Source organism: Magnolia sinica, chromosome 18, assembly GCF_029962835.1.
Source record: "Magnolia sinica isolate HGM2019 chromosome 18, MsV1, whole genome shotgun sequence".
Taxonomy (NCBI): Eukaryota; Viridiplantae; Streptophyta; class Magnoliopsida; order Magnoliales; family Magnoliaceae; genus Magnolia; species Magnolia sinica.
In genome coordinates, this window is record NC_080590.1 from 67,595,716 (window position 1) to 67,667,804 (window position 72,089).

The 72,089-nt window shown below is 41.6% G+C and overlaps 1 protein-coding gene across 3 annotated transcripts; it reads left to right on the top strand.

Moving 5' to 3' along the window:
* Window positions 1–16,294: 16,294 nt before the first annotated feature.
* Window positions 16,295–54,255, top strand: LOC131232577 (glutamate dehydrogenase 1, mitochondrial). 3 transcript variants are annotated; one of them, XM_058228892.1, is made up of 13 exons: window positions 16,305–16,414; window positions 16,635–16,699; window positions 16,789–16,826; window positions 24,171–24,224; window positions 24,454–24,578; window positions 38,920–39,033; window positions 43,063–43,284; window positions 43,387–43,461; window positions 49,735–49,851; window positions 50,630–50,880; window positions 52,604–52,679; window positions 53,141–53,227; window positions 53,778–54,255. In XM_058228892.1, exons 5-13 carry the CDS (start codon window positions 24,471–24,473, stop codon window positions 53,961–53,963), a joined length of 1,236 nt encoding a protein of 411 aa, XP_058084875.1. In that variant the 5' UTR covers window positions 16,305–16,414; window positions 16,635–16,699; window positions 16,789–16,826; window positions 24,171–24,224; window positions 24,454–24,470; the 3' UTR covers window positions 53,964–54,255. The 3 variants fall into 3 exon arrangements, with proteins under 3 accessions (XP_058084876.1, XP_058084875.1, XP_058084874.1); XM_058228893.1 differs by lacking the exon at window positions 16,635–16,699 and having other exon boundaries at window positions 16,295–16,414; XM_058228891.1 differs by lacking the exon at window positions 16,305–16,414 and having other exon boundaries at window positions 16,571–16,699.
* The last annotated feature ends 17,834 nt before the right edge of the window (window positions 54,256–72,089 follow it).

The window sequence follows — 72,089 nt, forward strand, 5'->3', positions numbered from 1 at the left end:
CCGGTGTCGACAAGGATTCGAAACACCTATGGCTGGGGTGACCACAAGTGCATCATCGTGTGGGTGGTGGATTCCTCAGGCATCTTCTTCAGTGAAGGTCAGGCTATGGGCCTCCACCATTTGCTCTTTCGGAGGTCTCCCGATTAGTAGAACTTCATCTTCGGGATGACCAATGTTTCTGGCATGTACCTTCCGAGCATTATTTGAGTCTCCTCCACCTCCGTGGCCCCCAAAGATGGTGCAGATCTCCCCAGTTGGTTCATTATTGACTGGTTGTTCATCTTTTGTCATGACCCGATCTTCTCTACAATTAACGTATCTCCAAGATGGCCGCTACGAATGAGTGCTTTGATATCTTGTTTAAGGTGAAAGCAGTCATGTTGTGTCTGTGGTCCCGATGAAAGAGGCAATATTTGTTCTTACTTTTATTTTTAGGATCGGACTTCAATTTGTTCGGCCAATGGAGGATATGCTTGTCTTGAATTTCCATTAGGACTTGTTCAGGAGTTTTATTGAGGGAAGTGTAAGTCTTAAACTTATTGTCAAGCCACTTGTTCGGGCAGCGATTGTCCCGTGATTGTATTGGCTGAACTTGGTTCTGCCCTTATCTTCTGCTCCTTGGTCAGAGGAACCTTGTTCTGGACGGCCTCTCGCAGGATCCGAGATTCCTTAGTATTAGCGTACTTCTACGATCTGTTCAGTAGTTCGGTATCGTAGTAGGAGGATTTTTGTCCAACAAGAAGAGGAACTGTTGATCTCTCAATCCACTCATAATGGCGTTAAGGGCGAGCTCTTCTGAATGCTTACGGACTTCCATGCCTTCTAGATTGAAGCGTTTGATAGTCTTTCAGAAGCTCGCCATCTTTCTGAATGACGTGAAGGTGGTGGGTAGGTGCTTTAAGCCTTTTCTTTCCTCCAATAAAGTTCGTGATGAAGGCTTAGCTGAGTTGAGGGAATGAACTAATGGAGTTCGGCTTTAACTACTTGAACCACAGTCAAGCAGCTCCAGCCAAAGTTAGGGAAAAGGGGCACATGACTGCATCGGAGGCGTCGTGGAATTTCATGTAGACTCTGAAGGACTCCATGTGCTCCGACAGGTCGGTTTCCCAGAGAAGGGAGCGATCTGGGGCAACTGAAATCTGTCTGGCAGTCGCGCCTGCATAATGTCAGTAGTAAATGGGGGGTTGAATTCCTCCATTATGGCCCACGTCAGCGCGTTAGTTCGATAGGCCTACTGCATGTCTCCAATCTAATCTTGCAAATTTTTCAGCTCGGCCTCCCAAGTTTCGTCGCTTTCAGTGGTAGCTTCGACCGGGGCCTTACCACGCTTCTTTCGATCTAGTTCATGGCATAGATCGGACGTAGGTAACACCACGGTTCCCGAAATGTGAGACGGGACTAATTTGGCCGAGCTATGTTATTAGCTCCTCTGGGAGGGTGGTCGGCTCCTTTGAGAGGTCGCTCATGTACAAGAAGGTTGAAGAAGGTTGTTACCCATTTGTTCATCTTCCCTTTTGGCTCTCTGCACATGTTGGGGCTGCAATTGATCAAGCATTTCTCTCATGTAACCCATGTTCTCTCTTAACATTTCGACCTCCTTTTGGAGGGAGTTTAACCGACCTCCTTTTATATGGGACCACTAACCCTGCCTCCTGAAATCGGAATTCACTTGATGTTGTGAGGAAGAGCCTCGATGACTTTTCAGTTACTCAGGTTGCTCTAGGGGTGGCGGTGTGCTGTAAGGTGCAACTAGAGCTACAACTGAGGAGGCTTGAGTTCTCTTCTTCCCTTTCGACATTATACTTTATCTAGAGTTTATCTGGTAAAGTAGGAACGGCTAAGACGTCGTTCCTACAAACGATGTTAAACTGTTGATGCAACTTTCAGGTAGACCTTCCTTGGTTAATGTAAGGCCTGTATCATAGTCCGTACCGCTCCGTAGGCTTCCGCGGTCCTCCCGGTAGAATTTCGGTAACCTACGACCTGTAATCGATGTTTGCGCGTGACCCTAAGTCACATCCTGAATATCTATATCGGCTTGACTTGAAACTTGTATCCTAGTGACCGCGTCATCGCCGCTGTTCCAATGCCGTATCTCGCGCACCGATGCGATACCCAAGCCAGAAGATATGGGTCAGCATTCATTTCGAGGAAAACGCTGCGCATGCGAATTCCGAGAGAATCTCTACAACCTATCCCATCAATCAATCAATTAATCAATCAAATCAAGTCAAGTACAAGCAACCATCCCCCTCTTACACCACCCTTACCGAAAGTCAACTCTCTCTCCACCCATCCCTCTCTCACCCAAAATTCAACCCAACCCATCCCTTCTTTACACCCATCCCATCTCTTTTCATCCATCACTTCTCTTTCTCTCTCATTATCTCCCTTCACTCCCAAGCTTCCAAGAGAGCATCCAACATCCAAGCAACCCAAGTGTGGCCCACTTTCCTACCCCAATCTCCCATCTTAGCAATCCAATCTTCATCATCCTCCATCAAGATCGAAGCTAAGGAGCTTAGGAGTCCAAGGAGCTAAAGAAGGAGGCCAATAGGTGGGTGATCCACCGTTGATTTTTATTTTAAGGGCCCACTTGTTGTGGGAGCCACTTGATGTGTGCATTGTATAAGGGAGGGCCCAATAGTGGCGGGGTCCCTCCCCTTCACGTCTCTCTCTCTCTCTCTCTCTCTCTCTCTCTCTCTCTCTCTCTCTCTCCCTGTTTGAATGGCCCACCTTGGAGCATGATATTATCCACGTCGTCCATCACCCGGCCGTGGAAAACCACCTCCATGTAAGTGCATCAGACCATCCAGGGCCTAAACGTTGGTGTTGATTCCAAAAAATAATAAAATATTATATTGTATGTGGTGGGCCACACGTGGGACCCACCTGATACGGAAGTAAGTTGGCTGGTGTATCTCACACCAGCTATACAAGCCACACGTGTGGATCCACACTGTCCAGACCTTAGACAGTGGGACTCACCGCGTTGGATGTGTTGTATCCACACCATCCAATCCTGGACGTGTGTACCTGGACGTTGACTTGTAAATATATATATATATAATATAATATAATATATATATATATATGTATATTATGTGGGCCCATGTGGGACCCACCTGTTGTGGAAAGTAGATTGTCTAGTGTATGTGTACAGTAGCAATAGTTGTTGTATCAACGTCTGTATGTTTTGTGGGTCCCGTATGATGAGGTATGTGTTCATCCTAACCGTCCATCTGACAGTGGACGCCACATATGATGTATGTGATTTCACCCGTTCGTCCACCTGGATGGAGCCCACTGTGATATACGTATTTTCATCCATATCGTCCATCACAGAGGGGACACAGCCACAAACTTGCTCGGTGACGACAGCAAGTCTTGTAGGTTCCCCATGACGTATGTGCTTTAATCATGTCGTCCATCCATGTGGGCCACACCAGCTAAATAGCTAATGTACTGACGTTAGCAGTGGGCCTGATCATGGGTATGTGTTATATCCCAACCGTCCATGACGGTGGCCTGCATCACGTGTGGTGTCCACACCATCCAGCTGGGACGATGGGACCCATCATGATGTGTGCGTTATATTCAAACTGTCCATCCACTTCACAATCCCATCTTAAGGCTTGAGATTAAAAATAAGACAAATTTATCAAGGGGACCACACTGCAGAAAATAGTGGAGGAGTGAACACCTACCATAGAAACCTTTTTTGGAGTACAGAGGTTTTGGATCAGTATGAAATTTGTTTTTCCTCTTAATTTAGGTCTTTGTGACCTTATGAATAGATTGGATGGAAAATAAATGTTATGGTGGCCCTGTGAGGTTTAAACAATGGAAATCATTATCTCCACTATTATTTGTGGTATGGTCCAAATGATCCTCCAATGTGATCCATTTTTTCTGGCTAATGCACTACAATGATCTCTAAAAATGGATGAATGGTATAGGTGATGCGACCCACTTGATGTATATTGGCCCACTAGTGCGGCCCATATAATGCGACCCATTTGATGTATATTGGTCTATTGGTGCGGCCCATATAATGCGGCCCACTTGATGTATATTGGCCCATTGGTGCGGCCCATATTTTGTGGCCCACTTAATTATATGAGGCCCATTGAGATGTATTTGAGGCCCATGGGTTGAGGCCCAATGTAATGTATATGAGGACCATAAGTGAAGCCCAATGAGACGTATGTGAGGCCTTTATGTGGGGCCGAATGTGTCATATATGAGGCACATTGCGATGTGAGATTCCACCATGATGTATGTAATGATGTTTATAGCGGCCATGCCTTGGGAGCAATGAGGGTTTGACATCCACATTGTAAGAGCAATGATAGTTAAATGTCCGCATTGTAACTCTCCCTAGGGATCATTGTTAGGCCCATACTTGTTGTGTGTAGGCCGTCTAGGCCCATCTTCATTATGAATAGAGTCCATCATCATATAACATACTTAGTATAGCTCCATGATTCATGCTCATAAGCATCATATGTATGCTTGATATGAGTGACTGATCATAGCATATGCCTTTAAGCAAATTGTTTATGAGACTCCTTGATAAGCGGAGTGGCCCCACATGAGCGCGCGATACGGGCAGGATTGCTGCATGACTGATAGTGTGATTCATGCACCTCGCATTTGTATGACATGATTATTGTACGCCCTAAAGATATCAGGATCGTGGCCTCCACAGGCATATCGTGGATGACAGGATCAGACACCAGAAATACTGTTATTAGCATCAGGGTGTCATAGATGTCCCTAGGTGAAATTTCTAAACCCGATGGTACCAGAGGATGACTCCAACGTCGAGACCGAGTAGATACATGAGCGCACGAGGGCCGAATACCAGGAGGCCACGTCTCCCACTGTTTTGTGGTCAGTTGGAAGGGGGTGTGGCCTTAACTGCCTGAGGGTAGGGGGTATTGCTAAGCTGAGTATGACCAGCTCATGAATGGGTCCGTTATCGACGTGCCGGATAGGTATTGGCACGCTATTAGTCAGGCGGATAGTGAGATTTCTTACACTCACTTGGACTGCACGCATAGGAAAGGGGTAGTGTCATTTGAAGTGTACTAAACCCCGATGATTATTCAAAGTGAGAATTATACTAATATTTGATGATCTAGTGATGAGCTGTATTGATATGTGGATTCAGATGAGGATTAACATGCTTGAGTTGTATTTCGCATCGCATGGTCTTAATATGGCCGATAGCATTCAGATCTTGCACCGCATAACCTTAATACGGCTGATTGCATTCATGTACTCATCAGCATGATTCCACATTACTCTGATATTGCATTCTGAGTACGCTCATATTACGCACACACATACACCACCTTATAAGCTTTCTATAAGCTTATGCATGATTGATGCGTGCAGGTGACGTCGAGATGCTGCAACAACATTGAGTTTGGGGCGTGCAACAAACTTCTGGAGCTTCCGATTCTATTATTGTATTTCTCTTTATGCGCATCGTACTCAAAGTTTTTTTTATCATGGTGGATTTGTGATGATGTTATTGGTTATTGTTTATGGGTAATGCTTGCTACAAATCAAATTCATGTTGAAAATCCTCCTTATAGGATCCCAGGATCAGAACCTGGTGTATGGGTGTCGAGAGCCGAGAATGGGGTACTACAGAGGCTATCGGCACCGAATTCGGTGATCGAGAATTTTGTGAGCTCAATTTCTGAGCTTGGAGCGTGACAGAAGTTAGTATCAGAGCATAACTTGGGAATAACCGAGAACAACATCACATGTTTGCTATGAGTTCAGGATAATTAGGTCCCGAGTGCATAACCTTCTGATTTAGTTCCTTAACGTGCGTGCCTTCGAAAGTTCTCAAGTTTGATAGGCGTCCTTGTTCTTTCCTATAGGACATGCCACCCAGGAGAGCGACTCTCGCTCCACCACCTGAGGCTCCCACTCTACCACCTACAACTCTCACTCCACCACCAGAGATCCCTACTCCCCAACCTGAGGATGTCGTTCCTTCACCTAAGACCGGTGCAGATCCGACCGTACCCATAAGTGCCTTACAGTTACAGCAGATATTGCAGGCTATGACGATTGCCCTTTAGGGACAGGGCAGGCACCTTGTTGTTTCGACAGTCCAGGCAGAGTAGGAGCGCACGAGCGCCCTTCTTCGGGAGTTCCGACAGGTCGATCCAGATCCGACAATAGCCGAGGGATGGCGCTTCGAGGTGGAAAAGATTTTTGATACGACGATTTGTATAACCCAGCAATGGGTCCAGTTGGTAATATTTCTTCTCCACGGTGAGGCCGAGCACTGGTTGACCTCCGTTACCCATGTTGTAGGGCTTGCTTTCGTCTAGACATGAGAGGATTTCGTAGACCGATTCAACCAGCAGTACTTCCCCTACTACATTCGTCGGTAGTGAGCATTAGAGTTCGAGACCTTGGTGCAAGGAGACATATCTGTGGCATAGTACGCAGCTCATTTCATGGTGCTATTGAGGTTCGCGCCATATTTAGTTGATGATGAGGGGCGGAAGGCCCGCTGTTTCGAGAACAGCTTACGTTATGGTCTTCGAAGCCGTGTTATTGGGCATGAGCTCCTGACTTTTCAGGGGGTAGTACAGAGGGCTCAGATTTATGAGACTGAGTAGGCCGGCACGCAAAGCGATCAAGATCAGAGGAGAGATCGAAAGAGGCAAGCCCCCTCCAGTAGCTCCCATCAACATCGACAGCCATAGACGCACAGGAGCCACCCATCTGCCAGAGCACCAGTGACACCTCCAGCACTACCCCAGCGGCCATTTACAGGGACTTGTTTTGAATGTGGTGGGACAGGGCACCGCCTACATGAGTGCCCTTGTCCTCAACAGCAGCACTAGCCGAGAGGGCTACAGTAGCCTCCATTGCAACAGCGACCACAGTAGCATCGACCCCAACAGCAGCGACCGCAGCCACCTCAGCTGCCTAGGCCCCAGTAGTAATAGTATAGGCCGCTGCAGTGGCAGCTACAACAGCAAGGACCTCAGAGGGGACAGGCACCTCCCCTACTAACTCAAGGTAGGTTCTATGAAGCTTAACAGGACCTGTAGTCCTCTAGAGGAGTCGTTGAGGGTATACTTCCAGTCTTTACATGCATCGCCTGAGTATTATTTAATTCTGGTGCTTCGCATGCATTCATGTCCTAAGATATTTGTCATTCAACTAGATTGCCGACAGAGTCTACTAGTGAGGGATTAATCGTATCGACGCCCTTGGGAAAGACTACAATGTTAGGCCATTACTGTTCGTCTTGCCCGTGTTGGTGGGAGAGATTTTCTTACTTGCCGACTTGTTTATGCTTCCAATGTCAGATTTCGATGTTATCATGAGCATGGATTGGTTTGCCGAGTACCACGCCATCTTGGATTGCTCTGTGAGAATAGTCACATTGTGTATACCAGACTTGCCATGTTTCAGTTCATTACCGAGCCCAGAGGAGAGCCGTTGTCTTGTTTGATATCCTGTGCAGTTGAGGAACCTATTGCCTTATATATCGATCAGTTGTCAGTGGTCTGCGATTTTTCTGATGTGTTTAAAGAGATTACGGGATTGCTGCCACGCCGGTATATTGAGTTCCAGATTGATCTCATGCCCGGTACCACACCTATTTCAAAGGCCCTGTTCGTATGGCACCAATGGAGTTAAGGGAGATACAGCGACAGTTGGACAAGTTGCATGAGTTGGGATTCATTCGTTTGAGCAGTTTGCCTTGGGGAGCGCCGATACTCTTCGTCAGGAAGAAGGATGGCTTGTTGAGGTTCTGCGTGGATTACCGCGAGCTCAACCGGGTCATGATTAAGAACAAGTATCCTCTTTCGAGGATCGACGACTTATTTGATCAGCTGTAAGGTGCACAGTTCTTTTTGAAGATTGACCTGTGTTCCGGTTATCATCAAATTCGGGTCTGAGAGGAGGACATCCCGAAGACAGCTTTCAGGACGTGTTATGGTCATTTTGAGTTTCAGGTCATGTCTTTCGAACTGACCAATGCGCTCGCAGTATTCATGCAGTTGATGAACGAGGTCTTCCATCTATATCTCGATCAGTTTGTTGTGGTATTCATCGACAACATTCTGATATATTGAATGACCCATGAGGAGCACGTGTAACATTTGGAGATTGCATCGCAGACCCTCCGTGCCCACCAGCTGTATGCGAAGATGGAGAAGTGTGAGTTCTGGTATGAGGGAAGTTCCTCGATCACGTAGTGATGAGGGAGGGTGTCGTAGTGGACCCCTCGAAGGTTGAGGCAGTGCGTCAGTGGGACCAGCCCACGAGCGCGTCCAAGATCCGCAGTTGTCTTGGTTTGGCGGGCTACTACTGGCATTTCATTAAGGGCTTCTCCCGTATCGTAGCCCCATTGACCAGGTTGACTCGGAAGGGAGCAGAATTTGTTTGAAGCGACGCCTATGAGTGAGCATTTATGGAGCTGAAGGACTGCCTCACGTCCACTCCTATCCTCACTCTTCCCTCTAGAAGTGATGGATTTGTTATATTTATCGATGCTTCGCGTATTGGCTTGGGTGTTGTCCTGATGCAGCACGGGAGACCAGTGGTTTATGCGTTTTATGCGTCTCGCCAGCTTAAGGTCTATGAGCTGAACTACCCCACGCATGATTTGGAGCTGGTAGTATTGTCTTCGCACTGAAGGTGTGGAGGCACTATCTCTATGGGGTTAAGTTTGAGCTCTTCTCCGACCACAAGAGCTTGAAGTACATATTCTCTCAGTCTGAGCTGAACATGAGGCAGAGGCGTTGGATGGAGCTCCTGAAGGATTATGATTTTGATCTCCAGTACCACCTAGGCAAGGCAAACGTGGTGGCGGATGCCCTTAGCCGTTAGCCACGGGGCCTGGTGGCGCATATGATGATTGAGGAGTGAAAGATGCTTAAGGATGTGGCAGCATATGATTTTGAGATCGATCTGCAGTCTTCTATCGTGCAATTATCAAGCCTGTCGATTCAACCCTCTCTTGTCGCAAGGGTGATCGAGACTCAACAGGCTGATGAGTCGTTACAGAGCTATAGGGCTGAGGCGGCATCTGAGAGTTAGTTAGTTTGGTAGATTAGTTCTGATGGTGGACTTCGCTTCAGAAGTCGATTATGTGTCCTGGATATTCTTGAGTTGCGTAGAGATCTTCTTGGCGAGGCACATCGATTACGGTTTTCCATCCAACCTGGCTCGACGAAGATGTACCGTGACATGAGGCGATAGTATTTTTGGGCAAGGATGAAGCGTCAGATCGCCAGTTTTGTGGCTGAGTGTGACACATGCCAGCGTGTCAAGGCTGATCATTAGAGACCCCCTAGTCCAATGCAACCGTTGAGCATCCTGACATGGAAGTGGGAGCGCGTGTTGACAGATTTCATTATGGGATTGCCGAGCACTCAGCGCAATCATGATGCCATCTAGGTTGTTGTTGATCGTCTGATGAAGTCGGCACATTTTCTTGCGATTCGTGCGATTTGGTCTTTGGACCGGCTTGTGAGGTTATTCATCGAGGAGATTATGAGACTGCATGGTATTTCAGTTTCGATTATTTCTAACTGAGACTCGAGGTTCACGTCTTAATTTTGGAGGAGCTTTCAGAGAGCGATGGGGTCTGTTTTGCAGCTCAGTATCACGTATCATCCACATACCAATGGCCAGACTGAGAGGATCAACTAAATCCTTGAGGATATGCTTCGGGCTTGCGTGATTGATTTCGGGGTAGTTGGGATGAGCATCTGTGATTGGTTGAGTTCGCATACAACAACAATCAGGCGACCATTGACATGGCTCCTTTTGAGGCACTGTATGGCAGACCGTGCAGATCTCCAAGTTATTGGACCGAGGTCGGAGAGCGGCGTCTCCTACATCCCGAGTTTGTGCATCAGACGTCAGAGATTATCGATATCATTAGGCAGAGGATGCGCACAGCTCAAAGCCGGTAGAAGAGTCTTGCTGATCGCCAGCATTATCCCTTGGAGTTCCTTGTTAGGGATAGAGTGTATCTCAAGGTCTCGCCCAGGAAGGGCATGGTTCAATTTGGAGCGAAGGACAAGCTTGCCCCGAGATTCATAGGACCTTTTGAGATCACTGGGTGCGTTGGCGTCGTGGCCTATCGGCTTACCTTGCCATCTCAGTTGTCTAGCATCCACAACATTTTCCATGTCTCTATATTAAGGAAGTGTGGGTCAGACATCGTTCCTATTATTGATTAACAGCCGCTGGAAGTTCGTGAGGACGCTTCTTACATTGAGCAGCCAGTTCGTATCCTTGATCGGAAGGAGCAGGTCCTCCGGACTGAGGTCATTCCCTTGGTGAAGGTGCAGTGGGGTCACCATTCTATTGATTAGGCGTCTTGAGAGCGCGAGGCCGAGATTCGAGAGCGCTATCCCCATCTCTTTGATTATTGATTATATATTGTATCTTGTATACTGTCTCCAATTTTATATGATGATGCTATGTTTCCTCTTCTTTATGAGTTATGTCTAGTTGTGATGATTGTGTAAATTTTGAGGATGAAATTTTTATTAGGATGAGAGAGTTGTAAGGCCCGAATCATAGTCCGTACCATTCCGTGGCTTCTGCGGTCCTCCTGGTCGAATTCCGATGACCCGCGACCTGTAATCGGCGTTTGCATGCGACCCTAAGTCGCATCCCGAATATCTATATCGGCTCGACTCGAAACTTGCATCCTAGCGACCGTGCTGTCACTGCGGCTCCAATGCCGTGTCTTGCGCGCCGATACGATACCTAAGCCAGAAGATATGAGCCTATGTTTATTTTGAGGAAAACGCCACGCATGCAAATTTTAAGAGAATCTTTACAACTTATCCCATCAATCAATTAATCAATCAATCAAATCAAGTCAAGTACAAGCAACCATCCCCCTCTTACACTACCCTTACCTAAAGTCAACTCTCTCTCTCCACCCATCCCTCTCTCACCCAAAATTCAACCCAACCAATCCGTTCCTTACACCCATCTCATCTCTTTTCATCAATCACTTCTCTCTCTCTCTCATTATCTCTCTTCACTCTCAAGCTTCCAAGAGAGCATCCAACATCCAAGCTTCCCAAGCAACCTAAGTGTAGCCCACTTTCCTACCCCAATCTCTCATCTTAGCCGTCCAATCTTCATCATCCTCTATCAAGATCGAAGCTAAGGAGCTTTGGAGTCCAAGGAGTTAAAGAAGGAGGCCAATAGGTGGGTGATCCACCGTTGATTTTTATTTTAAGGGCCCACTTGTTGTGGGACCCACTTGATGTGTGCATTGTATAAGGGAGGGCCTAATAGGGGCGGGGTCCCTTCCCTTCACGTTTCTTTCTCTCTCTCTCTCTCTGTCCCTGTTTGAATGGCCCACCTTGGAGCATGATATTATCCATGCTGTCCATCACCCGGTGGTGGAAAACCACCTCCATGTAAGTGCATCAGACCGTCCAGGGCCCGTACATTGGTGTTGATTCAAAAAAATAATAAAATAATATATTGTATGTGGTGGGCCACATGTGGGACCCACCTGATACGGAAGCAAGTTGGCTGGTGTATCTCACACCAGCTATACAGGCCACACGTGTGGATCCACACCATCCATAACTTGGACGGTGGGACCCACCGCGTTGGATGTGTTGTATCCACACCATCCAATCCTGGATGTGTGTACCTAGATGCTGACTTGTAAATATATATATATATATATATATATATATATATATATATATATATATATATATATATATAATTATATGATATGATATATATATATGTATATATAATATACATGATATATATGTATATTATGTGGGCCCCACGTGGGACCCACCTACTATGGAAAGCAGATTGTCTGGTGTACGTGTACAGTAGCAATAGTTATTGTATCAACGTTTGTATGTTTTGTGGGTCCCACATGATGAGGTATGTGTTCATCCTAACCGTCCATCTGACGGTGGACCCCACATATGATGTATGTGTTTTCATTCGTTCGTCCACCTGGATGGAGCCCACTGTGATATATGTATTTTCATCCATATCATCCATCACGGTGGGGACCCAGCCACATACCTGCTGGGTGACAACAACAAGTTCTGTAGGTTCCACATGACGTATGTGCTTTAATCATGCTATCCATCCATGTGGGCCACACCAGCTAAATAGCTAATGTACTGATGTCAGCAGTGGGCCCGATCATGGGTATGGGTTATATCCCAACCGTCCATGATGGTGGCCTGCATCATGTGTGGTGTTCACACCATCCAACTTGGACGGTGGGACCCACCGTGATGTGTGCGTTATATTCAAACCATCCATTCACTTCACGATCCTGTCTTAAGGCTCGAGATTAAAAATAAGACAGATCTATCAGGGGGGACCACACTACAGAAAACAGTGAAGGAGTGAACGCCTACCTTCGAAACCCTTTTTGGAGTACAGAGGTTTTGGATCAGTATGAAATTTGTTTTTCCTCTTAATTTAGGTCTTTGTGACCTTATGAACAGATTGGATGGAAAATAAATGTTATGGTGGCCCTGTGAGGTTTAAACAGTGGAAATCATTGTCTCCACTATTATTTGTGGTATGGTCCAAATGATCCTCCGATGTGATCCATTTTTTTGGTTAATGCATTAGAATGATCTCTAAAAATGGATGAATGGCGTAGGTGATGCAACCCACTTGATGTATATTGGCCCACTGGTGCGGCCCATATAATGCGACCCATTTAATGTATATTGGGCCATTGGTGCGGCCCATATAATGCGGCCCACTTGATATATATTAGCTCATTGGTACGGCCTGTGGATGCGGCCCACTTGATGTATATTGGCCCATTGGTGTGGCCAATGTTATGTGGCCCACTTGATTTATATGAGGCCCATTAAGATGTATTTGAGGCCCATGGGCTGAGGCCCAATGTAATGTATATGAGGACCATGAGTAAGGCCCAATGAGATGTATATGAGGCTTTTGTGTAGGGGCAAATGTGTTATATATGAGACCTATTGCAATGTGAGATTCCACCATGATGTATGTAATGATGTTTATGGCGTACATGCCTTGGGAGCAATGATGGTTTGACACCCACATTGTAAGAGCAATGATGGTTAAATGTCCGCATTGTAACTCTCCTTAGGGCCCATTGCTAGGCCCATACTAGTTATGTGTAGGCCATCTAGGTCCATCTTCGTTATGAATAGAGTCCATCACCATATAACATGCTTAGTATAGCTCCATGATTCATGCTCATATGCTTCATATGTATGCTTGATATGAGAAGTGACTGATCATAGCATATGCCTTCGAGCAGATTGTTTATAGGGCTCCTTGATAGGCGGAGTGGCCCCACATAAGCGCGTGATACCTGAAGGATTGCTGCATGATTGATAATGTGATTCATGCACTTCGCATTTGTATGACATGATTACTGTACGCTTTAGCGACATCAGGGCTGTGTCCTCCACAGGCATATCGTGGATGGCAGGATCGGATACCAAAAATACTGTTACTAGCATTAGGGCGTCATAGATGTCCCTGAGTGAAAATTCCTAAACCCGATGGTACCAAAGGATGGCTCCAACGTCGAGACCGAGTGGATACATGAGCGCACGAGGGCCGAATACCAGGAGGTCGCGTCACCCACTATGTCATGGTCGGTTGAAAGGGGGTGTGTCCTTACCCGCCCCGAGGGTAGGGAGCATTACTAGGCTGAGTATGACCAGCTCGTAAATGTATCCTCTATATACGTGCCGGATAGGTATTGGCAAGCTATTGGCCAAGCGGATAGTGAGGTTTCATACGCTCACTTAGACTGCGCGTATGGGAAAGGGGCAGTGTCATTTAAAGTGTATTAAACCCCGGTGATCATCTAGAGTGAGAACTGTATTGATATTTGATGCTCTTGTGATGAGCTACATTGATATGTGGATTCGGATGAGGATTGGCATGCTTGAGTTGCATCTTGCATCGCATGGTCTTGATATGGCTGATAACATTCATGTCTTGCACTACATAGCTTTGGTACGGCTGATTGCATTTATGTACTCATCAGCATGATTTCGCATTACTCTGATATTGCATTCTGAGCACACTCATATTACGCACACACATACACCACCCTCTAAGCTTTCTATAAGCTTATGCACGATTAATGCGTTTAGGTGACACTAGGACGTCGCAGCAGCATTGAGTTTTGGGCGTGTAGCAAACTTCTGAAGCTTTCGATTCTATTATTGTATTTCCATTCATGCGCATTGTACTCAAAGTTTTTGATCATAGTAGATTTGTGATGATGTCGTTGGTTGTTGTTTGTGAGTTATGCTTAATGCGATCAAATTAATGTTGAAAATCCTTCTTGTAGGATCCCAGGATTGGAACTTGGTGTATGGGTGTTGGGAGCCGAGAATGGGGTATTATGGAGGCTGTCGGTACCAGATTTGGCGATCGAAAATTTTGTGAGCCCGGTTTTCGAGTTTGGGGCTTGACAGTTATTCCTGCGAGACCTACACAGACGAGAACAATAGACAAATGAGACCCTGACTTGTACAGAGGACCCTCTGATGCCTAAGTCAGGACCTTGGGTCTTTTGTAGGATATGATCTTTAAGAAAAAGAGTCACCAGTCGAGTATTAGGATGTGTATGCGTACCTTACATTGGCTGGGGGTACCTCTATTTATAGAAGGAAGCCAGTGCCGTAAGGAGTCTCTGCTGATATGCCAAAGATCATTCCGCACTGTTATTTGGATTCGTCTAGGTTCCTCTTGAGATTATCATCGTCCGAGGTTCTCAGGATCTGATTTGATCCCTCGAAGATCTTGGGAGAGATCTTCGGGCTGTTGGAGAGATTCCCGGACTGTTGGTCCGAGAGAAGATCATGTCAAATATAGTAAATGCAAGCAATATTGAGCTTTCTATTGAACCGGCATTTGTCTTGTTTTAGAGGTTATCCCGAGCTATGGTTGACCTATAGCCGAGCTATGATTGAGCTATAACCGACCTATAGTCGAGCTATGGCCAAGCTATAGGTTAGGTTGGCAATTGGTCCTTCGAGTGTCCTTATAGTTGCATCGTCCTTGAAGGTCAACTTGTCTTCGAACGTAGATGTCCCTTAAAGCTCAAATCTCAGTGGGTCCGTGCTGGTTTGTAGAGTTGGTCCATTTCATATGTCGACCTATCGACTCATCTATTTTTTATCCCAACACTATTCATCTCACAGTATTGTGGTTTTATTGGTCTATATTGATGATTTGCTCTTAACACAAAGTGACACATCTAGAATTACAAAGCTCCAAATTCTTTAGTCATCCTTTCACATGAAGGATGTGGGCTCGCTTACATACTTCATTAGATTGAAAGTTTATCGTACCATCCGTGGTATGCTAGTTAGCCATTGAAAATACACCTATGATCTCATCGACCTGGCACAACTTTTGGATTAGAGTACAGTTAAAACTCTGATGAAGTTAAATGTTCAATGTAGTAAATATGATAGTGATCTATTGGAGTAAGCCCTAAAATGACATGGAAAAACGGACGAACAAGTGGATAAAAGACATACATCATGGTGGGGCCATAGGAGCACCGACCACTAGCCACCTGGCTACTGGTAATGTCACTAGCCAAACCACGTCGATGGTTGCACCAGTCAAGCGTATAACATTGCATTGACGAATCACACATGCCCTGGTTAACTAGGTCAGCGAACGGTTTGCGGAGCACCATATCATGTAAAGCATTTGCATTTTTCTGTTTTAATTGAAAATTAAATACTAAGTAATTAACAATGATAATTGATTTTATAATTTATTTTTAAAATAAAAAAGAAAAAAAAAATGGAGGAAATAATTCATACCATTTAGACAGGCAAAAAAGGATTACTTAGTGGCCTGTATTTTAAATGGAGTAAATTGAAAAGGAAAAAGCCCCGTAAGGAAGGAAAGTGAAAGGCAGGTGAAATGGTGTTTGGAAGGAGGATTGATACGATGAAATGGAATCAAGTGAATAATGGGAGGATAATGATGGCATCTGCGTAGTTGTTGGCTTCATCGAAGAAATGGGGAAGCCGGTGGTCCGGGAACCGTTTACTTTTGAAATGGAAGCAAGGCGTCACGAAAGAGGGGAGGCCTTTCTCCTTCTTTCTCTTTCTCTCTCTTCCCCACCAGACAACTAAATCCCATCATTGGGCAACTGGGGCCCACCACCAAGATTCCTCGGTTCTCGGAGCTCCCCTTCAATCAACGGGGATTGCTTTTTTTTTTTTTAAAAATAAAAAAATAAAAAAAATTTTCTTTTTACAGAGGGGGAGAAAAGGAGGATAAACCCTAACCCAATAGTCACACAGCTTTCTTCAATCCATATGGAGTCCACATCAGAGGCACGAATCTTTCCCAGCATTCGGTATAGCCAACACACCATCCTCATTACTCTCTCTCTCTCTCTCTCTCTCTCTCTCTCTCTCTCTCTCTCTCTTTGTCTGTATGTGGGATTCTGTCGGAGCATCTTATTCTTCTCTCTCTCTCTCTCTCTCTCTCTCTCTCTCTGTGCTGCTGCTGCTTCTCATGACAATTTGATGATGACTAGGATTCTTCTTTTTTATCCCCGACTTATTTATTGACAGCGATCTGTTCGTCTCTCTCGCCCCATCAACGCACCCAACGCTTCTCTTTCCTCACTTCTGGCATGGTATGGGAGCGGGGGCGTTTCTCCTTCTCTCTTAGGAAAAAAAATATATAAAAATATTTATTTATAATTTTTCTGCTGTTTGATTTCAGGTCTGGAATCGCTTGAATGCCATTCTTCCAGTTTTCTGGTACGAAAGTTTTCATGGTTACTATTACCCTGCAAATTCTAGTGTGTTATGTCTAAAGAGCCACTGGCCCTCGAAATTGTTGTGTTCGACATGGGCCCCAAAGAGGCCCCTTTCCTTGTGGGAGATATCTGGGATGGGTCCCACCAGGTATATGGCCTATTCCCAAATCATAAGACGTGGCTGGCACACATGCACTATGGTTATAGACTAATGGCCCTTCTTTCTTTCTTTCTTTCTTTGTGTGTTTTCCTACGTCCATTTATCTCAAGACCAATCCAATCTTTCCATGGCTATAATTGCTTACGTATGGCATGTGACCCTCACAAATGACCCCTACTTGTGTCTACCCTGGCAAGAGACACCGGTTCCGTTGTGTTCGGAATTCTTGCCTCTTTTATCCAGTGCGACTGTGGAGCGTGTCTGGGCCTTAGATGTGAATCTCATTGGATGATGAGTATCTATTCAAATGTTTAATTGAATCAATATACATTGTCTATAACCTGCATCAGGTTTCGCTAATTCCACATGTGTGGAGCCGTTTATACATTCACATGCGCACACATATGAAATGAGTGTCTGAGATCTGAGCTGTACATTTTAGTTTGGAACAAATAAGTAGATCTTAAAAGTAAATTGCTGGCTAAAATTCTTTTGTTAGATGTAGGACAGTGGAGGTGTGAGATGGCCTTATTATTATTATTATTATTATTATTTTATTTTATTTTTTAAGCCAAAAGAGGGAAACCCATAAATCCAAGTAGTAAAATCCGAGCATATAGTAAGGATGTAACAAGCCAAACCCGGAAGATAGGCACTGATTGCAATGGCTTTATATAGTAATGTAAAACCCACTTTACCCATAGGTATAGGAATACGATGAACCTATCCTTTGATGGTGAACATGGATGGCAGTTTAGGTGCTAATCAGGTTCCATCTATATTGCACCCTAACATGGATGTCACATGTTTAAAATAAATAAAAATAAAAATTATACTTATTAGACATTTATATTCATTTATTTTTTGTAGGTAATTATATGTATTAAGCATCTATATTTTTTTATTGTTATTAGTCAAGGTCCATTTCTATATTTTACCCCAATAGGGATCTCACGTGTGTAAAATTAATTATATATATATACATCTATATCCATTTATTGTTGTTAATGAAGGTCCATTTCTATATTGCACCCTAAAATGGATGTCACATGTGCTAAAAATTAAAATGAATATACAATTAGGATTGGCAATTGGGCAACTTTGGACCACCCAACTTAGTCAGACCCAATACTTAAAAAATGCTCTACGCCTGAGCTGAGCCAAGCCTGACGTAGAAAATTCCACATTTCTCATATGAATTTCTAATTTAGTCTTCTATCAAGTGAGGCACCAACACTTGCACATAAAGAACTCAAACTAAACTATTATTTTTAATTTATTTATTTTTCAAAAAAGAAAATTTGTTATATCCAAACAGCCCATTGATTAAAAAATGGACAAAATAAGTTTTAAATGACGCAATTGCCCTTATTCAATTTTAGGAATCTCCTTTTTCACACAAATCCTTTGCCACGTAATCTAGGTTGTTTTCGATATTCCGATTTTGGGTTTGACCTTCCAATTGTGTAACAAGGAGAGCTTATCTGTAGTATTGAGAGAGATTGGGCTTCTTACAATCTTTGCTTTGTCCTACCAACTATCTACGCCGGCACTGACAAAGACTAGCACTTATCTCTATCGAGATTGCAAGTTTATATTATGATCCGAATACTAGAAACATGTACCAAATATGGCAGGCGTGGGAAGCGCCCTTTGTCCTCCCTCTATTTCTTTCTAGAAAAGATTTTTTTGACTCCCCACCTAGATTCAATGTCCAAATAACACATCTGATTACTGAATTTTGGTCGATATAGCAAGTGGGCCCACCTGATCAACTAAACAACTCCACATGCCTCTCCCCCCAGTGGTGTGTGGGACAAAAAGCGGTTAATTAGACCTTGCTGTTGTATTAGCTCTGGCCATCAATGTTTATTTGCCATCCCACATGTATTTCCCCTACTCCACCAAATATTTGGTATCTGCTTCCTTTTTTTCCTAAAATAAGCTGACAAAACGGATGGACGGTGTAGATATACAACCCATACATATAAGGTGTAGGGTCGAGTACTCGCCCACCAACCTGTTACCTTGCCCTCTCTCCAGAGTACATGTGGCGGGTGTTTTGTAAGATGGAACCGTCCATCTTTACCACTACTGTAGATAAAAGATAAAATCATGTCATTCTAGCTGTCTGAATGGTGGCCTTCAGATTGACGGTAGAAAACAATTAAGGTTGATGGTAAAAAAATTCAGTGGGAGAAATTGCATAAAAGGGAGAGATACGAGTCTCTAGTCGTTTTTTTTTTTTTTTTTTTTTAATTATTTTTTTTACCTTCCTTTTTAAGAAACTTGATGCAGGACATGAAAATTAAATATGATATGCGAGATTTCAGGCTTCAGAAACAATTACACAAATTCCATATCCCACATGAAAGTCCAAACATTCAATTAAGGGGAATCTATGCGGGTCCAGGCCTACACATGATAGGGCTGGATTAATAAAAATTATGAACCAAACGATACTCAAAGATAAGAAATAATCATCCACACATGCATAGTAATCAGTCCATAATCCAAGGGATTCAGAAATTCCAATTCGTGGAACCCTAGGGTAAGAAAATTGGCAAATAACTTAGGGAAAACGTAATCTAAGGCTAGAATTCATGAAAAACGGCTATGAGAGGATAAAAGAGGATAAACACCTGAGCTAAAAGATGATCCCGCGTGTGGACAGCAACAATGGCCTAAACGGACGTGCATGTGATCTCGGCCGCACGTGTGTGGGGCCCACTATTTAGAAAAAGGCCACCTTAGTCCTGGTCGGCTAAGGATGGTCTCCAAAACCTCCAAATCTCAGCTCGATCTGATGTACGGTTTATGCGTGGTGCTCCGTCGAAGTTTCAGCTCGCCTACGGGCCGAAATCTGAAAACCTGTTGTAATGAAGAAATCTGATGCAATAAAAGGACGAATTCGAAGTACGGATGGTGGGGGAAGATGGAAAAAAAGATGATGGAGGATGGGGGTGAATCGGGATCGATGTGGCTTCGCACCACGGTAGTTAGCCCTTCGAAAAGGGAGGGCTTCGCACCCACTTTTGAATTCTTCCACAACTCACGAAGAGAGCAGAAAAATAAAGCAAGAATTTTTTTATTAACTTTAATTAATCAAAAGAACTACAAGGGGTGCCTATTTACAGGGAAAATCCTATACCCCAAAACTCGCACCATGTGCACAACATATTACTTGGCAATGAAGTAAACTAAAATAAAAACCAAACAGAGAAATCTAAAGCGTTCACAATGTTCTAAATAATAACAATAAACAAAACCTAAAATATGAAATCAATCCGATGAGTGGGCCATGATCATGAGATCCCATGATGGGCTTTTCTTGATTATTGGGCCCAATCTTTTGAACCAAACTTTATTTTCTAGGTAGGAGGCCCTCCCTAGACGTCATCATCGAGACAGATCGATGGTGGGGCCCTCCTACTCCGTGCGTACGTGCGTAGGTAAGGCGGGTGCGTGCATGTATGCGCGAGATGTCCCCATCAATTCTCCTCGGCTGCAAAGATTTCGCCACTGGCGAAATAAAAATCCTGAACCACTCCAGGACGTCAAGATCAAGTCTCTGAAGCTCCTCCACAGTGAGCCACGTGCTGTTTGAAGCTGGGCGTGACTTCCACTTGACCAGGTACTTCTGAAACTTGCCGTCCGACGTTAAAACTATCTGACGGTCCAGGATATCCTCTATTTCCTCTCCGGGTGTGTGAAGGTTAGGTATAGGAGGGAGTGACTGAGAAGAAATGTCAGGAAGAATAGGTATGGGAGGTAGAGGCTGAGAAAATGGGTCGGGTAGGTATGGGAGGTAGAGGCTGAGAAAATGGGTCGGGAGGGGGCCATGGATCATTGGAAAGGTCTGATGAATCAGGATGGTTAGGCAAAAGGCTAGACGATGCATCAATGGCCCCTTGAAATGCAACTAGATCCTCCACATTGAATGTGGAACTAATTCCCATGGAGGGTAGAAGATTTGCCACATATGCATTGAGACCGTTTCGTTTTATAATTTTGACGGGTCTAATACTACGCGCGTGTAACTTACGAACGGCCCCCGGAGGATACCGCTCGGGCCTGATGCGGACCATCACAGAGTCCCTTACATTGAATTCTTTGAAACATTTATGCTGGTCTGCAGAAAATTTGTAATGTTCATTACTAGTAGTGATCTTCTGCCTGATTTCTTGATGCCATGAATGAATGTGATGCACAAAAGACTCTGCAGGCTCTGACGGCCTATGGGACAGTGACATAGGGACAAGATCAATAGGTTTCTCAGGTTTATAACCAGTAACGACTTCATAAGGACTGAGACCTGTGGACCTATCGACAGAACTATTAAACGCAAACTCGGCTGTAGGTATCACGGTGTCCCATGTTCTGGTGTGCTCTATATCCCTCCTAGGGGGAGACTCATCCGGTAGATCATCAGGAAAGACATCACGAAACTCATCTACTACCGGAATGGCCTCAGTGGGTAACTCTATACTAGCCTCTGGGGCACTCTCTCTAGCCACAAGGCCGTACGTGTTGTGCCACTCAAAATAGTGGTCTTGATGCCCCTGTTGGGGTGGGTGCATGGGTGCATGCCCATGACTGATTCCTTGGCCACCTCCATTCATTACTCTATCCTCCTGGCCACCTGCCTGAGATTGGACATCTACCCCAATGTTGGGATTTGTCTTGGCGGAGGCCTTTAGTTGGGTAATGCGCGCATCAAATTGATCAAAGCGTTGGTCTATATATTGTTCATAGCACTTACCCAAATACTCGATTTGCTGGGACAACTTGTTCATTGACTCTAGCAGTTGCTCCATGTTTAGTGTAGGGTGCAAGCTAAAACCATGACCCGTACGTGTGGGCATACACTGACTAATTCAACCTAAGGACTTTCTATGACGACTATATGCGTCTAAAAACTAAATGACCCTACGAGACTCTATATGAAGGAGACTACACACTGTTACGAAAATTCAGTTATATATATATATATATATATATATATATATATATATATATATATATATATATCTATATATATATCGAGCTCGAGTTATCAGCTATATATGATGGACTGGATGCATGAATGACTCAAACAAACTAAACCCTAAATATGTGGTGAATTCCCCTACAAGAACCTTAGGCACTGATACCAAATTTGATGCAGGACATGAAAATTAAATATGATATGCGAGATTTCAGGCTTAAGATTACGTTAGTTCAGAAACAATTACACAAATTCCATATCCCACATGAAAGTCCAAACATTCAATTAAGGGGAATCTATGCGGGTCCAGGCCCACACATGATAGGGCTAGATTAATAAAAATTATGAACTAAACGATACTCAAAGATAAGAAATAATCATCCACGCATGCATAGTAATCAGTCCCTAATCCAAGGGATTCAGAAATTCCAATTCGGGGAACCCTAGGGTAAGAAAATTGGCAAATAACTTAGGGAAAACGTAATCTAGGGCTAGGATTCATGAAAAACGACTATGAGAGGATAAAAGAGAATAAAAACCTGAGTCAAAAGAGGATCCCGCGTGTGGACAACAACAATGGCCTAGACGGACGTGCGTGTGATCCCGGCCGCATGTGTGTAGGGCCCACTATTTAGAAAAAGGCCACTTTGGCCCTGATCGGCCAGGGATGGTCTCCAAAACCCTCAAATCTCAGCTCGATCCGATGTACGGTTTGTGCGTGGTGCTCCGCCGAAGTTTCAGCTCGCCTGCGGGCCGAAATCTGGAAACCTGCTGTAATGAAGAAATCTGATGCAACAAAAGGACGAATTCGAAGTACGGATGGTGGGGGAAGATGGAAAAAAAGATGATGGAGGATGGGGGTGAATCGGGATCGATGTGGCTTTGCACCACGGTAGTTAGCCCTTCGAAAAAGGAGGGCTTCGCACCTACTTTTGAATTCTTCCACAACTCACGAAGAGAGCAGAAAAATAAAGCAGGAATTTTTTTGTTAACTTCAATGAATCAAAAGAACTACAAGGGGTGCCTATTTATAGGGAAAATCCTATACTCCAAAACTTGAACCATGTGCCCAACATATTACTTGGCGATGAAGTAAACTAAAATAAAAACCAAACAAAGAAATCTAAAGCGTTCACAATGTTCTAAATAATAACAATAAACAAAATCTAAAATATGAAGTTAATCCGACAAGTGGGCCACGATCATGAGATCCCATGATGGGCTTTTCTTGATTATCGGGCCCAATCTTTTGAACCAAAGTTCGTCTTCTAGGTAGGAGGCCCTCCCTGGACGTCGTCATCGAGACAGATTGATGGTGGGGCCCTCCAACTCCGTGCGTACGTGCGTAGGTGAGGCGGCGTGCGTGCACGTATGCGTGAGATGTCCCCATCAAAACTGTAATTCATCTGTTATCAAGGTGCTAGATGGACGGACTGGCTCTACTCGTAACCCTTCCACGTGTAGTGTTAAGAGATAGCTCAACCATACCACTGTAACATCTTTCCTACAAAAGAAAACATGGTTGACTCTGAAAGACTACCAGCATCCTATCCTACACATGCTCTGATGGGATCGGAATCGTCTACAATACCTATTATTATTATTATTATTATTATTATTAATTTTTTTAACGCAGCATGTGCATCACCCAAGCTCTTGAGGCTTTCCATTGGTATATTTAAAATCCACTCCATCCATCAGGTTATATCCTCTAGTCTAGCTGTCTAGGTCCTGAAAAAATATCATCCCCATACAAAATTTCAGGCGGGCCACGCCACAGCGAATAATAATAATAATAATAATAATAATATGTTTGTATGTGGGGGCTTACCAAGATGAAGTGAAGATACAAAGATCAACCTCATCACGTGAACTTGAGGTTTTCTACGTGTCCCACCGGAGTTTATTTTATTGTTGTTTACTTTTATATATATATATATATATATATATATATATATATAATTGTACGGTTCAATTAAGGGATCTCACCTGATTATGGATAGAGTGGATTTACATATAAAATATGGTGGACCCCACAAAGCTTGGGTATTTTACGCATCTGCTTATAAAAGGGTTGTGGACTAATCTGGTCCATGTAGTCGATGTCATGCCTGCTCAAGTCTATGCTTCTGTGTACAAGTACTGAAATGCCCCTCTCTCTCTCTCTCACATTCTTTGTGTGTTTTGCATGACTACAGATTTTGATTAGTAATTTGAAAGGATCAGCTACAAGTGTTATTTCAGAACTCCTGGTAAGAAACTCATGTCCAGAAACATCATACCAACCATAAAAACAACAAAAGGGAAGTTGAAACCTGCACCCTCCCTCATTTGATTTCGACACATCCATTTTCCATTCTGGGGATTGCACTGTTTCAACCCCCAAGATGGTAAATAGGTGACTTTGGTAAATAAAGGCTACTCTAAAATCCTCTCTCTCTCTCTCTCTCTTTCCAATTTTGGCCTTTTGCATTTCTGCAGCTTCTTTCCTTCACACCATGAATGCTCTAGCTGCTACTAGTAGGAACTTCAAGCAGGCTGCAAGGCTCCTGGGGTTGGACTCCAAGCTGGAAAGGAGCCTCCTCATTCCTTTCAGAGAGATCAAGGTTAGAGAGTTAGACAAGAAATTGTCAACCTTGATTCTTATTTATTTCCTTGTCTTTTTTCAAGATCTGTAACTTGGTTTTTTGTGGGAGGTTGAGGTTAAGTACTTTTCAGCAACTTGCTTTTGAACTATGGGAATTAACCTGTTTATCCTAAGTAGGAGAAACACCATACTTAAACTTTTTTTTTTTTTTTTTTTAATATTCAAACTGGGTAGTATAGATTTGTATGAGATTCGGAGGTTTTTGTGAAAAATGCAAGGCCATAAAGATCTTGTTGATTTAGATTGTATTTAACAGATTAATAGGAATTGCTAGTTGTACCTTGTGAAAAAGACTTGTTTTGTGGAATTAGCCATTCCATTTCTTTTAGAAAGAGATTTTTATTCAAGTAAACAAATATGACATTGTTACAAAAGTCTATCCATCACATATTTGCTTCAAGGGACATCATGACATAACCATCAAGGTGCAATAGGGATCTAAAAGATTGAATGGAAGGTTACATAGACAAGTAAATCCCTTATGAGCTTCAAGGTATTCTTTAATGGGATTTATCATTCGAAGGGAATTAGACTACTCAATAATTTCACATTTCGTTTATGACTTGCACGTGGGTTGGGTTGCAAAAATTCACTTTAATCAAGGGGAATTCAAAAGGAAAGAAGAAGAAGAAGAAGAAAAGTTATTGATGTTTTCTTGGTATTCATAATGAGAAGTAGCCCTCAAAGGTAGATTATGTGGTGGAGCCAGATGAATGGAATATGTCATAAAGCAATCTCTCCACGGTAACAACAGGTCCTATCATGGAGGTTTTATGGTTTGAAAATCATACCTATTAGACGATCCTTTCCATCACTTATATTCACTTTCCCACATTTGAGTTTCAACCCTTGAACATTTTTACATGCTACTGCTGCTTTGTGGGTCACTTATCAGATGGCAATGATCATCTGATATATGTATTGCCTGAACCATTTTCCAACCACAGCAAGGGAAGCTTGATGGGTAACACCATGTCTACTGCAGAGAGATGGCTCTACCATAATCTGGTTCTATGGTTCTACACCACATCTGTCTTCCACCCTCAAATTGTTGCAGTTGCACTATTCTCTCTGAATTGCTGGATTTTTGCACCTTCCTTTCTAGTGAGTTGGTTAGGATGTAAAGGGGTTGTCACTTTTGTTTGCAACTAACATTCAAAGAGTTCAGTAGTAAACAGACAGTTCACAGGCGCTTAGGATTCTCTACATTTTGGACCATGTTCATTGATCTTATGGTCCTACTATCCATTCGGGAGGTCCTAACTGATTGATTAGTGCCTGCAAAGAGGCAGAAGGTAAGAAGACAATGCAGGAATGCTCATTCAAGGGAAAAAATCCAACAGTCAAATGGTTTGGATCTCCCAACCTGGGATATTTTCTGGGCATTTGCCATCTAATGTGGAGGCATGGAGCCCATCAGATCAATGGTTTGAACACTGAGCCGTGGCCCTCAACCTTGCACATTAGCAAGCTGTGCATATGCTGATGCCCAAATTATACTGCGTTGCCAAAACCCAAGATTCATGGAGGAAACGGGTGGTTGGATTTGCGAGTTTCATTGCAATCCTTGATGTAACATCTTTTATAGTTTTCAGGGTTTAGACATTGTTGGGGAACCGTGGAAGCACCCAGAGACAAATTAAGCAAAGTACACGCAATTGTACAACCAAGTCTAAACAAAAACAATCCAAATTTTACGTGGACAAAACCCTTGTGGGAAAAAAAACCACGGCACAAAGCGACGAGTAATGCACTATGAAAGCAGAAATTACAAGAGATAGAGCCTTACCGATTCAAACAAACCTCGAATCTACTTCACATGCCTTAGCTATGCCCTTGAAACCCTTAGGAATGATTTAGAAAGCCCCAGAACACCTCTTCTATACCCTAATACCGATTACACCCGATATATATACTATCACAACCGGAATAGGAAACAAATTCCGCACTTACGTAATTCTGCGCACATCTTCAATGGGACCTTTGATGGCATTGACAACCCATCGAGGATCTGTCGATGGCATCGAACTTGCTTCAACGACATCGAATAGAACACTAAAACGTTCCAGCAACCAACATGGATTTTCTGGATTTTTCCGATGGCATCAAGTGGTCCGTCGATGACATTGACAGATTTAAGACATCAACAACAATCTCCACCATGTCTTCAATCTTCATTCTTCATAGCTCCTTATCAATCACTGTCTTTAATTCTGTCTTCTGTCATTGCTCCACCATTACTTCTCGTGCACACTTCGTCTTCCATTTATCCCTTCGCCAAGCCCAGATAAGTTGCACAGAACTTGAACTTCTTTGTGGAAATCACCTTAATAAGCATGTCGGCCGAATTCACGCTTGTGTGAATCTTCTCTAGAGTCACACCTCCTTCCTCAAGCACATGTCGGATAAAATGATAACGCATATCAATATGTCTAGTATGTGAGTGATAAAGAGAATTCTTAGCCAAATTGATCACGCTTTTGCTGTCAGAATTGATTAGCACGGCCTCTTGCTGAAACTCCAACCGATTTATCATCCCCCTTGACCAAACACCTTCCTTGAAAGCTTCTGTCACCGCCATATACTCAGCTTCGGTCGTGGTAAGAGCCACCACAGACTGAAGCTTCAATATTCAACTGATCACTCCGCCTGCTAGCACAAACGAATAACCGGAAGTCGACCTTCTATTATCCACATTGTCCGTGTAATCAGAATCCATATAGCCTACTAACTTGTCTCCTGATTTTTCTAATGATAAGATGTAGTCCTGCGTACCTTGAATATATCGAAATAGCCATTTCACTGCCTCTCAGTATTGCTTGCCGAGGTTAGACATGTTTCTACTAACAACACCCACCGCATGTAAAATATCTGATCTTATACATACCATGACATACATCAAGCTGTCAACTGCGCTCGAATAAGGCACATGAGACAACCTGTTTTTCTTCATCTGTTTTAGGATATGGTTTAGAAGAAAGCTTAAAATGAGCCGCATGGGGAACGCTGACTAGCTTTGCCTTGTCCATCCCATATTTCATCAATACTTTCTCAAGATATTTTGCCTGAGATAACCATAGCCTGCTCCTCTTTCTGTCTATATGTATGTTAATTTCGAGAACTCTCTTTGCAACCCTTAGATCTTTCATCTCGAATGTCCCTGCTAGCTGAGTCTTCAGTATGTCGATCTCAGACATGTTATGACTGACGATAAGCAGGTCATCGACGTAGAAAACCAGGATAATGAATTTTCCATCACTCAGTGTCTTATAATAGACATAATGATTATACTTATTGCTAGTAAACCTCTGACTCACCATGAAAGAATCAAATTTATTGTACCACTGCCTAGGCGACCTTTTCAGGCCGTACAATGACCTCTTTAACCTGCAAACCTTCTTCTCTTCCCCTTGTGTTTCGAAACTTTCTAGTTGCTTCATGTAAATCTACTCTTCCAATTCCCCATGCATGAATGCAGTCTTCACATCCATCTGTTCCAGCTTGAGATTGTATTGGGCAACCAACGCTAATACGAATCTGATAGATACTTGCTTTACTACTGACGCGAATATCTCAGTGAAGTCCACACCTTCTCTTTAAGCATATCCATTCGCTATCAACCTTGCCTTATACCTATCATGTTTCTTCTTGAAGATCCATTTACACCCGATCGCTTTTCGGGCGATCGGAAGCTCCACTAGCTCCCACTGTCTTATTCTTATGCAGGGAGTCCATATCGTCAAATATTGTTGCTTTCCACTTTTCGGCATCTACATTGTCAAGAGCCTCCTGAAAAGTAGACGGATCCCCTTCATCCGTAATTAGGGCAAATGCAACATTCGAGTCCTACCAGTATCTTGCGGGTAACCTTCGATCCCTTGGCGGATTCCTTCTCACAAGTGGCTGCTCCACCTGCTCCTGTACCTCTATCCGCGTCTCTGTATCAGCCTATGTTTCATCTTTATCTATCTGAACATCTACAATCGACTTTTCCGCTTTCTTGTGCTCATTCTTACGGAACAAGGATCCCTGATGTAGAACATGAAAATTAAATATGATATGCTAGATTTCAGGCTTAAGATCACGTTAGTTCAGAAACAATTATACAAATTTTATATCCCACATGAAAGTCCAAACATTCAATTAAGGGGAATCTATGCGGGTCCAGGCCTACACATGATAGGGCTGGATCAATAAAAATTATGAACCAAACGATACTCAAAGATAAGAAATAATCATCCATGCATGCATAGTAATCAGTCCCTAATCCAAGGGATTCAGAAATTCCAATTCGAGGAACCCTAGGGTAAGAAATTGGCAAATAACTTAAGGAAAATGTAATCTAGGGCTAGGATTCATGAAAAATAGCTATGAGAGGATAAAAACTTGAGCCAAAAGACGATCTCGCCTGTGGACAGCAACAATGGCCCAGACGGATGTGCATGTCATCCTGGCCGCATGTGTGTGGGGCCCATTATTCAGAAAAAGGCCACTTAGGCCTTGGTCGGCTAGGGATGGTCTCCAAAACCCCCAAATCTCAGCTCGATCCGATGTACGGTTTGTGCGTAGTGCTCCGCAGAAGTTTCAGCTCGCCTGTGAGCCAAAATCTGGAAACCTACTGTAATGAAGAAATCTGATGCAACAAAAGGACGAATTCGAAGTACGAATGGTGGGGGAAGATGGAAAAAAAGATGATGGAGGATGGGGGTGAATCGGGATCGATGTGGCTTCGCACCATGGTAGTTAGCCTTTCGAAAAAGGAGGGCTTCGCACCCACTTTTGAATTCTTCCACAACTCACGAAGAGTGCAGAAAAATAAAGCAGAATTTTTTTTTATTAACTTTAATGAATCAAAATAACTACAAGGGGTGCTTATTTATAGGGAAAATCCTATACCCCAAAACTCGCACCATGTGCGCAACAAATTACTTGGCGATGAAGTAAACTAAAATAAAAACCAAACAGAGAAATCTAAAGCGTTCACAATATTCTAAATAATAACAATAAACAAAACCTAAAATATGAAATCAATCCGACGAGTGGGCCACGATCATGAGATCCCATGATGGGCTTTTCTTGACTATCGGGCCCACTTTTTTGAACCAAAACTTGTCTTCTAACTAGGAGGCCCTCCCTGGATGTCGTCATCGAGCCAGATCGATGGTGGGGTCCTTCTGCGTATGTACGTGCGTAGGGGTGGTGGTGTGCGGGCGTGCGTGTGCACGATGTCCTCATAAACTCTCCCCGGCTACGAAGATTTCGCCACTGGCAAAATAAAACTCCTGAACCGCTCTAGGATGTCGGGATCAAGTCTCTGAAGCTCATCCTCAGTGAGCCACGCGCTGTCTGAAGCTGGGCGTGACTTTCATTTAACTAGGTATTTCTGAAACCCGCCATCCGACGTGGAAATTATCTCATGGTCCAGGATATCCTTTATTTCCTCTCTGGGTGTGTGAAGGCTAGGTATGGGTGGCAGAGGCTGAGGCATCGGGATGGGTGGGCAAAGGGCCGGACAAAGTATCAGTGGGTCCCTGAAAAGCAACTAGATCCTCCACATTGAATGTGGAACTAATTCCCATGGAAGGTGGAAGATCTACCTCATACGCATTGAGACCTTTTCGCTTTATAATTTTGAAGGGCCCAGCGCTACACGCATGTAACTTACGAACGGCCCCTGAAGGGTACCGCTCGGGCCTGATGCGAACCATCACGGAGTCCCCAATATTGAACTCTTTGAAACGTCTATGTCGGTCTGCAGAAAATTTGTAATGTTCATTACTAGTAGTGATCTTTCGCTTGATTTCTTGATGCAATGAATGTATGTGATGCGCAAAAGACTCTGCAGACTTTGATGGCCTATGGGACAATGACATGGGGATAGGATCAATAGGCTTCCTAGGCTTAAAACCAATAATGACTTCAAAGGGACTTAGACCTGTGGACCTATTGACAGAACTATTGTATGCAAACTCGACTATGGGTAGTACGGCATCCCATGTCCTGGTATGCTCCCCCACTAAACATCGAAGTAAACTCCCTAGGCTCCTATTAACCACCTCAGTCTGGCCATCAGTCTGAGGGTAGTAGGCAGAAGAAAATTGGAGCCTAGTATTCATCATGTGCCATAGTGTCTTCCAAAAGTAACTCATGAATTTCACGTCATGGTCAGACACTATAGTTTTTGGTAACCCATGCAGTTTGATGACCTCACTAAAGAACAACTTGGCAACATGAGAGGCGTCGGAGGTCTTATAACAAGGAATGAAGTGGGCCATTTTAGAGAAATGGTCCACGACAACAAATATGGAGTCATGCTTTCGAATAGTCTGGGGAAGTCCAAGCACGAAGTCCATACGGATGTCCTGCCAAGGGATGAATGAGACTGGCAAAGGTGTATATAATCCTGTATTCTGTTTCTTCTGCTTTGCTAGTTGACAAGTACGGCATTGTCCTATAATTTTGGCCACGTCCCGCTTGAGGCTTGGCCAATGAAATCTATCCTCCACTAGGGCAATGGTCTTGTCCCGACTGAAATGACCCGCGACCTCCCCTGAATGTCACTCCTAGACAAGAAAATCGCGAAGGGAGGTGCGTGGTATACACAAGCGGTCACTCCTAAACAAATATCTGTCCAAAATCAAATACTCACTGTTAGCTCCTGACGGACTCTCTAATAAAGACGTATACACAACCCCAAAATCTGGACACTCAGAATACTCTTCTTTGATGCGCTTAAGGCCCGTTACTTCAACGCTCATGGAGTTGAGTACTGCGACTCGACGACTCGACGCGTCGGCAGGCTTATTCTCTACACCAGCCTTGTGCTTAAGCACAAAAGTGTACTCTTGAAGGAATTGAACCCACTTAGCGTGCCTGGGGCTTAATTTCTTCTGAGAGTTCAAGTATTTTAAGGCCTCGTGATCTGAGAACAAGACGAATTCTTGCGGTAATAGGTAATGTCGCCAATGGCGTAGTGATTGCACTACCGCATAGAATTCCTTGTCATAGGTGGAATATCTTTGCTTCACCTCATTCAGTTTCTCACTAAAAAAGGTGACAGAGTGCCCTTCCTGGCTAAGTACTCCTATGCCGACTCCTGACGCGTCACATGCGACTTCAAAAGCTTTTGAAAAATTTAGAAGTCGCGTGACTGGAGCTTCAGTCATTGTGACCTTTATCTCCTTGAAGGCCTTCAAGGCGGCCTTTGTCCATTGAAACTCTCCCTTTTTTATGCAGTCCGTGATGGGAGCCACAATGAACTGAAGCCTCGAATGAACTGCCTATAAAAAGTGGCTAAGCCATGAAAGCTGCGCACCTCATGAATATTGCGGGGTTCAGGCCAATTAACGATGGCCTTGACCTTCTCAGGATCCGCTGATACGCCCTTAGTTGACACAATAAAACCTAAGAAGATCACACTACTAGACAAGAACACGCACTTCTTTAGGTTGGCGTACAACTTCTCGGCCCTAAGGATCCCACAAACCTGCCTCAAATGGTTGAGGTGTTGCTCCTTAATCATGCTATAAATCAAGATATCATCAAAGTATACGACCAGGAACTTCCTCATGAAGGGTCTCAACACTTGGGTCATCACACGCATGAAAGTGCTTGGGGCATTAGTTAACCCAAAAGGCATAACTAGCCACTCATATAGCCCATCCTTCGTCTTGAAGGCCGTCTTCCACTCATCACCAGGGCATATACGGATTTGGTGATACCCACTTTTGAGGTCGATTTTTGAGAAGATAGTAGCATTGGCCATCATATCTAGCATGTCATCAAGACGCGGTATGGGAAACCGATACTTGATTGTGATTTTGTTGATGGCCTACTATCAACACATCCTCCATGTGCCATCCTTCTTAGGTGTAAGAAGGGCGGGCACGGCACACGGACTCGTGCTCTCTCGAATGAAACCCTTCTCTAGGAGTTCATCAATCTGCCTCTTCAACTCAGTGTGATCCTTCGGGTTCATTCTGTAATGCGGGAGGTTTGGTAGAGTTGCCCCAGGGATTAAATCAATGGCATGCTATATATCCCTCATAGGGGGAAGCTCATTCGGTAAATCATCAGGAAAGACATCACGAAACTCATGTACTACCTGAATGGCCTTAGTGGGTAATTCTACGCTAGTCTCTGGTACACTCTCCCTAGCCACAAGGGCGTATATCATCGAATCCGCCTCCGTCTCTCGCTCAAAGTCTTTGGCATTCAAAATATGAAGCGGTTTGGACTTGGACTTCGACTCCTTCACTTCTTTTGGGCCGCTTACACCACTCTGTGTGGTGAACTCTTTTCCAGTTGTATTCTTGGGTGGCAAAGGATTTAGCTTGACCTTCTTGCCCTCAAACCAGAATGTACACACATTTGAACGACCAAATATGGTAACATCCCTGTCATAGAGTCACGGCCTACCCAAAATGACATGACCCACATCCATAGGAACAACATCACACCAAATTGTGTCTTTATAAGATCCGAACTAAATAGGGACAAGACAGCGGTGCGAGACTGGAATAGATGTTTCATCAACCCAGGAGACTTTATAGGGCTGAGGATGAGCTTCCAGCTTCAAGCCCAAATGACTCACAGTGCTAGTCGATGCTACGTTGGCACAACTACCACTATCCACAATCATCTTACATCTCTTTTCCCCACATTTTGCATAAGTGTAGAAGATCGTGTTGCAGCGCCAGTCATCAGTGTTCTTGGCTTCAGTCAAGGTGCAACGCACAATTGCGAGGGTCACAGACTCTTGTGCTCCCTCTTCCTCATCATTAGGGGTTCCGACTGGCTCATATTCCTCCTCCTCACTATCACTCTCTGGGGGCACTACTTCTACTTGCCCATCAAAAAGGAGTACTTTGGTGCCCTCTCTCGTGCCGCACTGGTGAGCAAAGTGACCAAACCCCTGACACCTAAAACACCTCGTGGCCCCACTTTCACGTGAACTAGACCCGACAATCTCTTTACCCTTATCATCCTTAGGTCTGGGCTGAACATTAGGGGAAAGTTTGTTTTGGAATCCCGTGTTAGGTCTAGCCCCAGAGGGGTTGGCCTTAGTACCGGATTCGCGAAAGTCAAACCTCCTTCCCACAGATGCTTTAAGGTATTGCTCGACATCTAACACTACTTGGTACAACTGTTCGATAGTGTCTGTCTTTAGCGAGCAATTCTCTCCTAATGTCAGGACGGAGGCCGGTTTTAAAATGAGCAAGGGTGAGTACGGGGTCCTCATCAACCTCACAGCGGGTAAGTACTCTTCGAATTTCTCAATATAGTCAGCAACACTTATGGAACCTTGTCGAAGAGACTGCCACGCCCCAATCAACTGCAGGTGATAAGAGAAAGGGAAGTACTTCTCTTTCAGCGTTTCTTTCATTTCTCCTCAATAGACTATTGGGAGTTCCCTCACTCTTTCTTTTTTTCGTCAACCGTCGCCCAAAACCTCTTTGCTTGACCCACAAGCTTCATCTTGGCGAATCGGACTCGTCGAGCATCCGACATATCATACCACTCAAAATAGTGGTCCATATCCGCCAACCAATCTAAAAAAGCTTTAGGGTCTAAGTGACCATCAAAAGTAGGGGCATCTACTCTAACTCTTTTGAGGAGTTGCACATCTGAATCATATTGGTCATGATGTCCCTCACGGGATGGGTGCACAGGTGTGCACCCATGACCAACTCCTTGGCCACCTCCATTCCTTGGTCTAATCTCCTGACCACATGCCTGAGAATGGGCATCTCCCCAATGGTGGGGTTTGCCCTGAGGGAGGCCTCTATTTGAGTAACGCGATCATCAAATTGGTTAAGGCGTTGATCTATGCATTGTTCCAAGCACTTAGACATAGACTCAACCTGCTGGGCTAACTGGGCCATTGATTCTTGTAGTTGCTCCATGTTTAGAGTAGAGTGTAAACCAAAACCGCAACCCGTACGTGTGGCCATACACAGGCTAACTCAATCCTAAGGACCTGCTATGGCAACTATATGTGTCTAAAAAACTAAATAACCCTACGAGAGTTTATATGAAGGAGACTACACACCGTTGCTAAAATTCAGCTATATATGATGGACTGAATGCATGAAGGACTCGAACAAACTAAACCCTAAATATGTGGTGAATTCCCCTACAAGAACCTTAAGCTTTGATACCAAATTTGATGCAGGACATGAAAATTAAATATGATATGCGAGATTTCAGGCTTAAGATCACGTTAGTTCAGAAACAATTACACAAATTTCATATCCCACATGAAAGTCCAAACATTCAATTAAGGGGAATCTATGCAGGTCCAGGCCTACACATAATAGGGCTGGATCAATAAAAATTATGAACCAAACGATACTCAAAGATAAGAAATAATCATCCACGCATGTATAGTAATCAGTCCTTAATCCAAGGGATTCAGAAATTCCAATTCGAGGAACCCTAGGGTAAGAAAATTGGCAAATAACTTAGGGAAAACATAATCTAGGGCTAGGATTCATGAAAAACGGCTATGAGAGGATAAAAGAGGATAAAAGCCTGAGCCAAAAGATGATCCCGCGTGTGGACAACATCAATGGCCCAGACGGACATGCGTGTGATCCCGGCTGCATATGTGTGGGGCCCACTATTCAGAAAAAGGCCACCTTGGCCTTGGTCGGCCAGGGATGGTCTCCAAAACCCCCAAATCTCAGCTCGATCCGATGTACGGTTTGTGCGTGGTGCTCCGCAGAAATTTCAGCTCGCCTGCGGGCCGAAATCTGGGAACCTGCTGTAATGAAGAAATCTGATGCAACAAAAGGACGAATTCGAAGTACGGATTGTGGGGGAAGATGGAAAAAAAGATGATGGAGGATGGGGGTGAATCGGGATCGATGTGGCTTCGCACCAAGGTAGTTAGCCCTTCGAAAAGGAAGGGCTTCGCACCCACTTTTGAATTCTTCCACAACTCACGAAGAGAGCAGAAAAATAAAGCAGAATTTTTTTTTATTTATTAACTTCAATGAATCAAAAGAACTACAAGGGGTGCCTATTTATAGGGAAAATCCTATACCCCAAAACTCACACCATGTGCGCAACCTATTACTTGGCGATGAAGTAAACTAAAATAAAAACCAAACAGAGAAATCTAAAGCGTTCACAATGTTTTAAATAATAACAATAAGCAAAACTTAAAATATGAAATCAATCCGACGAATGGGCCACAATCATGAGATCCCATGATGGGCTTTTCTTGACTATTGGGCCCACTTTTTTGAACCAAAACTTGTCTTCTAATTAGGAGGCCCTCCCTGGACGTCGTTATCGAGCCAGATCGATGGTTGGGTCCTTCTGCGTACGTACGTGCGTAGGGGTGGTGGTGTGCGGGCGTGCGTGTGCACGATGTCCTCATCAATCTCTCGTTGAATTTGATGTCATGGTTAAGGATGATTTTCCGTGTGACCTGGTCATCTAGCCTATACCTCTTCACACCATTACCATAGCCGACAAATATATACTTTCTAGCCCTTTGGTCCAGTTTATTTCTCTCAATACGTGAGAGTAAGCATCACAACCAAATACACGCAGTCCATAGTAGTCTGCCTGCTGACCACTCTACACTTTCTCTGGAATTTTACATTCAATGGCCGTAGAAGGGGACTGATTCGCCAAGTAACTAGCCGTGTTAACAGCCTCTGTCCATATTTCCTTACTCAACTCAGCATTATTAATCATGCATTGGGCCCTCTCCAAGACAGTCTGATTCATCCGCTCAGCCATACCGTTCTGCTCTAGTGTGTGGTGCACTGTGTTGCGCCTCACAATCCTTTTATCCTTAAAATACCAATTGAATTCCCAAGAAATGAATTTCCCACCGTTATCTGTCCTCAATACTTTCATCTTTCGCCCCGACTGTTTTTCTACCACCGCCTTCCACTGTTTGAAGATGGTGAAAACCTCAGATTTATTTTTCATAAAATAAACCCACACTTTTCTGTAATAGTCGTCAATAAACGTGATAAACCATGACGACCCTCCACCAAAAACCACGGGTGATGGCTCCTATAAATTAGAATGCACATAATCCAGAACCCCCTTACAAACATGTTTCCCAGACTTAAAAGACAACCTTGACTATTTATCATATATACAATGCTTGCATATACTAAAATTAATACTTTTAAAAGCTGGAATTAAACAAAGGTCAGAAAGTACCTTTATGCCTTGCTTGCTCATGTGGCACAAGCGTGCATGCCACATACGTGCAGACGTGGAATCCGCTACAGACTCTGCAGCTTCACCCGATGAAGTACTCCCAATCAACCTGTAAAGGTTTCTATTTCTTTGCGCCTTTATAACTATGAATGCCCCCTTTGAAACTTTAAGGACACAATCAAACCCGATCAATTTGAACCCTAGTGCCTCGAGTGCTCCCAGAAATATCCGACTCTTTCTCAAATCAGGACCGTGTCTCACTTCGGTCAAGATACGCTCCATGCCATCAAACATTTTGATGCGCACAGATTTAACACCTACCACTTTACAGGCATTTTCATTGTCCATAAACATGTGACCACCATCACACTCACTGTAACTAGTGAAGATGAGGGGTCATTGGTACGGAGCCCCTGTATCCAAAATCCATTATTTGTCAAAGTACCCAGATTTTAATACAGTCAGCATGTTACTACCATTTATTTCCTCACTAGATTCTGTAGTGTTGGCTTCCCTAAAAGAAATATCTAAATTCTCCTTCCTCGACTTAGGATTATGACAATTTTTCTTCATGTGCTCTAACATGCCACAATTCCAGCACTTCAACTTTCCTCTGCCCTTACTCTTGGATTTGGACCTCGATCGTGAAGATCCATTGTTCCACTTTGAATTTCTCCTCCTCGTAACCAGTACATCTGTAAAAGCACCTACATCACCATTTTTCTTTCTCATTGCCTTCGACTGAATGGTTGAGATAATGGTCTCAACACTAATTATCGTTCTATCGGTGCATAAAGAGTCCTTGAATGACTCATACGAAGTTGGAAGAGAGTTCAGTAGTATACATGCCTGATCTTCATCTTTCGTTGTTTCCTCCGCATCATACAATATGTAAATCAACCTATTGAAGTTACTAGTGTGGGCCTCAAAGTCAGCCCCATCTGCCGTATTCAGATTGAACAACTGTAGCTTCAAATACAAACAATTCTCAAAAGATTTCTTCGCATAGATATTTTCTAATTTCACCCATGTACTTACTGCAGTTTTCTCTTTCATGACATTATAGAGGACTTCATCCGTTAAGCACAATTGGATAGGGGTTCTATCTTTCTTATCCATCTTGTTCCATTCTTCTTCTGTCATAGATTCCGGTCACTTTTCAAGGAGAGTTTCGTCCAATCCTTGTTGAACTAGGATACCGTTTATCTTAACTTTCCATAGTTCAAAATTGTTTTTTATTGGAGTATTTTTCTAGATTGAACTTCGGGTTAGATGCCACTGATACCTTACTTTCACATTCGATTTGTTTCCCAACGTTATCTTTGATACCACATATAGGGGAACCGCAGAAACACCCAAAGACGAATCAAGCAAAGTACACGCAATCGCACAATCAAGTCCAAACAAGAACAGTCTGAATTTTACATAAAAAAACCCTTGCGGGAAAAAACCACAACACAAAGCGACGAGTAATGTACTATGAAAGCAGAAATCACAAGAGATAAGAGTCTTACCGATTCGAACAAGCCTCAAACCTACTTCACAAGCCCTATCTATGCCCTTGAAACCCTTAGGAATGATTTAGAAAGCCCTAGAACACCTCTTCTATGCCCTAATCCCAATTACACCTGATAGGAAACAAATTCCACACACAATTCTGCGCACATCTTCAATGGGACCTTCGATGGCATCGACAACCCATCGAGGATCTGTCGATTGCATCGAACTTACTTTGATGACATTGAGTAGCAACACTAGAACGTTCCAACAACCAACACGGATTTTCCAGATTTTTCCGATGGCATCGACAGACCCTATTATTGACAGATTTAAGACATCAACAACAGACATTGCAAACTAGCTTCAGCCTACCTAGCCAAATGAAGTAGGCCAAGTTTCGGGCCTCCCAAAGAGATTTTGAACATTGTTATGGCCATGAAGCCAAAAATTAAAAGTTTTTATTCAAAGTGTTTCTCTACTGACTTCCTCTGTTAATTTTTTTGGGGTGTGTATTGTTGAGAAATCAAGGCAGTTTGGTGCATTTTCTAACAGTGTCCTTGGATATGCTTTTTCTCTATTGCTTCACTCGCTGCTTTCAAATTCAATTACAGGTTGAATGCACAATTCCCAAGGACGACGGGACTCTAGCATCCTTTGTAGGGTTCAGGGTGCAGCATGACAATGCAAGAGGCCCTATGAAGGGAGGCATTCGGTACCACCCAGAGGTTGGTTATATTTTTGGTGTTTGAAACCCAAAAGGTAGGTAGTTTGGTCATTTCTAGTGGCATTATCATAGTTGTCTGAATATGTATTTGGTTTTGATCATGATTAGTAGTAGACAAATTGTTAATCTCAGGCCAAGTGATCCTACATCACCATCCTGGTTCTTAGTTTGTACAAGTGGGTCCTGGTTCAATGATCCAAACGATTGATATGATTGGCAAAACATTCCCAAATTGGAGGGATTCTGGTTTTAAAATATTTGGCCTCTCTCATGGTTGAATGTGAACTGCTGTTGTAATTTCTCTCTTAACCATCTATTTGTTAACCATCTATTGAAGGGTCAGGATTCTTTCAACTTGGGGGAGTTTTGGTGCATGGTCCATCCACAATGGGGCCATAAACATCAAATGCAAAATCACTGAACTGTGGGTCATGCTTACCCTACTTGAACACACTGCAAACCTGAAATACAACCTTTCAGCATGAGCATTGGACGGTACTTGGCAAATGCACAGCAATGACAATGTATGGCAGCCTTGCACTTAAGTGTGCACGAATAAGTAACTTGCTTCATGACCATGCTGAAAATATCACATACTCTGATTTGTGATCATATAACAGACATTTGCTCAATTCGCTTACAAGGTTAGAGGAATTAGAAAAAGAGCATGATTATATCAAGAGAAATGCAGAGGATATTTGCACACATAGGATTCATAGTCCTCTTTGCCGCACACATATGAGAACTCCTGGGTTGTTCATAAGGTGGGACCACACTGGGAACATGCCCTGTTCAAGAAGCTAGGCTGATCTGCTCATTGGATGATACATATATGTTGACTGTGGACGGTGGGTCAATTTATTTAACCATCTATTTTTTCACCCACTTGATGGGCACACCGGCGTGATGATTTGGTGAAGGAATGTGCAGGGTGGACACCACCTGATTCTTGGTCCACTTCAAGTGAATACCCTTATCAGGGCTCTTAAATCAGGCGTCATTCTTTTGTTCTTATCTGAAATTAAATTGTTAGACTGGTGTTTCTCACTTTCTTTCGCTCAAGTTACTAGTAAGTTGCTTTACATTCATGTGGCAGACATGTTCGTAATCTGAACCTATGATCAGGTAGGTTCCACATTGGATGAGCGTGGACCATAACCCAAAAATCACATTGATCTGACAATACTAATCATTCCATTGGAGGACTTCTAGGAAAAGATAATAGATGGTTATAAGAAAGAAGCCAATCTAAGTTCCTTCCACCAGCCACTTTTTCCTAAAAAATATCCAAACCATGGGTTAGAATTGTCCAATTGGTGTAAATTTTGGCATATGGCCCATCCAAGGTAGGGTCTACCATTGCGATTTTTGAGATGGAAGTAAAAGTTTTGAAAAACCTTATTTTAATCATGTAGGATCAATTCCCATCTAGATATTAACAAATTTTCTAAAACCTAATTTGAATAGTCTAGATCATACATTTATGCCGTGAGATTTTTGATGTGATGAATTAATGGCGTTCCTTCATGGATTGAGAAAATCTCTCCTTGATCTATCCCTAATTAAAGAATAGGATCAAACCCACAAATTGTCTACACTACAGGGCTATAGAGAATAGTTGGAGAAGGGTCGTCGATCAGATGAGCCAAAGTCAGATGAAGGTAAGGGATGAGAGCAAGGTGTACTGTTGCGGTAACGGTGCCTACCGTTACCGATACGGTTATGGGCCGTTACGGCCCCGCCCGTAACAGCCAATACACTCCCTATGACGGTCAAAAAAAATTTTGTTCAAAAAAAATCCCCAAAAAATATCCATTAAAACCTGAAAATTATACACATTTCAAATATGCATTCATTTATAATTTTGAACGTGTTTATGGTGGTGTAATGGTCCACTCTTTGGTGAGAAAGTTGTATTGGGTGGTATGATGAATTTATGAAACCCGACAGCCTAGAATTGACTGCAAAACTCATAAATTTAATTTTTTAACCATCTAATACTAATGATAGATATATTAGAATAAATTTAATATCAAAATATCTCACATGTGTAGGTGTTTGCTACACATGAACCAAAACCTGTGTAGGTGTCTGCTAATTTTTAAAAATTGACCAAAAATAGGTCTTTAAAAAAAATAAAAATCAGTTGCATAATTTGTAAAATGTACATTCATCTGTTCTAATTTGAATAATGCGTCATATTCAACCACAACAACATGTATTCAAAAAATAAAAATGTATAAATACCTATTTTTGAAGATTTTTCGAAAAATGGCCCACGGAGCTTCGATTCAACAAAATCATTGAAATAACTTATTTTGATTCTCAAATTCAAGCTAAGAGTAGTCGGAATTTGCATTAGAATAGTCTAGGAAAGAACTTGGAAGAGAAAATTGTCAAAAAAATGCAACTTAAAAAGCCAGAAAAAAAAACTAGACGTTTATGACCGTTACGCCCTAACCGTTATGGGCCAGCAACAGTCGTTGTGGGGCTTAACGGCTGTTATGGCCCTCATAACTGCCAATTCGAGCAAAAAACTGGGGGTTGACTGTTTCGACCCTCGTATCACGTAACAGACTCGGCTGTTACTGTTACATATCGGCCGTTACGGCTGATACGTAACCGATTTGATACCCTTTGGATGAGAGATGGGACTCTCTCTCTCTCTCTCTCTCTCTCTCTCTCTCTCTCTCTCTCTTCTTAGTGTGGACGTCCATAAAAAAAGGGAGAGAGGTGGTGACGTTTTTGGGTTGGTCCTATTTTACTTGGGAATAGGATATATATATAGTAGGTCTAGGGTTTCATAGTAACACATGTTTTGGTGCTTCACCACTCCATGTATACCTTACAACATCAAAAGTTCGTCATCCTATTTAATCCATACACCCAAAAATAAACCTGTCCTTCCACTCTATGGCAACCAATCTATGCTCTAAAAAACCAATGCAAAATTAGACATCAAATGATCACATCATCAAATTTTCATCAACCTGATAAAACAAATCTATGGTGGAAACAAAAGATCCAATGTTGAAAACCGTTATAAAACCTTTTGAAACATTTAATAATGTTAAATCTATTTAAGCTTGATGGAGCATCAAAAGGGTTAGATACAGCCACTAAAAATAGTCTTGGGCAACAACTGGATTCCTTTTTGAAGTACATCAAGCCTCAACTGAATCTTAACATGAGAACCCAATAACACCTGTGTTAGCTGCTAATGTACCATCAAAAGGTGTATAAAACCCTACATAAAGACCCATAAAGTCGTTTGCAATATCAGATCTAAGGAAAAGTTGAAGTTGGTGCATGATCGAGTCAATCTTATCGGAGTATGATGAATACTCTTGGTTAGGAGATATGATCCGATCCTTTCCAATACAAAATATTCAATCAAGGCTCGAACCACATCCCTATGAATAGATGACCATCCACACTACCATGTATGAAGGGCGTTGACAATTGAATGCCCGGTGGTGGAGATTAATCCATCCTAACTCATTCTCGAATCACAAAGTATGACCCAAACAAATCATAGATTGCCCAGACCCGTGAGGATGGTCATGGATACTTTTAGTAATGAAGGATATAGAACATCAACTCTCCAATGGTCCAGCGAGGCCGTTATGTCCATTGCATTTTTTTCCCAAGGCACATAAGAGATTCCTAGGAGATCACTATAACCCATTAATTTGTCCAAGTCTCCAATCTTATAATAAAGCACGTAGAAAAGTGGGTCCCTAATGACCCTATTCCATTCACCGATAAAGATCGCTAATGACCAAGTTCCAATCATCAAAACAATCAATCAAGTCAAAACGGCTTTGTAGGGCACACATAAAACCAAAACCTACATGATTTTGTATCTCGTACATGTTTGTCATGTGGACAAAAGGTTAGGAGTCCCCAATAAGTTAAGGGAAAGAAAGTAGAAATATTTTCGGTTCTCTCAAAATGAAAATATGTTTTAGACCATAGGGATCAACCAGACGTTGGATTTCAGTAAGGAAGAATTCTGTGGACAATGTAGGTTGACCCAGATGAGGTGAATGCACTGGCACAACTGATGACATGGAAGACAGCAGTGGCAAATATTCCGTATGGAGGGGCAAAGGGAGGAATAGGCTGTAATCCAGGGGAACTAAGCATCTCGGAGCTGGAACGATTAACCAGAGTTTTCACACAGAAGATACATGATCTAATTGGAATTCACATGGACGTCCCAGCTCCTGATATGGGAACGAATCCACAGGTTGGTTGCTGAAAAACAATATCTTTCTGTACAAGTTAGTGCAAATTTAGTTCATCTCCGACTTTCTTTGATGTTGGATTCTATTTGTTGAATAATAAACAGACAATGGCTTGGATTTTGGATGAATACTCAAAATTCCATGGATACTCACCTGCAGTAGTGACTGGAAAACCTGTTGTAAGTCTCATAACTGGAGGCCTTTTTCCATTTGAAAATTCCTCTTTTAAGTAATTGGTTTTTATTGCATTTATTTTTTATATAACCCTTCTGATGACTGATGCTGATGTGTATTTGCATGTGTTGTGTTTATAGAGTTTTTATTTTATTTTATTTTTTCCATTTCCTTTTGATTACTACATTTGCATACAGTCAATTGAAACTTTCACTTACAAAAGGATGTAAATCTTATTAACACTGATTATTAATTTGTTTGCAAAAATTACATTTTGATGATTATCCTGCTAATGCTTGAAACAAAACTTGGAAGTATTCTCCAGTCCACCTAGTTACCATATACAATTATACAAGTGATATTGTGGATGATGATCCCAACCACTCATTCATCACTGTGCTTCTTAAACAGATCATAGACCAAGAGCGCAATAATTGGACAATCATTAGAATGACAGAAAAATTACCAACTGGATTTTAGTTATTTTTGTACAGCATTTTTTTATGGTTTGAATCATCATACATACGCCATGCAAGGTGTCCCGTATCGGTATCGGTTGGCGTAACGGTGCCCTCCAAAACCGATACGGATACGGGGGCATAATGGCCCGTAACGGTGCAAAATTTTCTTTTGCCAAAAAAATTTGAAAAAATATGGATTAAATCCGAAATATTCTAAGCATTCCAAATATGCATTCATTTATAAATTGGAACATGTTTATGGTGGTGTAACGGTCCACTCTTTGGTGAGAAGTTGTATCAGACTGTCTAATGAATTTATGAACTAGATAACCTGAATTTGACTACAAAATTCATATATTTAATTTTCTAACTATCTACTATCAATGATAGATATATTAGAATGAATATAATATGAAAATATCTTACATTAGGTGTTTGCAATTATTTTTGAGGAATTTCTCGAACATACCTGTGCACGTGACTGTGATTCCTGTCTATGACCTGTCATCCTCAAGTCAAGAATATTAAAATAAAATAAAATTAGTAATGTCTGATATACAGTATACTCTCGTACAACTTGATTAAGGATTACTTGATTGGTTGTCAGGGGAGCTATTTTAAATACAAGTTCGACAGTGTCAAGTGTGTGCATGACTTCTTGCAATAATACTACTGTGGCCTGTGAGCTGTCTGCTGCAAATACTTACCTTAATACAAATATATACTCACAATCACAAGTCACCACTAAAATGAAAATCTGTTTTTTTGTGGTTGCTCGACCTCCACATCATCGTCATCGTCACCATCAGGCTAAGGCTGTCCAATAGGTGTAGGTGCCGCATATCCATAATATCCAGTGCCAGAAGGAAATACTAGATCAACGAAACCAGAGGATGACTGATCCTGACTAGACAATGACTCTGATCCGGAATAAGGATATCCACCAGTGCCCGTCGAATAACCATACTGGTGCACATACTCAGGCTGTTGAGAATCTTGAGATTGAGAGTGCGTCTGCTGTGATGAGTAACTTGGATTTGGATCTGGATATCTATAATCATATGGATATTGATCGGGAGGGCTACTCCAACATGAATGTGATGGAACAGGCTCAGTATAACCATCATAATCCAATTGACCATAAGAATATCCATCATAATAACCAAGACCATGAGTCTGCTGATGTTCCGGACCTCCCGGACCCGGTGCACCACTAGATGTACCCACCTCCTGCTGGCCGTATCGTGACTCGGTACACTTATAAGTCCGACCTTGTGTACTACCTCGTCGATGTTCATCGACATCGTGATTTGTAGATGGTTGTATAGGGTGCTGAGCAACACCAGAAGTGCCAGCACCAGGTGCATGGGGGTCATCATCATCATCCGACACGGTTACGCTACCACTGCTCGTACTCTTTTGTTGATCTCGAGCCGTATCCGTACGTGGCATAAACGCTGCCCCTCTTACTGGGTCCAATACATCTGCACGACTTTCTTGTTGCGCTCTGCGTATTTCTGGGTCATCAATTTTCAATTCTTCACTATCCTCTTCAATTTACTTTTCCCTTGTTTTCAACCAAGGTAGAAGTAGGTCATCCTCATCATAAATATTGTCCAAGTTTATTGGACAGTAGTCTCCGTCATCAACAGCTGTAATGCTCCTATAATGTCGTCGCATTCTTAGTTTTATATTGTAGTGCATGAAGACAAGTCTATCTAATGTTCTAGTCTGCAATCTATTCCTATTCTTTGAATGAATGAGCACAAAACAATTCCAATTCCTTTCGCAGCTAGAGGAAGATGTTGTCTGGCTCAAAACTTTTACTGCAAATTTTTGGAGAACCTTCGTACTCTCTCCGAAATTAATCCACCATTAGGCCGGTTGCAACTTAGATATTGCATGCTGTGCAAGAGCATCTCCAAAGCTACCAAGGCGATTTCCAAATGTATCTAATTCATTCAACGCCTTTATTTGCAGATCTAAGTCAGGCTCTAATCTCTTTATCACATTTTTTTAGCCCAACACGAACTTCATCATCCGCAACAAATGATTGGGCATATCTATACCTAGGATTTAGGTAGTAACCTACTGCATGAAGATCGTGATGGAGTTGTTTTGTCCATCTTCTGTCGATCATCTTCCAATAAGTCTCCCAACTTCTACAATCACGTTGAATTGCAACTTTGCCTTATCCATGGCATCATATAGGAAGCCCATGGTAGGTGCTTCATCGGTTTCAACAAGACGGAGTACCCTCATTAGTGGCTCCATCACCTTTAGGATTGCCTTGACCTTCTTCCAATATTTGTTGTCCCGTATGGTGTTCGCAACTTCGACCGGTGTCCCTGATGTCTTCTTCCCATGTTTTGTGTTGAGTCATTCTCGGGAAGCGAATATCTTACTCAACTCTCCCCTATGCTGGAATAAACTCTCTAATGCTATAAAGTTTGTTGCGAATCTAGTCGCCGCAGGCCTCAATAACTCTCGTCCTTTCGTGAACTTTCTCATTATTGCGACTACTTGATTATGGTTGTAAATAAACGTCGTCACTTCCCTTGCCCTTTCGACCATTTCCTTAACATTCTTCTTCTTCCCAATATCTTCCTATATAAGATTAATACAATGGGCAGCACATGGTGACCAAAAAAGATGTTTTCTCTTATCCATCAACATATGTCCTGCAAGCTTATATGTTACTTCATTATCTGTCACAATCTGCACTATATTCTCCTCTCCAATCTCGTCCACAACTTTATCCATTAGTCCATTAATATAAGTAGAATTTTTTGTTGCCTCTGAGGCATCAATTGACTTGTGGTATATAATTCCTAAGTGGCAGTACACCATGAAGTTGATCATGCTGCGTCTGGTTGGGCCAATCCAACCATCACACATGATCATGCATCCTCTGGCTTGCCATATAGGTTTAAAGGTAGTCACGTATGCTTTCACGTCCGCATACTCTGCATCTGTCAATTTTCCCCTAATCTCCTTAGCCATGGGAGCTTTTATTCCTTCACCTGCTTCTGCTGCTGCATTAATTATCACCTGCCAATATGGAGAATTGGTTGCGTTAGGAGGTGTGTTGTATAAATAACTTTGCTGCTGCTCTACCTAATTTCTCAACGGAAGTTCTACTCCACATTTGTTTTATCTTCTTTTGTTTGGTTGATTCTTTCCTAAACAGGATTGGATCAATAGAGGGTCTCCTTGGCTCATTTACTTCTTCATCCAAACGTATAGGGGCATCACGTGAAGATATCTGTCGTCGGCTCCCAAACATACGTTATAACCCCCCCCCCCCCCCCCCCCCTGTATCATACACTGACCCATGTGTGCCAAACATGCGGCGACGTTCTTCCTCTTCACGAGCTAGACGCACACTCTCTCTCCTAGCTATAGTAAATTCTCGATCTGAATCTTCGTCAAAATCAATAATATCTTCATCACGAATGCCCATATATTCAGGACCAAACACCTCCTGTCGAGCTGCATTCAAAATATCATCTTTCTTCTTTTGTACAGCAGCACGTTTTCCCTTCGACTCATCTAGACTAGCTTGCATTAAAAGCATTATCTCTTTCGGTACTCTACTACATGGCGCAACTTGACCCTTTCGATGTGCCAAATGTTGTTTGAGACGGGTAATTCCACCAGTCACTAGTCTATCACAATACTTGCACTTCATTTGGTGCCTAGTACCACCAACCCTCTCACAATGTTGCCATCCAATATCCTCACTTGTTGTTGGCCAGACTCAGACATTTCTTTAGGTTTAGGTAGATATTAGATAATTAGATATGAGTATGAGTGTATGACCTATGTTAATAAAGATGATTTTATGTTCTAGCTAAACCCTAAGAAGCTCCAAGGCAAAACCTGTCCAATATAAACAAATAAAAACATAAAGTCACTAATTCGAAAATAGAAAAAAATTATAAAATGACACCACAAATATGTAAAATGCACATTAACATGTTCTACTATAATTAAAACATCAAATTCTATGATTAAATCAGCAAACTATTCATTAAAAAATGATTTTTTGAATTTAAAAAAAAATGGCCAAAATTAATGCATAAATAGACAAAAATATTAAAAAAATATAAAATGGCACCCCAAATCTGTAAAATGCACATTAATATGTTCTACTATGATTAACACATCACATGGCATGATTAAAACAACAAAACAATCATTAAAAAATTATTTGTCGAATTTTAAAAAAAGGGTCATAATTAATGCGTAAATAAAAAATATATATAAAAAAATTATAAAATGGCACCCCAAATCTGTAAAATGCACATTAACATGTTCTACTATGATTAACACATCATATGGCATGATTAAAACAGCATAACAACCATTAAAAATTGATTTTTCGAATTTAAAAAAAAAAAAGGCCAAAATTCATGCGTAAATAGAAAAAAATATTAAAAAATATAAAATGGCACTCCAAATCTGTAAAATGCACATTAACATGTTCTACTATGATTAACACATCATATGACATGATTAAAACAACAAAACAACTATTAAAAATTGATTTTTCGAATTTTAAAAAAAATGGCCAAAATTCATGCGTAAATAGAAAAAAATATAAAATATATATAAAATGGCAACCCAAATCTGTAAAATACACATTAACATGTTCTACTATGATTAACACATCATATGACATGATTAAAACAGCAAAACAACCATTAAAAATTGATTTTTTGAATTTAAAAAAAAAAGTCAAAATTCATGTGTAAATAGAAAAAAATATTAAATGGCACCCCAAATCTGTAAAATGCACATTAACATGTTCGACTATAATTAACACATCATATGGCATGATTAAAACAACAACACAACCATTAAAAATTGATTTTTCGAATTTTAAAAAAAAAGGGCCAAAGTTCATGCGTAAATAGAAAAAAATAAAAAAATATATATATAAAATGGCATCCCAAATCTGTAAAATGCACATTAACATGTTCTACTATGATTAACACATCATATGGCATGATTAAAACATCAAAACAACCATTAAAAATTGATTTTTCGAATTTAAAAAAAAAAAGGGTCAAAATTCATGCGTAAATAGAAAAAAATATTAAATGGAACCCCAAATTTGTAAAATGCACATTAACATGTTCTACTATGATTAACATATCATATGACATGATTAAAACAACAAAACATATTAAAAAAAGTATAAATACCTATTTTTGACGAATTTCTGAAAAATGGCCCACCGAGCTTTGATTCAACAAAATCCGTAATATAATGTGTTTTTTTCTCAAATACCCAACCAAGGTTGGTCGAAATTAGCAGTAGAATGAGTGAGAAACAGTTTGGAAGCAAGAAGTTAAAAAAAAAAAAAAGCAAAACAGAGCTTAAAATGGAAAAAAAAAAAAAAAAAAAAAAAAAAAAAAAGTTACCGTTTTTTTACCGTTACAGGCTTGCCGTAACGGCCGTTACGCCCATAACGGGCCCGTATCGGCCGATACGGGCACAAAAAACGATAACGGCCGATACGACCCCGAAACGCGTATCGGCCCCTACCGTTACCATTACGTATCGGCCGATACGAAACCGTTTTGGTTGGCTGATACGTAACCGTTTTGGCACACCTTGACGCCATGCGTGCAGTGTACAAAGCAGGATCTCATCCCATTTTAGATTTCTTGATATATTTAATCACCAAAGTTTATGCTAGAACTTCCATTTTTCTTGAGCTCTCAGTAATATAAGCAGATTGGGTAGTGTTTGAGCACTTGAATGTAAATGTAGCTTGAGCGACAGTACTAAAATCCCCGTTTTCTTCAGGATCTTGGTGGATCTCTTGGTAGAGATGCAGCTACTGGAAGGGGGGTTCTCTTTGCAACAGAGGCATTGCTTGCGGAGTATGGAAAGAGCATCTCCGACCAACGGTTTGTTATACAGGTCATATCCTCTTTTTTTCTTTTCTTTTTTATTTTTTATTTTTTTAAAATTAATTTCTTTTTTTTTTATTTAACAATGACAAGTTTATTGTAAAAGGCGAAAGCCTAAAGAATACAACCAACCAAAAGGGAAAAAAAAAATAGACAAAACACTACGATTACAACTCTATCCAGATATTGGAAACTGATCAGCCACAATAATCCTTGCTTTGATCACCCATTCCATAACCAGCTCTTTTTATTTCCTTGCTTTCTTATCCTGTCCCTTCACATTAATAGGCCCTTTAGCTAGTAAAGAAGAGCAATTTCTGTAGCTTGTGTACAAAGACCATTTAAGCATGTACCCACAAATCACACAAAGGCGGGGTATATGAGATGAACCACTTTTCAATTCTTTAGTCCTCCAGCTTCTATAAAGAAATGTAACTTCAGTCCTTTTTGGAAAGTTTTAAATGTTTTTCAATCAAGATCATGTTGAATCTATTTTTGGTAAGGCCTTGGCAGATGGTTCCCACTATATGGAGTTTCTTACACTTGTGCTTTATGAGAAGTTATCATAAACAAACTTGAAACATTTTTATCTTACGGATGAGTGAATGGGTTGTGAGTCTTCTAACTTGGGGGTGATAGTCCACAATGTATATCATTGGGGTATTTAAGAGAGAAATGAGAAAATGAAGAACTTTAAATAAAAACCAACAAGAAAACAAACATTGACTTATTTATGTGTCTGATTTTCATATATTGATGCAAGTATCTTGTTTCCTCCAAAAATTCAGGGGTTTGGAAATGTGGGTTCTTGGGCTGCGCAACTCATCCATGAAAAAGGTGGGAAAATTGTAGCAGTCAGTGACATCACAGGTGCTGTGAAGAACAGCAAAGGTCTTGATATACCAAGGCTCCTCAAGCATTCTTTGGAGAATCGTGGAATAAAAGGATTTGATGGTGGAAACACAGTTGATCCCAAGTCATTGTTGGTCGAAGACTGTGATGTTCTCATTCCAGCAGCCCTTGGGGGTGTTATCAACAGGTCCTTTTTCTAACTGAATCCACACACACACACACACACACACACATATATATATATATATATATATATGGGAAAAGGTACTATGCGCTCGAGCTGATGGGACCGTCCCATGAGGTCGAGCTGTGTGGGCCCCACCGTGATGCGTTTCGAACATCTACCCCATCAGTCAGATGCACCATTCCATCGTGGGCCTAGGTCTCAAAAATCAAGTCAATCTGTGACTTTTTTGGGCCACACCACATACAGAAGTGGGGAGGGGCCGTGCACCATTAAAACATTCATAATCATTTTTTGGGCCCACCGAGATGTGGTTTGCAAATCCAGCCTATCCATTATGTGTGTCCCACTTGGATGAGGGTTCAGACCAAGTTTCAGCAGCATTCAAAACTCAGGTGGGCCTCACCAAGTGCTTTTATATGTTTTTGGCATGTCTTCACATGATTTTAGATGGTATGGCCCACCTGAGTTACGTATACGGCTGATTTTTGGGATATCCCATAATTTAGAGGTGACCCATCAAATGCACGGTGTTGATGGTCGACACGCATCACGGTGGGGCCCACACAGCTCGACCTCACGGGAGCTTATCGTGAGGTCGAGCGCATAGTACCTTTTCCCTATATATATATATATATATATATATATATATAGAGAGAGAGAGAGAGAGAGAGAGCAACCAGCATACTCTCCCACTGCCGTGCCTCTGCCAATTTTTGAAAACTGATCACAGTTTCTCAGTTTGACTGCAACTAACATGCACTGTCTTCGCATCTGATGATAGTATGGTTATGTAATAGGGCCAATACTAGCATTTTCTTTTTCAATACAAGACAAGCATATTAATGGGAGTGCATCTTTGAGAATAAAATTATTTTGAATGGAATTTTGGCTTCTTCAATGAAGCATCTTCTACTGGGGTGTGCTTACCTTTTGAAGGAATTCTAGGTATCTCAATGACTTTTTAGAGGATTGGTTAATGCCTAAAAAAAAAAAAACAAAAACAAAAACAAAAAAACAAAACAAAAAGCCAACTTAGGATGCCAGGATCATTGGGGCCACTTTGATGGGTTTAAGGGGTTTCAAGTAGTCTTCATGGCTGGCTGGAACTTACGGGGAACCTTAGCAGTTCACTGTTTCTTGTGAATGAAATCTGTTGAGAGTAGATTGGCATCTGTTAGGTATGACAGATAATATCTTGGAGGTAGATACACAGCTGCAGATAGGTATCCTTTGTGTATAAATAAAATTTACATCTCTGGTACCATGTTATGTAAACTGTATTTATACACAAAGGATAGCTGTCTACAGCTATGTATACAGCTGTGTACATATCTATCATATCTAACAGATATTATGCTAATATATTCTAACAAAATCAAAGCCACATCTTCCTTACACATGCAGGGAAAAAAAAAAAAAAAAAATTCTTACATAAACATCTCTGGTATTTCCCAGGAGGCTAATAGAGGCACCTTCTATCTTTTATCCAATCATCCACTTTCTTTGTTGATATTGCATCTTTTTGTTTCTTGAATAAAATCTTACCATATTAATGAAAAAAAAAAAAAAAAAATCTGTTCAGATAAAAAATCCTAGGGAAAATAATGATTTGGAAGTTCATGTTTGCAAATTCTCAAAATAATCCTTTCTGGAATTATACGCAAATGCCTCAAGATAGCCTTGATTTTCTGTCTTAACCAAACCTTTTTTTCATCTGTCGAAGGGAAAATGCAAGTGACATTAAGGCCAAGTTCATTATCGAGGCTGCAAATCATCCGACTGATCCAGAGGCTGATGAGGTGAGCACTTCCCAAGTTTTAGAGACTTTTGAATATGATAAAAAGTAACTTAGTCCTCTCAAATGATCTGAGACATGGGTGGCCTTCTTGACCCAGACCTAGCTTTCATATGGCCGGATAAGGTCTGATCCTTGAGGCCCAGGGTTGGACTGGTCTGATTCCATAGCCAAGTTTGAACTGGTTGCAAGCTTGGCCTGTATACACTAAATGGGTCATACTGGACTGCACCGGGACCTCCTTTTCCTTCAATAGGCTGGACTTGTTCCACATGATTCTAGCTTGTGGTGGACTTTTGGTTCAAATCATGCGTGAGTCCTAAACCTACTGGGCCAGCGCTGGACAAGCCTTGGGCCAGCCCTGGTCCCCACCCTGTGGAGTACTGGGATCATGTGGACCAGCATCCTCTGGGAGGCTATAGTGTTTTTTTTTTTTTTATAAATAATCTTATTTTGTACTTACAGATCTTATCAAAAAAAGGTGTTATCATACTTCCTGACATATATGCAAATTCAGGGGGAGTAACCGTGAGTTACTTTGAGTGGGTTCAGGTATGGATTCTCATTTCTGTCAATGCAAGATATCTTGTCAACTAAGCAGAGTTTTTTTTTTTTTTTGAAAATTTATATCGGCCTTTTAACTGTTTATTCATATGGTTGATTTGATTCTTCGCACTCATTCCCCATTTGGCTGTTCCTTATGACCTTATAAGAGTCCATATTTTGCACAAAAATCAAACTCCCGCAAATCAAGGTATTCCATAACAGTAACGGTGGCTGTAACGGCCACTAGCATTACCATTACTATATGGGCCATTATAAGTCAATTTTTCTGTAACAGCTGATATGGCTATTACATAACCGTTTTGGAATACCTTGCATATAGCTCTTCAAAAAAAAAAAACTTGCAAATTTTAATTCCAATATCAGCATCTAATGAACTATTACTAGCATTTTTAATTCCAATATCAGCATCTAATGAACTATTACTAGCATTTTTATTCCAATATCAGCATCTAATGAAGTATTACCAGCATTCAATCAATTTCAATACCCATCTGCAATATTTAGTTTTTTTCTTCATCTCTTTTATGCTTTGTAGAATATTCAAGGCTTCATGTGGGATGAAGAGAAGGTGAACAGTGAGCTGAAAAGGTACATGACCAAAGGCTTCAAAGACGTGAAGGAGATGTGCAAGACCCACAACTGTGATCTCCGCATGGGAGCATTCACCCTTGGAGTGAACCGAGTCGCACGAGCAACTGTCCTTAGAGGTTGGGAAGCCTGACACAATCGATGATGATTATGAAGACAGACTTGTCTTCTTCTTCTTTGGGTATCTTTCAGCAAAATAATTTTCCTGAGTTCTATCAGAACACAAGATGCTTCTTCACCTTTATTTGTGCTTCTTGTAATTTTATTATATATCTAATTGGACTGCAATTATTAGTCAAACGAAGTGAAAATAATCAGTTGCCATTTCGTTGGCATGGGCTCACTTGTAACAGACTTGACAACGACTATGTCATTCTCTTTTGTCATTTCCTCTTTATTAAAATGAATTTTAACAATTCAATCAACCTGAGCGGAACATTCTTTGTGGTATGAATGCTAATGTGGTTGAGACATGATTTGAACATTTGGTTCCAACAAAAAGAGCCAGTTTGCCCACACGTCTAAACTTATGATACCCAGCTACTTCCGGACCTGATATGGTTTCAGTTGGTGCTTTTACCCCTAGAGGTGCCATACAATGCTCATGCCAATTTTTGTATGGTACATTTAGGGTTTCAAAAGGTACATGTAGAGCCCATGCTGATATGATGTGTTTCATCATGAATGTTCAATTGCTGTATCTACTTTCTTAACCATTGATTTGTTGATCACTGCTGAATAGATAATATTTTACTGTCAGAGAGGTGAACCTTTAGTGTCGAGGTGAGAGAATCTGAAAACAATGGTGTTTATGCCAGCGTGGTTCTGATAGAATTGTGGTTTTCATATCTTTATTTTTATAACATTTTTCTATTGTTGTTTATGCCGGTCCTTTACCCCTTTCGCATCATCGGAATGTGGCCTACTCCACCTATTTATTAGCCCATGCCCACAAGATCACGAAATCTTGTGCAGCAGAGGTGGACACTTGCTCCTGTACCTCCTCTGTTTACGGCGTCTCACCCCTTTCAATTTCAACATCGATCATTGCTGATTTATCTGGTTCCTTACTTTCGTCCTCGTGGAACAAGAAATTCTCATCAAATCTAACGTTAGGGCTCAAAGTGATTTTCCAATTGACCCAGCCAGCTAGAAAAAGAACCTAGATTGATGATGATGAATCTTCATCTTCCTACCTCCTCACTACCACATGAACCATATGCAGATTGGAGGTACTACCCCACCTATCCCTTGTTAGGAAATGTATAGGTTTTATCCACACTGATCCATCCATTTTGCCATATCATAGGGTAAAAGCCCCAAAATGAGGTAGATCCAATGCCCAAATGAACCACACCACAGGAAATAGCAGTGATAATGACACTTAATTGGCATCCTACCTTTTCATAAGGTCACATAGATCTAGATGATGGGAAAATACAAATATAAGCTTGATACAAAACTTGTGTAGCCCTGAAACAGGTTTCAACTATTAAGTGTTTAATCCCTACTATGTGGTCCACCTGAGCCTTTGGATCTGCCTCATTTTCTGGGCTAGCAACCTAAAATGATTGGATAAATAGATGGGCCCATACATGATGGTGGCCCCTCAGAGCCTAGCACCCTATCTGCACCCACATGAACCAGCTCAAAATGCTGGTCAGCCATCATTCCAGTCACTACTGCAAGTTTTTGTTACTAGAGATAGCAACTGGCATCAATGTTTTAAGCTATAGTTGCCACCAAGTGCAAAGCAAAGCAAAGCAGTTGTAGATTCAAGTATACATGGGTAGAATGTGGGAACGGGATTCCAAAGTGCAACTAATGTTGTCTATCAAATTAACATTTCAGAATCATTTGCATGGATCATCCAGTTCATGCAATGTTCGGTTAATCACACATCACATGCTGACTACAATCACTGTATGCATGGTTGCCCATGTACAGACTCAATACTGGCGCAACAATGGACAGAGATTGTGCAAAGAATCTCCTAGATTTGAAGATCTAGGCCCTTCGATCTGTCTTGTTTTTAGTTGAGATCCAGGTGTTGGCGAACTTAGTCAGAGCATCCTCCATCCACTCATCCATTCGGAGGGAATCCTATGCACATTCGTATGTTGATTAGCTTAAAAAAAACGTTCACATGGATTCCCCACAATACTAGATGGATGGTGGGAGATGTTTGTCGTTCATCATAACAGGAACATGAGACCTCAACCGGAGGCGAAGATGCAGCCTCTCCTTGAAAGACAGTTGTCAAAAGGTAAATCTCAAAGTGCAATTAAAGAAGACTGGAAATACAAAATAGCTAGTTGTACCATCTCCCTCTGCCCCTGAAACCACCACGGCCACCACCTCTAGGAGGACCACCTCTACCTCCCCTTGGCCCGACTCTTCCGTGGAACCCACCACCTCTGCCACCTCCCCGACCGCCTCTTCCTCCCCCACGACCACCACCTCTAGCAGCAGCTTGTGGCCGTCCCCTGCAGTAAAAAATGTCTATCTTAAATAAATGTGTTCAACTAGGAATAATCTTCATATTACCGCACAAGTTCATAAGACATCCCATGAAGTACAAATCAGGGATGTGACAGAGATGGGGAAACTGAATACCTTGACACAATTGATTGGACATTTCAATGGTAAACATATATTAAAATAAATAAATAAAAAACTATAGAATGGAGCTGGATTGATGAAATGGAGATGCAACCCTGGAATGCTATTTTTGACTTTCACGGTGAATTTTTATAGGATGGTATTTGACCGGCTCTGCAAATATGGAGAAGTGTTGAGTAATTAAAAGGAACATGAGCAAAGGATGAGAGCATAACCCAATTAGGATGTTGAGATGGATTTGTGGAAAGACTTGGATGGGTAGAATCACAGAATCAAGGATGGAACATCCCAAGTAGAGACTTAAGAATAGCCTCAGAGCTTTACTCAGCCCACATGCGCGTACAAGGCAGCTCATGTACGGACCACAAATGTGCAATCATGGCACACGGATGAGATCCAATCTACTAATCACAGAAGTAACACTACGTAGATACTCTAGCCCAAGAATCTGGTCAAGACACTAGTCAGGTGGGCCACAGTTTTATGAAAAACTGGATAAAAAACTCGGTTCAAGTTTTCTTACCTGTCCGACTGTTCCTATCAACATGGCCCACCTGCAGAGTGCACTGCATTAATTTTTGGGGAAAAAAAACATCTACATACTCAGACACCTGATAGACAGGTTGGGTATTGCACCTAGGACTGCTACTTCAGTTCAGGTCAACCCAAAATCGACTGATCCAACCTTAAGTTCGGGTCAGTTTGGGCCCGGTTGGGTTGAAAAGCACCGACCCACTTTGAATTCGAGTCAGGTTGAAAAACGCCAACCCGATTCAACTTCAGTTTTGGGTTCAGGTTGGGCAAATTTGGGTTGGGTTAGGTCAGGTTGGGAATTGTCACATGTATATGACTTGAGAAATTTACCTTTTGGTGAGAGAGGGAAAAAAAAATGGGTTGGGCTGGGGTCGGGTCAAGTATGGACGGCTTTGGGCTGGGTTAAGGTTGGCCACTTCTAGTTGGAATTTGAGTCAAGTCGGATCCTCTTGAGGTCATGTTGGGCTCGTGTTGACCTCCAACCCGACTCAACCTGCCCGAGCTGCACCCCTAAATGCACCTATTGGCTATGCTAGCATATTTGTTTTTGCAAATCTCCCTCCCTACCTCCCCTCCCTTGACCTTTGTGGGTTTGTAAGTACTAGTGGCATTAGATGGCACAAGCAACAACTCTCAAGAGGACCCGACTTGACTCAAATTCCAACTCGAAGTGGCCAACCTTAACCCAGCCCGACTCAACCTGCCCAAGCTGCACCCCTAAATGCACCTATTGGCTATGCTAGCATATTTGTTTTTGCAAATCTCCCTCCCTCCCTGCCCTCACTTGACCTTTGTGGGTTTGTAAGTACTAGTGGCATTAGATGGCACAAGCAACAACTTGTATATATGCCGGGATAAAATGCAAGGGCATATCCGAATGTTATTACAGGGATCCAAAGGGAAATCATGAAGTACATGGACAAACAAGCTAGAAAAATGCATGATAGTGAAATACTTAGAGAAGCCTATGAAAATATTGATATTGGTGATGATGTTGTTGATGTGGATCAGTTACGTTGAGTGGGCACTCTAGACCAGTGTTCGAAATATCGGTATTGCGTTACGTATCGCATCCTTGGGATACAGATACATATCGGTTATCGCACGGGATTTATCGTTTGTATTGGGTAATTTATCGCACTTTTTGGGAAACATGGGAAAACATTGGGGAAATGGTTGGATTTTTCAATAGAACTTCAGGGATTTTTAAAAAGACCTTAATACACTCTTTTAAATCATAACATCTCAAAAAAGAAGTGCGCATAATAGGTTTCCTTTGCATAGGGTCCTAAGTTATGCGTTGCCTGATTGAACTAATGCGCCTATATTCAAATTGAATGCATGACATTTAGAGAGTATGTGATGATCATTTCATCAAACACTCCTAAAAACTTCGAAATTAGTCTCAATTGACAGCTGGTTAAAGGGAAATTTTGAAAAATAATAATATTTTAATAATTTTTTAAATTAATTTTTAATTAGAAAATGATTTTTATTTTCTAAAACTTAACAAGGACTTAACAAATCAATAGACCAGCCCTCATACATGCTTGATTTCATTTTTGGAGTGCAAAATTTCAAGTAATTTGGGAGAAATTGGCAAAAATTTGAAAATTCCCCAATTTTCCCCAAATCGGACCACCTATACTCAAAATTTGAAATTAGAGTGTATGTGAGGATCATTTCATCAAATACTCCTAAAAACTTCAAAATTAGTCTCAATTGACAGCTAGTTAAAGGAAAATTTCGAAAAAAAAAAACATAGAGAACATGAAGAACCAATGGATATCGAAATCAACGCTCCAACTCCATGATTTTTCATGAAAAACATGAATTGGTGGATTTGTAACCCTTTGACACCGATTTAGCATAATTTCAACAAAAAAAAAAGGGATCAAAAATTGAAAATGCTCACCGAATCGAACATGTGGGATATATCGGCACTACCTGTGCGTTTCGTATCGCACAGGTAGGATACAAGATATATCGTGGGATATATCGGCCAATATTGTCAATATTTAAAACATTTCTCTAGACCATTGCTACACAAGATCTCACGGGCATGGGCTAATAAATAGGTGGAGTAGGCCACATCCCAATGATGTGAAAGGGGTAAAGGACCCGCACAAACAACAATGGAAAAACACTACAAAAATAGAGATAAGAAAACCGCAATTTAATATATTGGTAAGTGGTTATACTAAGTTGGTGTTGCTTTCAACATCGTTAAACTGAAAAAGTTTAAAGCAATGGTTAAAGCAATAGGTCAATTTAGACCAGGACTTGAGCCACCTTTCGTATCATGATGAATTGCGCCGTTCAAGCATTGTCAATGTAAATCAACAGTTAAAAATCGTTGGTTAGTCACTCTGATGTCATCCTGTGCTTGTGGCCCATATGAGACTTGGAATTTCATCATTTTCGGGCAAAGTATATATTTCAATGGGCTTATTACAACCATTGTGTCAAACATTACATATGTACACTAATTAGAGATATTAAAGTTCATTTAGTAATTAAATTCAAACCCTTGTAAATATACAACGCATAGTTACTTTTGGATTACAAGGAATTCTGAATCCGGGGTGCCAAACACAACAGGAGGATTTCAAATCTAGGGGGTTCCAAATCCACACTCCCAAATAGGCCCCAAGGCTTCATTAGAATCCGATTCACCAAGAATTCATAGTAAAAATTAAAAAATTAAAAATAAATAAATAAAAAATAAATAAGAGAGAAAGAGGTTCTCAATAGATATAATAAATAGAACATTGGGCAACCATATGTCATCTCCTTTATAATCGGTTGTCTACATCCTTAATCCTGTCGTATTCTTCACTTCCGCCTCACTTAGATTGGTAGAAGTGACACATATGATAGGATTTCTTGACATTTAGGAAAGAATAGTTCCAAATAAGGATGAATAAGATAAGTTATCCAGACTTTTGGACTTTTACTTAAAGGGTGCAAGGATTTTCTCAAGGTATATGGTCATCCATCATAGAGCTATGAAAGTGCCAAGCAAATATAAGCATCTTAGAGAGTTACTCTTACTCAGATTTTTATTTATTTATTTTTTTTTACAAACTAGTCTCCAAATTTGTATTTACTAAACAACTGAATGGTGGGAGAAGTACAAATTGGACCCGAATAGAAAGGTTTCAACACTAAAGAAGTTGGTCATGAAAATGCTCAACCTTAAATGTTCTACAAGTAATCATGCGTGCAACTAGAGTACGTTCGAGTCAGTAAGATCTTCAATTCACTCTTCAAATGTTGAATTTAAAGTGAATATTAAAATTTAAAAGTATGTGTATCCAATAGTACTAATCGCTAATTTACATTTATTTGAAATGTTATAAATATTCACACTAGAAAAAGGAATCATCTTGAACAAACGTTAAATGACCTAGTCTTTGCCCAATACAATCAAAAGCTGCGATAACAATTCTAAGTTAAGCACGAAAAGCCTAGTTTCTATGATTCTATATGCCTAGATGATCTAGAGGCAAACAATGAGTGACTTGTAAAGACAAAGGACTCGATGGACCTAACATTGTCATTAGGATTAAAGGGTTTGAGTGAAGGCATAAAAGGACTTCGATTGAGGTGATGAGAACAGATGTTAAAACCTCATAACTTTTTTTTTCTAAAGGTGATTAAAGCTTGATACTTGTTTCAACCTTTGGAATGATTGACTAAATAGGATTTGAGAAGCCAACCACAAATAGTTGGGACAAGGCTATGATGATGATGATGGTGGTTCCAAACTTATGCAATACGAGAATATGTAGGTATACACATCGTACAAATATGACTTACAAGCATTGTAGAATGCAGGTTATCCAGGTCTTTCCATGATTGTTACACATGGCTGGCTATGAAAAAAAATATAAAATTGAAGTGTCTAGCTAATCAACTATAGCATGGCTTGCTGTTGAAAAAAAAAAAAGAAAGATGAATAGATGAACCTACTCTTCATCACCAAATTGCATTGTCAGTTTGCTTCTTTAGATTTATTCTTTTAATTCTTGGGGGGAACATCTTTCCACCTTTAAGAGTGTTTTATGAAGGTTCTTCAATTCTCCATCTTAGAAGCCCAGCTGCTGATGGCGTTAATTTATAATATCTAATTTGTAATAATCTCTATGAATTTATTAAAAGTATTTGATTATAAATATTATTTTATAAAATAAATAAATAAATTATATAGTGTTTGTATAGGAATGAAGTAATTTTATAAAAAAGTATAAGACCAGCCATGCTTTTTGAGATGGAATGTTAGGCTCAAGTTAAAGGCTCTAACAAAGCGAGGGGAAGGAGGTGATAAGAAAAGATTTGACAACTCATGGTTTAACTGAGGTATGGTCCCTGATAGAGTGGAATGATTGAAGAAGATTCATGTAGCCAACCCCAATTGGTGGGATAAGGCTTGCTCACATTCCGGGCGAAGGTCATAATTCGCGGGAACATCCTATGGTGTTAATTAGAGGAGGTAGAGTGAAAGATTCGCCAGGTGTAAAATCTCATTGTATTCGAGGAGTCAAGGATGATGATGATGACCATGTCTAGTAGTTTTTTTTTTTTCTTTTTTTGAGAGGCAACAAAATTTTTATTAAGGACTTCTGAAAGCGAGGAAAAAAATACAAGAAGCTGAAATAGAATAACAGAAACAAGAAAGCCTAAGAGGCTATGACGCGGGTGTCCCAACTAGTTATTAACCATTGAATTTTCCTAATGGTGACATCAAAGTTCACTCTTTCATTATGGAAACAACACCCATTCCTAGTTCCCCAAATAGCCCAAAGCACTGCCATTAAAGTCAACCACCACCTAACTTTACTGAATTTTCCAACTCCTCCCTCATGTCAGGCCCAAAACGCTTCCTCCATGAAGTTCGGCTTGATCCAATTTGTGTGAATATGAAAGAAGAGGTAATCCCAAACTTTTCTTGCAAACGCACAATGGAGGAATAGGTGGTCGATGGATTCTACATCAGCCATTAGGGGGGACTAGCGATCTCCTCTTAAGGTTATCAACAACAAGAACCCACTTCTGACCCACCAACCAAACAAAAGAAGCCACACGAGGAGGGGCTCCATAGAATCATTGATTAAAAGGATGTGGAGGGCCGAAGGAGTGAGGTGATAAATAAATCAACCCGTGAAGGGATTCAACTAAAAATTTGTTGGAACAATGAGCCGTCTAAATCATGGAGTCTAACTCAAGAATTGAAGGGCTAAAGTCCTTGAGGAGGTCCAACGACCTTGTAAATTTGGAAATCTCACCATCCATCATATTCCTTCGACAAGGTGGGCTCCAAACAGATTGACAACCACGGTAAGAATAACAATCCACCACAAGAATGAAACAATCCAGAGTAAGAGAAGTGATTGAAGGAAAAAGATCCTGAAGCGTGTTGCACCCACACTAAGAATCCACCCAAAATCAAATATGTTTCCCATTTCTGAGCAAAAAAGATATACCACCGCAGACTAGCTATTCTGTTGCAGCGATAGCCTTCTAACTGCTTGAAGCTTTGTAGAGGGAGGAACTCTTCACAAACTAGTCTCCCTTTTGCACACTATACTTATTGGCTATGACCTCCCTCCACATTCTTCCAGGCTTTGTACTGAATCTCCAAATCCATTTCCCAAGTAGCACAACGTTCATATCACCCAACATTTAAGGTCATCCCCACTCGCCGCCAATGGTTTGCAAACTTTGTCCCATTGAAGAAGATGGAACTTCCTACTTTCTGATGCACCTCTCCAAAAGAAGTCCCTTCTCAACTTCTTAAGTCTATCGAGCACCGCCTTAGGACATTTGAAGAGAGACATAAAATAGATTGGCATATTGGAGAAAATCGTCATGATGAGGATTAGGCACCTATCAAAGGATAAATACCTACTCTTCCAACTTACCAATTTCCTTTCAATCCTTTCAAGGACCTTATCCCATAAGTGTTTAGTCGATTTTCCAAAACAGATAGGGAGGCCAAGATACATCGTGGGGAAGGATCCCGCTTTGCACCCAACACTAATTATCCCCCACCAACATGGGTACCCAGCATTTCCAATTCGAAGGTTATCCACTAATGTTTCCTTAGCATCACAGAAAAGCAATGTATCATCCGCATACAAAAGGTGACTGATAAGAAGACCGGAGGCTGAAGTCTTGAGCTATTAAAGAGACTGTTGTCCTCGCCTTTTTAGAGCATCATGCTAAGGGCTTCTCCAACCACAACAAACAAATATGGGGATAAAGGACCCCCTTGCCGTATGCCCCTAGAAGCACGAAAGAAGCCTTTAAGAGATCTGTTGACTAAAATGGAGAAAGAGGCTGATTGAACACAAGCCCTAATCCACCTTCTCCTTGTCTCGCCATAGCCCAATTTGAGGAGCATATAATATAGAAATCTCCAATCAACGTGATTGTAAACCTTTTCGAAGTCCGGCTTGCATACAATCCTGCTTTTATTCTCCATATACCTTGTATCAACGCATTTGTGAGCAATAAGCGAACTATCTAATATGTCTACCCATAATGAAAGCTCCTTGATCTTTGGTAACATTACTCTAAATCTAGAGGAGAGGATCTTGGCTAGGATTTTATATACAGCACCAATCAAACTAATAGGTCTAAAGTCTTTGATCTTTTCCACACCCTCCACTTTAGGGATCAAGGCGATAAAAGAGGCCCCAAGATTGGGTGAAAGACGACCACATTCGAAGAATTCAGTGATGAAGTCTACCACATCTTTTTTCACCACGTGCCAAAATTTTTGAAAGAAAAGAATAGGGAACCCATCTAGCCGAAGTGCCTTATCTCTGCACATGGAACCCACAGTCGCCTTTATCTCATCTTCCGTAATTAGCGCTTCTAAAGAGGTTGAATCTGCACTTGCTAGCTTTTGGAACTCTCAAGTTGTTCAACCTCAGCCTTCTCCATTGCTCACCAGATAGAAGCTCTTTATAGAATTGCACTACAGAGTCACAAATCTTTCTTTAGTCTGAAGTTCTCGATCCATCAACAATGAGGCTAGAAATTCTATTTGTTCGCGCCCGAGAACTAGCTATATTGTGGAAGAATCGAGTGTTCTTATCCCCTTCTTTAAGCCACACCACTCTCGATCTCTAGCGTCATTTGATGTCCTCTTCTTTATAGCGAGAAGCTAGAGAAGAAGAAAATGCAGCCCTTTTTTTCCATATCCTTTGAGGACAAATCACCATTCTCTTCAATCATATCCAAATTATGAATTTCTTCCGTCATTCGGTCGAACTCTACCTCTCAAGCGCCAAGCACATCCTTTTTCCAATCATTGATTTTAGACCAAGTAATTTCAGCTTCCTATGCATTCTGAAGCCGGAATAACCTTTAACCAAGAATGAAGACCACTAATCCGCCACAAGTTAGGAGTTGTCGATCTCCAACCAATACACCTCAAATCTAAACGGTCTAGGTTCCCCAATTCTCCCTAATAGCTTCCAAAACTATGGGATGATGATCCAAAATGGTCCTCCAAAAACCATGTTGTCGAACCAAAGGGAATTTGTCAAGCCAGTCTCCAGACACAAGGAATCTGTTCAAATGCGATAGGCAAGCGTTAGCTTGCCCATTAGACCAAGTGAATTTTTCCCCTTCCAAAGGTAAGTCCACTAAATCATGCCTCGCCACCCAATCAGCAAAGCTCCTCATGCTTCTCGTAACTTGACCTCCTTTAGATTTTTTCTGAGAGAATCTAACTACATTGAAATCCCCTCGAACCAAAGGGAATTTGTCAAGCCAATATTTAGACACAAGGAATCTGTCCAAACGCGATAGGCAAGCATTAGCTTGCCCATTAGACCAAGTGAATTTTGCCCCTTCCAAAGGTAAGTCCACTAAATCATGCCTCACCACCCAGTCAGCAAAGCTCCTCATGCTTGTCGTAACTTGACCTCCTTTAGATTTTTTGTGAGAGAATCTAACCGCATTGAAATCCCCTCGGGTGGGCCTACCTCTATCTAAAAGAGTCTAACTCAGACCAAAATTGAACCCAAAAGTTGTATCAACAAGGGTTGCAGACTACCAAAAAGACCCATTAAAAACCAAGAGAAATGTCACAAAGAAGAATGAAGAGAGAAAAAGCTCCAACAATGTGATCAATCATCTTCCAAGCCTTAAGTTTCCAAGCAACAAAAATCCCCTCGATAGCACCAACCCCATCCCCCCCAGATGGAATCCAACATACTTCTGTCAATAGATTTCAGCTTAGATTCTTGAATCGCAATTATATCTGCCTTTTGTGTTCCTAAGACTTTTCTTGATCTAAGTCATTTTGAACTTGCATCCCAACCCTCGAATATTCCATGATAGAACTATCATGAAAGAGATGCTTTGCCCGATCTTGTCCTCTTTCCTCCACTTACCTTACCAGTCGAGTCATAGTTAATTGAGCATTCAAGGCTAAGTAGCTCTCGCCAGCCCTTTTAGAGACTTCTTTGGTTTTAGAGTGTGAAACTCCACTGCCATTGGGCCCCTCTGGACCTAACGTACCGAAAGAAATCATACACATCGTCATTTGAAGCTCCTAAACACATGCCCACTATAACTCCCACCCTTTGTAAGGCATCCTTGGCCCATCGAAACTGCCCTTCCGTGATGTTTAGTTCGAGCTGCTAGGGATCGGCTATCACATCGCAACTCAGATTTGAAGTAGTTAGGTCAAGACCTTCCTTCATTTTCTCGACACAAAACAGAGTCACTACTAAAGCCTCCTCCAGAAGCTCGCCCTCAATTCGGACTCTCTCAAGCTCCATTCCCCTTGAATCTTCTTTTGAGATGACCGGATCCTCCGTAGTCAACATTGTTCCCCATTCTGCAATGGTAACCGCTTGCCAGCCTTCTGGGTGAGTACTAATTGAAGGTCATGGAACCACCCGGGGGCTAAGCGAGCTCCCAAGCAAATCCTTCGAGTGGGCACATTGATCGTCTTCTCTGTCTCTACCTTCAGAGGCCGTGATATAGCGAGAAGCTCTCTCAGATTCGACCTTCTTCGACTGGTTATTGAAATAAGAGATATAAAAGGGTTGTCTTATTTCGCACATGTGGACTTGAGAAATTAGTGTTGAGTTATTAAAACTCTTCTCATGTGCCAAGAGCTGTAACATTAAGTCATGGCCAGAAGCATCATGCATGACCCATCCTTGTCGTAGTTTGCACATGAAATCCTATCGCACATTGAAACTCCCCTCTCTTAATGCCACGTGTCATCATCTAGAGGCTCCTCTCTATTACAAGCAACATCCATGGCATCTTGACCGTTGGCTTCCTCCTCATATCCCTCTACACCGTCCATTTCATCATCAGAACTGGCAATTGAGGCGACGTCATCAGGAACCTAGAGCACATCTCCACTGTCCACATTCTGCAGGACTAGAGATCGAGGCTTCTCAGTGAGCCAGATGTTGGCCCCCTGGCTCCGAACTTGGGAATCTGACTAGTTCGGACCACCTCCAGACCCAGATCCAAAATAAGTAGACACCCAATCCAAGAAACTTTTCCAGGGTTAAGGGAGATATTTCCTTCAATGGTCCTTCAAAGCAGAAACCACTTTTGGAATGCGATGAATGTCTCTTTTTCTCACCTACCCATCCATCTCCACTAGTGTCATGACACATAGCCACCTTTAATGGTGGCACTCCACCGGAGCTCGTTAGACGTGCTTCGTCAACATCAGCCTGATGGCCTCCTTCGTTGCCTTCTCCTACTACCACCTCTCAATGCTTTCAAATGTCGCCCCAACGCTTTAATTGACTTCCTAACATCCCGACATCTCCTTTTGAACCCAAAGATCCAAAGGGTCCTCCCCGATCGCAACTACAATGGAAGTTGGAATAGCATGACCTTTCTTCCTCCGCACGTGGATCCGAGCGACACTCGGTTCTTCATCGTTCTTTGTTTTAGGGTCAAAGGCAGCCACCTCCCCCAAACAATTCCTAGCTGCCATGAAGAAGTCATTGAACCAGAACTCTAATGAAATACCTCAAATCAAGAACCAAGCTTCTTCCATTCCAAACTTAATTGAAGCATCCTTGCCCATCGCACCGGCGACAATGACTTCATCCAGATTGACCTCCTATCACATAATGATCAAAACATCACAAATCCCAATTGGGCGAGTCAAAAAATCATCCGAAGCCAGACCTCAGAACTTCTCCAACCACATCCTAGTCAGAGGGAGAGAAACATCCTCCTCGCAACCAATGAATGCTGGAGGTTATCCTGCACTTGGATCAAAACCTTTGGAATGACACGAACCATAATCGTCTTGTCAGATCTTCCCAGGTATACCCATTTCTTCTTAGCTTCATGGTTCCTGATAAAGAGAATTTCTGCGTCTGCTGACCCTCCACCTTTGGCACTAACGGATGTTTTCTCATCGCCACCTCCGATGACCGTGTCTAAGTCTTTGGGCTCGTTTGGCATCTCTGCTCTAATCTAATAAGAGCTACTTTAATAAAATCTTTTTATTCTAGCTCTTGTTTTAAATAAGCTTGTTTGTCAAAATCAGGGTTTTAAAAAAAAAAAAAAAAAAAACCTCATATATAAAATAAGCACGCTTGGTAAAACATTCAAATAAGAGCTTTTTCTAAGGGTAGTTGATGTCATTTTAAAAGATTACAACAACTCCATTATAAGAGCAATCCAGATGGTCATTTTGGTGGATATCATCATAGATTGATTGTGCCCTAAAAGGCAAAAGAATGAATGGCTACAAACTTCATGTTTTAAGACATTTGGGCCATCCATTATGTAGGACATTGGATGTGAATCCTCCATCATATGGAGCCCATCTTTAATGTGGATCATCCACTGTGTGAGCCAGACCTTCAAAGTGGGTCGTCTATAATACGAGGCTTGTCTTGGATGTGGACCATTCATAATTAGGGGTTGGCCTTTGACGTGGACCATCTAATATGTGGGGCCCACCTTGATGTAGGTCATCCGTGGGGCCCACCATCAATGTTAATTGTCCTTTATATGGGGCCCCTCAATGTCCACTACCCATCACATGAAATCCACATTTGATGTGTCCATCTTATGGACCCCACCTTCAAAGTGGGTTGTCCGTCATCTTGGGCCCACTTTTGATGTCCACCATCCATTGTGTGGAGCACACCTTCTACGTAGATCATCCATCATGTTGGGCCACTTTGGATATGGGTCATCCATCATGCGAGACCTTGGATGTGGACCGTCCATGGGCCCACTTGATGTGGAGAGTCTATCATGAGGGGCCATACTTTGATGTGGGCCATCCATCCTGTGAGGCCCACTCCATCCATTATGTAGGCCACCTTGATGTAGACCACTCATTATGTGGGGCCCCCCCTTCAATACAGGTCGTTCATCATGTGGGGCCCCACCTTTGATGTCAATTGTCCATCACGTGAGCCCACCTTTGATGTCAGTTGCCCATTGTGTGGGCCCACCTTTGATATCCATCATCCATTGATGTGGAGCATCCATCAAGTGGGGCCCACTTAACGTGGATGTCCATCATGCTAGGCCACACTTTGATGTGGGTCATCCATCATGTGGGGCCCACCTTTGATGTGAACCGTGCATTATGTGGACCCACCTTGATGTGGACCATTCATCGTGTGGGGGCCACCTTCAATATGGGTCATTCATCATGCGGGCCCACCTTTGATGTCCACCATCAATCATGTGGGTCCCACCTTTGCTATGGATTGTCCATCATGTGGGGCCCACTTGATGTAGATACTCCATCATATAGGGCCACATTTTGATGTGAGTCATCCATCATGTGGGTCCCACCTTTGTTGTGGTCCATCCCTCATGTGGGGCCCAACCTTTAATATGAGTCGTTCATCATGTGGGCCCACCTATGATGTTAACCTTCCATCATGTAGTTCCACCTTCAATGTCCATCATCCATCATGTGGGGCCACACTTTGATGTGGGGCACATATCATGTGGGGCCCACCTTTGATGTGATCATGCATTATGTGGGCCCACCTTGATGTGGACCATTCATCATGTGAAGCCCCACCTTCAATATGGTTTGCTCATCATATGGGTCCACCTTAGGGAGATTGTAAAGAGGAGGGCAAGATGGGAATTACTTAAAAAGTTCAAGGACAAACTTGTCCAAAAATTAACCAAAAATGTCTACCCGCTTAAGCCAAATAAGCTCTTAAAGAAAAAGTGACCTTCCAACCACTTATTTTTTAAGAGCTTTTTGGCTAGTTTCTTAAATAAAAAATAAAATTAAATTAAAAAAATGGCTCTAAAATTATAGCTTTACCAAACAATCTATTTTTAAAATAAGAGCATCTTTAAAAAAATAAGCCCTTATTAGTAGTGATGCCAAACAGCCCTTATTGTCATAGCTTTCGATACTTCCTGAAACGCCCCTGCAATGACTGTCTCCTTGGTTTGCTGCGAGAATCTCTGCAGCTGGGCCTCCGATAATGTTGTCGTTCCTTTAAAAGCTCCTTATTCTTCAACTCCGATCCGAAGCGAGCTCGTTAGACTATCAATTTCTTCCACCAAAACTTTCCCCATGTAGTAATCTGACTGCCCAAGCTAGTTCGTCTTCCAAACTTGTGCAAAACCACACTCGAAGAGAATCTATCTCTTGGGATGATGACCTCCATCACCACTCCCGCCGACCATCCTTTCAGGAAGCTTGCAACATATAAAGTGGGGTATTCATCTATGTTGGGTTTCAACCATGTATTCCTCACAGGTTTCCAGGTTCGTTTCTCCACAATCATCAAGGAACCCCCCTCCCCTGCAGCTTGTTCATTATCCCCTCTTGTTAAAGCTTGGGATTCCTTCTCTATGTCGTCTCCAGGCGGGTAATTTTTTTTGGGAACCCTTTTCCTAATCGTCGGAGTTGTTTTTTCTAGAACTCCACTTTGTCACCACTGCTGTTTTGACCTTTATGGCACAAATGGCCAGCCATGGTCAGCTCATGTGTCACACCCTGAAATTCAGAACTCGAGTATGGTGGCTCAAATCACGAGTTATAGTGTGTGAATTTAACTCGAGTATACATTCTTATAAATTTCATTCCATACACATCGCATATTTAACTAAACTGGAATGCTTTATTTAAATTCTAACTTAAGTTTAAAATCCAAATATCAATCTAACTAATCTACTTCTACTTCCTTCCTAATAAAAGAAAATTTCACTAATGTCTTATTACATTAACTTGTAGTGAAATAAAACCTAAACTATGAGTAGTGCCTCAGTAAAAATATTCGTCCAGGTACACTCAATGTCTCCTGCAAACTCTTCCTAATCGTTCGAGTTGTTTTCTCTAGAACTCCACTTTGTCACCACTGCTGGTTTGACCTTTCCGGCACAAATGGCCAGCCATGGTCGGCTCATGTGTCAAACCCCGAAATTTGGAACTCGAGTACGGTAGCTCAAATCACGAGTTCTAGTCTGTGAATTTACTTTAAGCATACATTCTTATAAATTCCATTCCATACACATCGCATATTTAACTAAACTAGAATGCTTTATTTAAATTCTAACTTAAGTTTAAAATTCAAATATCAATCTAACTAATCTACTTTTACTTCCTATTAAAAGAAAATTTCAATAATGTCTTATTACATTAAGTTGTAGTGAAATAAAACTTAAGTTATTACAACATTCCTACACTTACATAAAAAGATTACAACATTCTCCACAAATGCGTAAAGGAAAATTACAACATCCACATAATGAAATAATCAATCAATCACCACAAGACTAGAAATTATAGTGGTTCGCTTGTGTGTACACCAACTGTTTAGAAAAACAGCCACACAACTACTTCACTCCTAATATCCTCACACAGTGGATATTAGCATTCACTATGAAAATAGGTTTTTCAAGGTTCACCTAAAACCCTCACAATTGTGTCTTTCAAGTGGGCTTATACAATTCAAAAACCCCACACTCTTAAGTTTTCTGTATCACCTCAGACAAATCAAAAGAAAGAGATTTTTCTGGCACAATCTCAAAGAAACCAAAAGAATAATTGATTTACAAAACTGTAAAATACTTATCTGGATATTCTCCTTTTGATGCAGCTCGGAAGAACCAATTCGGAGTAGTTCAACGTAGATGTTCAACGTTCATAGTCACTTATGAAATGGTTCTAAGTTCTAAATGGATTTTAGATTAAATCACTTTGGGCTAGCTTGATTTGATTTTGATTTCAAGAAATGGAAAAACTTTAATCCCTCTTTCAAATAAAATTAGAATGTAGAATACAAAATCAAATGCAAAAAACTAATTAAAGAGAATATAAAATGAGCACTAAATAGCTTAAGAATATCACTAACTTATCTCTCAGATTGGGGTCTTGATTTTGTTTAAATAGGATATCAAACTCTGAAAATCGTGCTCTATTTATAAGTGCAGAAATCGCACCTTTGGTTGGTGCAGAGGTCGGCTCGACTAGTCGAAGGACCAACAAACTTTTGAAAATTTGGGCGCGATAAGATCAGGCCATTCCATAACTAGTCGAAGGACCTGCTCGACCGGTCGAGTGGCTTCCATGACCAATTGAATCCTGTCCACAACTGGTCGTGTGGGACTCTTTTTAGTTACTAGACTTTGAGTCGAGCCTGCAGGACTGGTCGAGCACTGTTCACTCGACTGGTCGAGCAGTCTGCAAGATTGGTCGAGGCAATAACAAAAAATCTCAAAAATTAGTAACAAGCTTAGGATTGGTCGAGGATTTCTTGAACTGGTCGAGCCAGTATTAGGACTAGTCGAACTTAGTTTAAGACTAGTCAAAAAATAGACTATGCACTTATAAAGTGACCCAATTAAATTATGTATTCAAAATGACCTATCCTATGGTCAATTTAAGGTCATTCATACCTTATAAGCGATATATGAACATTGAATCTTCTTTTGCTTCAGTTGATAGTTGTTGTTTAAAGTTCACGAAACTTGAGATCTTGACATATGATGAAGTTTGAACTTAAGACATTTTGAAGCTTGAATTTAAAATACATTGAAGCTTGAGCTTGAGGTATCATGAGCTTTGAGTACCAAAATAAAGACTATTATCTTGCCTTAG

Excerpts from the sequence above, each read along its gene's own strand:
- LOC131232577 (XM_058228893.1), top strand. The coding sequence starts at position 24,471 with ATGAATGCTCTAGCTGCTACTAGTAGGAACTTCAAGCAGGCTGCAAGG. Across the intron at positions 50,881-52,603 it reads CTTGGGGGTGTTATCAACAG|GGAAAATGCAAGTGACATTA; the intron begins GTCCTTTTTCTA and ends CATCTGTCGAAG. Across the intron at positions 53,228-53,777 it reads GTTACTTTGAGTGGGTTCAG|AATATTCAAGGCTTCATGTG; the intron begins GTATGGATTCTC and ends TATGCTTTGTAG.